At 45.9% G+C, this 60624-nt stretch overlaps 1 long non-coding RNA gene across 2 annotated transcripts; it reads left to right on the plus strand.

Annotated features, from left to right (window-relative positions):
• Positions 1-334: 334 nt before the first annotated feature.
• LOC132648087 (uncharacterized) lies at positions 335-31240 on the plus strand. 2 transcript variants are annotated; one of them, XR_009586464.1, is made up of 4 exons: positions 380-640; positions 25308-26883; positions 29482-29615; positions 30826-31240. It is a non-coding gene; the product is annotated as an uncharacterized LOC132648087 (long non-coding RNA). The 2 variants fall into 2 exon arrangements; XR_009586463.1 differs by having other exon boundaries at positions 335-640; positions 25308-29615.
• The last annotated feature ends 29384 nt before the right edge of the window (positions 31241-60624 follow it).

The raw sequence follows: 60624 nt of genomic DNA on the forward strand, positions 1-60624 counted from the left end.
CTTCTCATGGCCTATAGTAAACAGCACCTGCAATCCTATTGCTCAGAGTGTTGTGTGTGCCTAGCACATTGAGAGGAGCCTTCCCTTGGGACACATCATTCTTTCCCCACAGTCCTATAAGACAGGCAGTTCTGAGCCTGCTGATTTTCCTTCGAAGAAGTTTGGGTTTACATAGTTTCCATGACTTGCCTAAGATGAAAGATGCAGGACTGCAGAGGACACATCAGCAGGGCAGAAGGGGGACGGGTTGGGAGAGTGGGCAGATAGGTTCCTGACCCTGTCACTCGACATCCACATCACTTCGCCGCCCCCACCATACAGACTCCCGCCAGTGTCTTGTCTTGAACTGTGTAGCCTGTCAGCACGTGAAGATCATTTGCAGCAACTGGGGAGCAGTGGGGTTTAGAGGTAGCAAGGGAGCTCGGGGAGACCGGAAAGCTGTCACTCTATTCTCATTGTAGAGCTGCCTCTCCGCCAGATGAAAGGGGAGACTTCCTGCTGAGAAGCATTCAGGACATTGCCGCTCAGCTGAGTGAAGACTCATGTCTCTACTAATATCCCGGAGGATCAGACAGATTATGGGGACTGTGCTGCAATTTCCTCTTCATTCATATTCCGCTGGCTGGACATTGTGCAGATGGTAAGCCCTGCTTGCTGGAAGTGTGGAAATGATGAACGAGAAGCACGGGACATTGGGATATCACTTGAACTGCAACTTAGTACCACAGTTATGATTGCAAACCCAGCGGCTCTTCGTGCTGACTCATATCCCAGCCCCCTCTTCGCTATGGAAGGTTTCTGCTGGCTGCATCTTTCCCCCCTCTCCCCCCCACCCCGCAGCTTGCTCCAGTCCCGCCGCTGTTTCTGCAAGCCTGGACTTCTCACGGCAGCCACGCACATGCACAAGTGAGCACACACCACACGGCCACCCGTGGCAGATATCACATGCACACATGCTTGCATGCCTGCTGCATATGCCAGAAACATTTGCGCACACATGAACACATGAACACATATCATATGCATCATGCAGTGCGTGCTCAGGAACACACACCACAGCATATACATGCACACATACACATTTCACATGATGCCCATATACCCGGCTGGCTCTTTACTCCACTGTGAGGACCTCTCTCTTCTCCCATACCTTCCATGGGACAAACCTCTCCTTTGTCCTCTGACATTCAGAGCCTTCGCCCTTGAGCCCCAGGGCCCTCTCCTTATGAAAATACTTACTTCTTTTAGCTACTTTGCTGTCTAGTGGCCTGTTCCTTTTAAAGTCAGTTTTCACCATAGAAATTCAAGTTCCTGAAAGTTGCAGGATGCCCTTGGAACCCTGGGAACTTTGGAACCCGGTCAGTCCTGGAACCCCCATTACTCTGTGCTTCCGGTGGCTTTGCCTTGCTGCAGGCTTTGAGTTTTGACATCTTTAAACGTCAGTTTTAAATTCATTACATTCAAGCCCTGATCCTGTCCAAGAAGATACCACTGAACTATTGCTGTCCAGTTCCAAGCCATCTTGGGTCTTCCTTTTTTTGGAATCCAGTTGGGGATTGTTGGGGCCTCTGGTTCCTGAGAGTCAGACACAGCTAAGCACTCATCCTTTGCGGGGTACCCCATGCTCTCTGAAGACCGACTCCCCCTATCTCTAAGGTGCTGCTGGTTATTGCTTTCCGTGATAATCTGCAGGGAGTTGTAGTAGAGCACCCAGCTGGGGATTAAACACCAGAAATCCATTCTGGAGTGTTGAAGGCTGGAAGAGTGGCCTCAGGCTGACAGCAAAGTGGTGAGGGCCTGGAGCCCAGATGCTTGTCGATGCCACTCTCAGACCATTGTTCTCACACGGTATCTCTGTCCGTGTCTCTGTACCGTGAGTGCTAGTGGTTAGAACTTTAACACATGAATTCTGTGAGGAGAACAGTCTAGACCATGACCCTTTCCTGTTGTTAAACATACACGGCACAAATCTTGATCTTTCTGGGGGGAGGGATCATTTGCTCTGTAAAATGGGATTAAGAAGAATTCTGATCTCTTCAGGTTGTTGTGAGGACCAAGGTTTAGCATGGCCTGGTTCCTAAGTGCCATGTAAGTGCTAGAAGCATTTAAAGAAAAAAAAATCGGTGATAATGATGGCAAGCAGCCCTCAGTGTTGGGTAGCTTCAGTGTTGGCCATTTAGCATGAGCTGCTTTCACTCTGGCCATTTTCTCTCCAGGAGGCTTCCCTATGGCTGCCCAGCACCCTAGATTCAGGTCAATTTTATATTTTAGCCCTGTTGTGAGGACTATAGTGTGCTCTGACAGAATGAGGCACTGGACCTGCCTAGCTCCTCTCTCTCCTCTACGTAACTGGATAGCCTGAGGCTCCCTTACTCTCATCCAGCATCTGTCTTTGACCTTGGCACTTTCCCCAGTGTTGTGCTGGGTGCCAGGGGTGCTGCCAATTCTCCAAGCCTGCTAAGCACACTCTTCCTTCACTCCTGTGACATAGGAGGGACCCATGTCCCTTCCAGGGGGGCAGCTGCCTGGATTCCTGTAGGAAGGTGCTGCTGTTCTGGTCACTGCTCCACTCACCCTGCTTGCACGGAGGGGGGGGGCATCTTCTGAGGAGGCTTCCTGCTCAAAAACGTTGCTTCTAACTCCGAGGATCCATTCTGTCAGCATTTCTTGAAAACCTTAAACTGTAATCTGAACCTAATTCCATGTTCTGTTTGGTGTGTTATGTGCACATAAACATGCCCATGGAGAGGCCAAGGCCTTAGTGGTTTACAAAGCGGTCAACGCTGAACCCCACTTTCTTCCTTCCGAGCTACTGTGAGCTTCTCCTGTACCTTCACGTGTGCTATGGCCCTACTTCCTGTAAGCAGCACATCTTTTGTCTTGTCCCCAGGAGGGAACACCTGCTCTAGGCAAGGCCTGGGGTCAGACTCTGGGAGACACATTGCTGTGGTAGCTTCTTCGTGCCTTCAGTGCGTCTTGTCTATACTTAACCGCACTGTGCTGTGCTTGTCTGTGGCTTCCCTGGCTAGACTGCTCCTCAACTGCTGGGAGAGTGATCCATTCAACTTTTTCTCTGCAGTGCCCAGCACAGTGCCTGGCTACAGATGAATGGAGCCAGTGAGGAGAGTCCTGGGCTCCAGCCATGCTGGGCAGTGCCTTTCATGGCATTTTCCGTTTGGCCTCACCTCTTCCTTTGTCCCGTTTTTAGCCTAATTCCTTTCAAGGCTCTGGCATGGGACTCTGAGCTCATTTTCATGATTGCTTTAAATATTTGGGGCTGTTGGCATGCCAACACAAGGACCCACGCTAAGGAGGGAGAGGAATTCTTCAGCTCTCTGGGTCCTGCCCAAATACAAGGAATGTGCCAGAGGCAGGGGAGGTTCTGAGGAAGTGCCAGCTTGGTTCTAACCAAACTGCTTTCCTACCTGGCCGTTGGAGCCAGGAATTTGGGCAGGACAAAAGAAAGAAGGGGCCTGTGGAAATGATGCAATTCCTAGAAACTGGGGAGCAGCCCCAGAGGGAGACGGAGGAAGAGCAGCTGCATCGGTACGGGATGCAGATGCTACACCAACTGTACCCAAGGATGGTGAGGACCTTTGGGTATAAACGGCAGAAAGCAGACAGGCCTCGTGAGCCACATATGAAAGCCAGAGATAGCAGAAGGCTTTGTCATAGGAAAACAAGGAAGCTATGAAAGGAAGCCTGTGAACATTTACCACAGAGACAGACCTCAGAGCTCACTCCGCATAGCCCCTGCTCTTCTATAGACAAGGAAACATTACAGAATCAGCCCTATTCCAGCATTTGGGAGGCAGAGGCAAAAAGATTCTAACAAATTTGAGGTCAGCCTGGTCTATATAGCAAGTTCCAGGTCAGCCGGGACTATATGGCAAGGCCCTGTCTCAGAAAACAAAAAGAAACAAGGAAATAGAAACTCGTAGCTCATGGTTGCGCCAGCCCTGTGGCCTAGACTCTTCTCAAATCTCCTATCTTTTCAGCAGAATGGAAGCGCTAGACTTGGGTCCTTTAGATTTTCTTCAGCAACTGGTACACACAGAGTGGAAGCCCCGGCTTCTTTGACCAGTTCTTGCTCTCTGCCATTGCCCAGTATTAAGCAATTTGAATATTTACCTTGTCCCAGATCAGCCTTGTGAGGTACACATCTTTCTCCTCATTTTAAAGACAAGGAAACTGAAGTTCAAAGGCCAAATGATTAGCCTCAGATCGACTGCCTACTGAACAGTGAAGCTCGGATTCCAATACTGAGGCTAAATCTGGAGCTTAGGCTCTGGACAGCTGTTTTCTGAAGTCTTTCCTGCCTGGCCTTTACAGACCTCAAGAGTCTGGGTCAAAAAAGGGGGTGAGATCTTGAAATTCCAGATAAAGCCATAGCATTCCAGAGCTCCTGACGTGAGGCTTGAAATAGGTGGGCATGGGCCTCAGAGAGGCATGGACCTATTCTTTTTCAAGAGTCTTCAGTTTCAAAGATATCTGTGGCTGTGGAAGGTAGGGACCCATGGTGAGGCCATGGTTGGGGAGTAGGCTTTAAGAGAAGGCAGCCTGGCAGTCCACAGTAAGGAACCAGAGCTTTCCTGCTTGACTGCTCTAGAACTCCCTCTACGGTGGGAGAGTATTCCTTAAGCACTCTCAGCTCTTTTCATTTCCGCTGGTACTTCAAGCTGATGAGGTGCCTCCCAAATCTTCTCCTTGGTTCTTACAAGGGGGGTTGCCATTCGGACACTGAACAGGGAAGACAGGATGATTCACTCAAGGACATCCAGGTAGATTTTAACACTCACAGCCAGTGCTCAGGTCTCTTGGGTTCTCAATGGAGTCTTTGCCTGAGGATCAAGGCACCAGTAGGAATGCTGCAGGAAGAAGCAGCCCCACCTTCAGGAATCGTGGCCTGGCCTCCATTGTTATGCTTACCCTGATTGGACTACAGGAAGTCCTATTTTCTTCACCATAAGTTGGTTCAAGAAAAGCCATGTGAAATAATTGTGGCTCGTGAGATATAAATGGCAGCTTGTGGGGAAATTCCCCCCCTAAAGACAGCCACAGGAAAGAACTGTTGTCTGAAACTATTCCTGAGGGGTCACGAACAAACATTTACTCTTTGAAGACAGAGAACGAAGGATACTATTGAAGTCTAACTTGGTGAACCAATGAGTTTTATTGGAATTACTTACAGGAATTTGAGTAAGGGGTTATTTAGAGGAGCAGAAATGACTTACAGACAGCTATACCACCAAAGCCAAACCCAGCCTGAGTGAGGACTCACAAAAGCTGGACACCTAGAGTACATTCCACAACTTGCAGGTGGCAATACAGGTTGGAGAGCATCTCTTTCAGGGATCTCGGGTGGTCCCTGCTTCTTTCAGGCGGCTCAGTTGTCGGAAAGTGTCCCTCACCAGACATTACTGCTTCGGGAGGGAGAGGCTTGCTACCCAGCAAGGACAAACTCCATCGTTCTGCTCATTCCTCTGTCTGTCACGTGCTGACCAGCATTGTGCAGTTAACTTGTTACTTGGAGGAGTCCCCGTGACCTTCTCTTTGCTTCCAAGCTGCCTCAAGGGAAGCAGTACCTGCCACCATGCTCCATCTTAACACAGCCCCAGAAATAAGAGGCCCAGCAGCATATGGACCATAGCTCTTCCTCCCAGGCACACACGCTTGCTCAGGAGTGCTTGCTCAGGTGCTGCTCACAGTGAGCACTGGGCAAGATAACTAACCCCTCACAGACATAGCCACGGGCCACTCTGGATCTGGGCATTTCTGCTGTGAGGCAGCTGCAGCTAAGGAGGACTGGTCCATTCGGTTTTAGAAAAGGAGACTTGACAAGATGGGCTATCCACATGGAATTAGTACATACGTGATGAAGATGTTAGCCACAAGCTGGAACCAGTGGTGTCCATTAGAAAGCTAAGGGGAATCCTATGACACAAAGAGAAAGATGAGATTGCTGATTCTCTGGATTCAGCAGCCTCTGCATCGCCTGCTCTGAGGAAAGCAGCCGCTAAAGGCAAGGCAGGAGACAGCAGAGACATCAAACAAGAAGCCAGGAGGCAGGGAGATGAAAACCAGGGTTGAAGAGATTCCAGAGGATGGGGCCATCAGGGTTAAGCCAACTGTTTCACGGAATTCCAGATTGCCAAACACAAACACTTGGAGTTCAAAAAGGACTTCAGGAGAAAGCCAGTGTCATCACAAACTGCCTTCAGGATATAGATGGGCACAATCCTCTTAAAAGGCAATTTCAATATGGTTCAAAGGGCATAAGAACTGCAAACTTGCTGGTCCAGAAATTCAAGGAGAATATAATTCAGAAAATACAACCATCTAAGTTTAGGGAGTCCACTCACAAGCAATGGCCAATGTCAATGATGGCCTTGGTTTAAGCACTTTACGTTGATTATCTTATTTGGTTTCTAAGACAACCCTGTAAGATAAGTATCTTTTCTTCAAAAAGGCTAAGAGCTAAGTCGTCTGAGCCACATCTGAGAACTAATGAATCCCAACATCAAGATTAAAGTCGGATGGCAGTTGCAAGGCCTACCTCCATTCTTACCTCCCGGGCAATACTTGCCTTTTGAAATGATTGGAGAGGAGCACAACCCTCACCCTGAGGGTGTTTGTTTTAATATAATAACAACAAGAAACAACCTACTTGTTTAACAGCTGGTGACACATGACTCCCAAATGAGGCTGCAGGGTATAGATGTTAAAGTTCATGTTATAAAAGAGTACTCAGATACATTTGGATTTTGATGATACATTTTTAAGTGAGAACAGTATGAACCAAATTGTGGGAGAGGGGGTGTCTGTGATCTTTCACATGTGCAGATGTTGGCAGACGGGCAAGGCTAGACCACCTGCAGTGCTGACAGGTACCCTACCATCTTCATTCTGCCTGGTGTGAGAACCCATCCGTGTGCTCCCGTCAGCGCCCTGGACCAAAATGCTGCCTATTTTAACAGAGAAAAGACAAATAGAGTGTGTGGCATGGTCCCATGCCCAAAGCATCATAGTTTCCCCTCAAAAAAATTCCAGGGAACTTTCTAGATTAGGCAGAATTCTCACAGACTTGCCTAATGGGAAATGGTTGAGTAGAACCTGGAAGGATATTTCAGAGAAACGGTGCCACATCACACACAGTACGTGTGAGGGTGGAAGTTGGTCTCTCATGTAGGAGGTCCTGGAAAGTGCTTGCAAGAAGGATGTCCTGGCCTTCGGACTGTGAAGGGCAAAACACCATCACTGTCCCCTCTTCTGGGGTCATCAAATTTGCATTACCAGAAGCTAAGTTTTGGGATGATTTGAAAGTCACATTCAAATCATCTGCGTTTTCTGTCCCGTGCTTCACCCCAGCTCTATATCCATGTTCAGGCAAAGCCCAGAACTAACTGCTTAGAAAAATATTTAATTGAGATTCCTCCTACAGTGCCTATTTCTGTCTCAATAAGGCCTTGGCATGCCATGGGTGGCTAAATATATTGGCTTTTTCCTCTCCAATGCCAGCCTAAGTTTTTTTTTTTTTTTTTTAATGTTCTCAAGTACATCTTGCCCAGCTTCCCTTAAGAAAGTATTTACAGCATTAGCCCTTTGTTATCTGAAGGAAAAACTGTAGAAGGATGCTTTTGGCATGCTTTGACTGGAGAGGCTAGAGAATTCTTGCTTTCATGTGCTCTCTCTCTCTCTCTCTCTCCTCATCCATGAAAATGTCTGTCGAACTCTGAGTTTTATGGGTACCATGTTTAACATGGATCACACAGATTGATGACCTGTCCCCTGGGTGTCTGTGCACAGGGTATCAAGCACAACAGATGCACAAAACTGAGCTGAGAGGAGGGTCTGAGGGACTTCCTGAGAGGAAACACAGGCTACATTTTCCAAGTGCCAGCATCTCCACCTGTCTTAGCTGTATTAGGAATTAAGTGAATGGAGGAGACTGAAGAAAGGAACAGTGAGAACACAAGGGCAAATGAAATCCAGTGCATGTTTCATTCGCTTGGGGTCAATAGCATGGGCACCTTTCCCAGTAGAATTCTTTTGTTGGATTTGATATTTGACTCCAAAGGAGTCTTAAGTATGATTAATTTTTCCCTTCTAGGCTTTGTTTCCATTATAAAATTTATTAGTACAGAGAAATGTTTTATAAACATTTTAGTGACACAGAACCATTTCTGAAAACAAAAGTATGTAAGGTACTCATATTCAATTACAGTGAGATCCCAGCTATTATGGCTGAGGCAGGACTGGGAGACCCCAGTCATGGCTTCTTTCCTTCACTCACTCACTAACTTGCCTCAGTAGATCTCCAGAGATCCCCGGGGCTGCAGCTGAAACCTCTAGACTGAGTGGATGCTTCAGGCTTCCCTGGCTATAAGCTGGTGCCTCAGGAGTCATCTTTCCATGGGGCTGTTCCATGCCTCTTGTAGAAGTGTCTACCTGATACTTGGGGCCTCTGATGAGGCTGGAAGGATGTGGTCTTGGTGTTCAGGATAGCCAAATGCTGGAAGCATGGTTCTTCTGGTAGAAAGGGAGGAGATAGCTATATAAAAGTAGGAGAACGTCAATAGAAGGAGGAGGAGGAGAGAAAGAAGAAGAGGAACAAGAGGAAGAAGAAGAGGAAGAGAAGGAGGAGGAGGAGGAGAAGGAGGAGGAGGAGGAGGAGGAGGAGGAGGAGGAGGAGGAGGAGGAGGAGGAGGAGGAGGAAGAAGAAGAAGAAGAAGAAGAAGAAGAAGAAGAAGAAGAAGAAGAAGAAAATGAAGAAGAAACAAAGAAACCACACAAAACAAAACAAACCCCAAAACTACGCTCTGGGGGTGTCACAGAGGGCTCTGCTTTTTACAGAGCCCTCCTTCCATCCCATCCCTTTTGTAGGACAACCTCTTTTAGTTTGTCACAGAAGCTTTCAATGGGGGGGGGGTTGGGGGTTGACATCTCAAATAGTTTTTTTTTTTTAACAAAGGTGAATTAGAGAACAATCTTTCTGTTTTATAGATGAGGAGACTGATGCTCAATGTTATTGTCTCTTCCTTAAAGAACCTAAGATTCGATGAGATACTGAGACTATCTCACACCATTTCTGCCTCCTAAAAATAGTCCTTTTTGTTCCTTAATTTCCATCTTTTTCTCTTCTTTCTTTCTTTCTTTTTTTTTTTAAACTAATATAACCATTTCCTCTGTGCTTGTCTGTTTTCTTGAAATCATCTAGAAAAGCCTGGAGTCGGACTTCCGTTCCTTCTTAACATTGCATGGGAAGCAGGGTGAGTGTTGAGGACTCCAAGAAAGCCCCACAGGACTTGTGTCAGATTGCCATCTCTGTCCAAGGACAGGGCTTTGGTGATCTTGCTGGTTGCTGGATGGTAGACAAGATATTTTTATGGTGAAGGTGATTTCAACCCTGGAAGTAATTAATTCCCCAAATCTTATTAATGCAGGAGCTGAATACCAGACGCTCCTTCGGGTCTGCAAGCCGATAGGCTTTGCCTTCCTTCAGTAGCTGCCCCACTAGTGTGGAGCCTTTTAGGGGCATTCCAAACCCCTGCACCTCTCCCCATCACGGGGCTGGCCTACAGTCAAGCATCTTCACACTCTGCTGCTTCCATCTGGAACTTCCTTCCTCAATTCCTGATGCTGGCTCCCTCCGAGCCTGCTTGCTATTCTGGTGCCCAGAAACCCACACAGCTCTGCCAACCAAATTCCTGCTAAACTGCAACGCCGGATAAGGGTAGGCTTCCTTAGGGGCAGAATTCATGAGCAAGGAGACCAATATCTGACCTCTGACAGTACATCAAGGCATACCTTAAAGGAATAGAAGGACACAGACCTGGGGAGTCTGTTACAGCACATGCAACCCAGGCAAGAGGTTACCAAGAGCATACAAAGAAATCTACACACGACCTCTGGGCCTACTGATTCTGTGCTCTTTAATACTGATTCCCCTTAAGCCATGAGACTTTGCCTTCTATAGAGTTCAATCCCTCTGGAAATTTTCATTCTCCCTCTGGAAAAAAAAATGGAGGTAGCTGATAACTGTAATCCCAGCCAGCACTTGGGAAGTTGAGGCAAGAGGATCAGAAGCTCCAGGACAGCTTGGCTTCATAGTGAAAGTCTATGTCAAACAATGACAACAACAACAAAAAACAAAACAAAACAGAACACTTCATCCTCATGGAGGAGTCTCAGTACAGAATCTGGGGAACTGCTGATGGTGTCAGGGGCCCAAGTTAAACCTAGGGAAATACAGGTGATGAGTTCACTGCTGGCTTCCTCTGGAGAGCTTGCATGACTATCTGCCTCCGGGAAGACTTGGTTATGAATTCATCAAGGTCTTAGGACATGTGACACTGGGATAGAGTGAGAAGCAGGGGTAAGCTTAAATGCAGGGAGATCCAGACTCTCTTAGAGGTGCACACTCTCATCTGCATGGCATGGAGGGAGCTAGTTCCAGTCACCGAACATGACCTTATCCAAAACAGACGGATTGCCTTTATTCTTGAGGCTGGTCTTTTCTTACTTGCCATTCTCCAGTGCTACCAGTACTGGTCCCTTGCTGTCCTGACAAAAGCCAGGAAGCATTCTTGATTCCCGTTTCCTGTATCCCCTCTATCCAGCCTTTAGTGAACTATTCCCTCCACTGTGGACGATTTTCCCACTGGTGCCTCTGGCCTGCCCCATGACGTGTGGGAGGGGAGTCCTTTAGACATAGAAATTCAGTTTGATAATATTAGGGCCTCCCACTTGCCACATTCCAGTGAAATCATGATCAGCCCCCCTCTGCTCAGCTTTCTAGCATCCACACACTGCGCCCTCTCACGTCATTTTGTATTGTTTCTTTCCGGGGCTTTCCTTCTTAGGTCGGGATTGTTTGGTCTTCCTGCCCTCCTATAAGCATGTCAGCCTGCTTCTTCCCCCTGGGCTCGGGCCTGAACTGTCAGTTTCAGTTCTGCTCCAATTTCCCAGGCTACCGAAGCCCATCTTTCCTGGGAAGCCTTCAAATTGAGAACATTCCCCTGTATGCCCTTGCTGGCTTTCTGTTGCTTAGTTCTAAAACAGCATCTACTTGGTAACATATTATATTCTGTTAAATGTTGTCTTTTCAGTAAAGTGACAATTCTGGATGAATGCCTCTGTCTGTTTTGTAAACGAAGAATGGAAAGCCCAGAAAAGTATTCCTATATCCCTAGTTGTTATATGACTGAAGCAGGATTTGCAACAAGGGCAGCTTGATATGCATCGAGTTAGACACGTGAAGAGGAGGTGTGCTTAGAACCAGTGTCAGAATAAAATGCTTCTGTGTTTATTTAAGTTGTTTGCTTATTTATTCGTTACATATGTGTGGTGTGTGTGTGAGAGAGAGTGAGAAACAGCGAGAAAGAGATAAAAAGGGGTTTGTACGTGAGCATGTATATTCTATGGTATGCATGTGGGGGTCACAAGACAATTTTTTGGAGTAGGTTCTCTCCTTTTACCTTTAAGTGGGTTCTGGGGATCAAACGCAGGTCATCAGGCTTACAGGACAAGGGATTGTTATCCACTGATCCACGTCTGCAAGCCATCTTGTATGTTAATTTCCCTCATACCCTGAAAGCTTACATCTCACATGGATGTTCTTTAAGGCTCTTTATTTATTTATTTTCCCAGACAAGCAAAAGGCTTGTCTCTTTAAGAATGTCCTGCCGGGCATGGTGGTGCATGCCTTTAATCCTAGCACTTGGGAGGCAGAGGTAGGCAGATCTCTGTGAGCTTGAGGCCAGCCTGGCCTACAATATGAGTTCTAGGACAGCCAGGACTGTTACACAGAGAAATACTGTCTTGAAAAACCAAAATATAATTAAATTAAAGGTCTTGTGTATTTTTCTGGGATAGGAATTCTTCTAACATGTTAGCATGTTGCTTGGTAGGAGACGGCCTGGAGGAGGCCTGATGCGGCAAGGTGTAGCCAGTTCACTCACCCCAGACTGGTACCAACTGCTTTGGATAAACGTTTCCCCAAGGCTCATGTGTTAAAGGCTTAATCCTCAGCCTTGGAATTGTTGGGAGATGGTGGAACCTTTAAGAAGTCTAGTGGAAGACATTAGAGACATGTCCTTAAAGGCAATATTGGGATTTTGTTACCTCCTCTTTGCTTCCAGGTTTGCTCTGAGCACCTTCTTCAGCTTCATAGCCTCACCAGGATGTTCTGCCTCACCACTCCTCCCAAAGCGATAGGCCAACTGAATATGGGCTGAGAGCTCTAAAACAGTGAGCCCAGGTAGGCCTTTTCTCCTCACAAAGTTGATTTAGCTGAGGAATTTGTTTCCATAATAGAAAACTAAGTAATACAGTGGGTAATCTTGCATAAGATCATATTATAATCAAATGGACAAGGCCATGAAATAGATTCTAGAAACAGAACTTAGGTATTATAAATACATGTGCCTTAACTAGATTTTCAGATGTGAGAAATTTCCCATGAGCTCAAAAGAAAACCTCCCCACTGTACGAGACTGTTGATCTAACCCTGTTGTATCTGGTTGCATGTGGATGGGGGCGGGGGAGGCAGAGGAAGATGTGTAGAGAAAGAAAATACAGAAAAGAAATGGAAAATAGCGGGAAGCAAGTTGGTGGAAGTCCCTTTGAAGTAGATGGAATATTTGTCTCAGATTTGCAAAGTTAGAAGGGAAGGTGGTTTTGGTCTTAGGTACCAATTTTTTGCAATGGCTTTTCATATGCCAGCGAGGTGACAAGGTCTCATGTTCGTGACTGCAGCTAAGCTGCTTCTGTCTATCACACCGGAACTTGCAAATCGACAGGACAAAGGCTAAGCTTTACCTGGACAGTCCTGGTGAGGCTTGGGCCTACCTCTTGATCTTTCTATTGTAAAGGAAGAGGCATGATGTGGCAGAGGAATTCCACCCCCTGACACTCTCAGTACCCTTGGCCTAGATTCCCAAGGGCCTTTACTCTAGAAAACAAAGGTTGCTATGGCATTACCATAGAACTGATATAAGCTGTCAGCATTTCTAACGGTGGCACTGTGCTCTTTGTTCTGAGGTTCAAGTTCACGTGTCTTTTCAGTGGTTGGGTCTTTGATTTCATGGAAGAGAGGACTGAGGGGCCTGGAAGCCTAAAGATGTTAAGTAATAGACTTTCCTAGAAGGCTTTTTTTCTCTCTCTTCTGGGATGTAAGTATGCCGTGGCCATAAAATCCACAGGCTTCCTGGAGCCTCAGAAAGAGGAGAAAATGAGGAATCAGTACATGAGCAAGTGTGTGGCTTTGTGGTCTGTCCTTATCAAGGATGGTGGCTGGAAGGGTGGGCATTTTTCATGGTGAGACTATATGCCCCATTCAGTAGCTCTTTGACGAAAGTGACTCAGTTCCTTAAAATAAAGGGGCTGTCCCACAGGAGGTGACACACATAGTAGAAACACAGTAAGCTATAGAACCACACATTTCTGGGATCACTTCCCAACCCGGGTTCCAGGTGTTGCGTGTTATGACAGCTTTCTGAGCAGAAGTGTGCCCTCCAAGGAAGGTTGGAGGAACTGAACAACCTTCGGTTGTTCAGTAGCTACCTGAGTGGTCCCTGACATCTTCCAGTCTTCCGAGCAGTGTCTTGGTCCCAGCCAGAGGTAGTTCTAGGACGTGAAAGAAGGTTCTATTTGTTCACACAGGCCTGCGGATCTTCAAGGACTGGGGCTTTCTCACAGTTCAGGCTCAGGAGGGATATAAGGAGGAGCCAGAAAAGGCTGGATGAGGTCATCTTGCAGGGTCTGGGGAGGTGGGCCAAAGAGAAAAACTGGGCTTTTCTTTCCTAAGCCAAACCAGGCCACTACTTGGTAGATGTACTACGGAGTAGTACCGATATTTTGCTGCCACAGCTCTTCGATCCATCCTCCCTCCGTGGATGCTGGAGTGTGAACAGCGTGACCCAGAAAACATCTCCAGCACTGGCCTTACCTGCCTCCTTCTGGCACTTTCACACCAGAGCTCGTGGGATGGCAAATATTGTCAACTTGATTGAATTAAGAAACATAGAGGGCGATAGTGAGGCACACCTTTGAATGTGTCTGCAAGGGCGTTTCCAGGAGGGTTAATTGAAGAAGGAAGACTTGGTTTGAGTGTGGGTTATCCTGTCATAAACTGAGGTCTCTAGCTGAGTAAATAGGAGCAAAGAGAAGTCTATCTGAACAGCAGCATTCCTGTTCTCCACCTTTTCATCCAATAAGATATGAGCAAGCTGCCTGCTATCGCCAGACAGGAGCTGATAATGCTACCATGCTTTTCCTACTAGGGTGTACTGGATCGCCACTGAACTATGACTTGAATAAACTTATTCCCCCTTACATTGCTTCCTCTCAGGTCTTTTGTCATGGGAATGAGACCCCTGCCCCCAGTTCTTTGACTTTTCTTTTCCTGAGATGTGGGAGTCATCTCCCTCCCTGCCTCCACTTGAACCTGGCCTTGAGACTCCTCGACGAATGAATACGGTAGAAGGGGTACTGTGCCAACTTCTGGACCCAGGCCTCCAGAACTGGCAGCTCCCTCTTCCTGTCTCCTGAGACACTCTTGGAACCTCGCCACTGCGATGAGAGAAAGCCAAGGCAGCCCATGGGGAGGAAAGGCCAATGTAGAGAGGGGCTGACTCTCCAAGTCCACAGGTCTGGCCAGGCACTTGGCCATCCCTAGCACCAGGATGCCAACTCTGAGAGCAGCCATCCTGTACCCCGCCCCCAGTCAAGTGCCCCAGCTGGCAGGGGATGGAGCAAAGACAGGCCATTCATTCCACTGCCCAGCCCAGGTTTCAGATCCTTGTGCACAGTAGAAGGCTGTTGCTCCCTTAATCTCTAAGTCTCTGGATGATTTGTAACTGCAACAGAAACTTAAAATTCCTGGCTGGGGAGAACCTAGAGTTCTTCTAGGTCTGCAAATGGTACTGACATTTTCCTTAAAATAGCTCTAACTCAGCGATCCCGTAAAGCTATCTTTCTTTAACAAACCAATGTCCAAACCTCTCCACTCCTCTGAAAGAAGGTGGCAATGGCTAAGCAGCCCCATTGGCCTCCCTTCTCATCCTACTTCTCCCTCACAACTCTCTTCTCCTAGTTTTTCCTCCTTCATATATGTACATGAATACATATATTTTAGCAAAATTATATATATATATATTTATATATTAGCAGAAACCTCAGAAATCATGGCCTCAGTCTCCTTTAAGCTTCCCCTCATTTTAGGGAGTATATGTATGTGCCCATGTGTGTCTGAGTGCGGAGGATAGTCTCCTGGCATTGCTAGTGATCAAAAAGTCATAGGGAACTGACCGTTATAATTACTAAGTGGGGTGTGTGTGTGCGTGTGTGTGTGTGTGTGTGTGTGTGTCTCACTGAGACACTAGCCATCCATCTCTTTAACTCTCTCTTTACGTCACTCTGTGTTTTCTAATTCTTCTACAACGGACGTAGATTGAGTAGCTTCCAAAGCCGATGTTCATGGTTCATCAGATTTCACATTCTGATGAATTTCCTTCCAGCCTTTCACCTGTATGCAAACATCTGCTGTGTGTTTATGATCCTGCCATAAATACAGTTTTAAGTCTTGACTTTTCACTGTCCTTTATATTTTAGGAGTCTCTTTCTCTCAATAAATCTTCTCCCAAGCCTGCTTTCTAATGAGTTTATACTGCCCTAGCTTATATAGAATTCTTTGTACTGTCCTAGCATGGTAACTTACTCAATTATTAATTTGTTTAGAATTTGTTTGACATTTAGACTGTGCTATGCATATATGTTTTATACATACATAGACATATACACATACGTGTTTGTGTCACATCCTTATACATAAACTTCTTCAAACCTTTACATTTTGAGTGTTTTCACTCTTTTTTGGGTTTTAAAAATTCTTTTCACTGTTTTTAATTTTCCAATTTATTAGTTACTTAATGATAATAAACACATTACTATCATCATCATCATCATCATCATTAGTAGTAGTAGTATGTGTGTTGGTCTGGGCATGAACATGTCATGACACGCATGTGGAGGTCAGAGAGCAACTTTTGGGTATCAGTCAGTTCTCTCCTTCTACCCAAGTGAGATCTGGGGCTCCAACATGAGTCACTAGCTGGTAGATCAAACGCTCTTACCTGTTGAGCCATCCTCCTCAGCCCTGCTTTGTTCTTTTGAAGCTCCTGCTATGCAGTGCAGGCTGGCCTTGGGCACAAGACCTGCCTTCCTTAGTGTCTTTAGTGCTGATGTCGTAGGCATGCAGCCCCTGGGCTTAACTGCCTCACGTTGTTTCTTGATAGCACAGCACAACATTTTGGAACCTAGCCTTCAGAATGTTGGCTTTCAGGAACCATTGCCTTGTTACCTGGGCCTCTCTTAACCCTCATTCCCAGAGCAGAAACAGGGGTGGGGAGTCTAAAGAAAGAAGAGATCGGGAAAAACAAGGGAATGTGTATGAAGATGGCAGGAAAGACTCTTGAACTTGCCTTATAAATATTTTAAGGTCATGGGAGACGGTTTTTGCTCCATCATCAAAGCCTAATGCAATGAGGGAAGAAGAGAGACTTGACAATGGTCGCACGGAGAGATGTCATCCTCACAAGGACTGTGAGTTAAGGCTATCTTATGCTATAAATGGCAAACATAGGACCTAAGCAGTTAGATAACATGCCCAAGGGCAGACAGCTGGCAAGAACTGGGCTCAAAGTGATATCTGGCTAGAGTCAGCGACATCAGCCCCCACGCAGGCTCCAGGCTTTCCCTATCAATATAGGTAAATGACAGTAGGCTTTGTCCCCCTCTCCCTCCCTCATTCCTTGCCTTAAATGGCTCTTTCTCTGTTTGAATAGGAGTTAATGAGATAACTACAGGGAACCAGGGTCACAAGAAATGGGACACCATCCCCTGGAAGTTCCTGACCTTCTTTGTCGTAAAATGTCTGCTTATGACAAAGGCCTCCTCTTTCAGGTCTCAAGTTGACCCTGTCTGGAGGACCTTTGGGAGGACTCCTTGGTGAGGGGTTCTGGGTTGGATCTGGAGTCCATCTGTAGCTCTTTTGACCTTCGTTCTCCTAGTACCTGGAGCAAAAGCACAAGCAAGAGGAAGGGATAAACACCACTGGGTACATGGACTCAGACAGATCAAGTGGCTGCTGGACCTGTCTCCAGTGTCCATGTCAGAGAAGGGCCATGGAAGGCAGTGGATGGCAGGGGGACATGCTTATCAATCTGAAACCTGTGTTTAAAGTCCAGTTTGATGCAGGAGGATTTCTCCTTTGTCAGAGTTTTTGCCCACACCTTCATTCTCCTGGCTACTAAATTGTACCTACCCTTCAGGTCCTCTTGGCCTGATTTGCCCCCCAGGGAGCCGCCCCAGATGGACCCACATAGCTCTGTTTACATGCCTCATTCCATGTGGGTAGCTTCATCCGGGGATGACATTTAAGCTATTTTAAAACGGGAAGGATGGGTCCAGTCCCCAACTAATCTGAACCGATAGCTGGTTCTGCAGGAGTGTCTCTCCGAGGCCCTCTGTGGGAGCAAGCACCAACTCTTTAGTTGCTGAATGGGATGGAATCTGCCTATGCCGGGAGAGTAGATGATCAAGAGCCCTAGTGAGATGCAGGGTAGGTGTGATTTCCCAAGGCAGAAGTCTGCCCCTATTAAGAATGCGTATGGCTGGCACATAGAGGTGTGGCTGGGGCTCAGCCCGGAGTGAGACAACAGAATCCTGGTTTCTCCAGCTCACCGAGAGTATCTTTTTTCTGACTCCTTTAGAGTCATTGGGCACTTCCTTCCCCACCCTCCCTCCTCTCCATATCTCCACACAGATCCCAGCACTGGCTTCTAACGTCTTGTAGCAGCTGTCACATTCCAACTTGTCAGGGATGAGCAGAATGTGACCCAGGACCCGTTCTCGGTTATATAAATGGGGGAGCCACTGTCTTGTGCATGTCTTGACGTTTTCTTCATGGGTTGCCTTTCTCCACTACGAAGTGAGGGGTTTGGAAAAGCCAGTCTCTACAGCCCACTCAGTTCCTAAAATGAAGGGCTCCATTGTGCCCCCCATTGTGGAATGCTTTGGGAGTCTCAAATGTTTCTAGTACTGGTAAAGTCAGTATCTAGCTTTGTCCCTAACAGTAGGAGAGTAGTAAACGTTAGATAATTTCACCCCGGTACCATATATAGAACATTCGATCCTCAGTAAACCCCAGGAAACATCATCTATTTTTGCCGCCCTTGCTTAACTATAGGTATCACAGATGCTGGGATTTCCCCTCCCCTTGACTAATTGATGCCCCAAGCAGCCACATCTTAATCCCTGGATGAGCAACCATGAGTGGGTGATCACCAGGCTTTGTCCTACTTAAGAAGGCAAAGAGCTGACATCCGCTGACGTTTCATTTGGGACAGACCCTACGCTAGACACTGACTGTACATTGCTTCATCACAACTTGACTCCAAAGGACATGGAAACCGGAAAAGATGAAAGCCATGCTTGCGACAAATAGTGTTTTGTTGATTCATGCCCAGGTCTGTGGGCCTGAATGGTAGAACCTAAACCTACCCACGGTGAATGGCATGAATTCTGTTGGGAAGATAATTCCCTTTCTGTGTAGGTTTTCTGCAGAGAGTAGAAAGTCTTATACTTAGAAGTAAGACTCCCTGGGGGCCACATTCTCCCTAAAGCCATCTCTCACTTCTTTCAAGCCAGGCTTAATGACCCAAACTGCCAGTAAGGATGAAAGAATCTTGTTAATGAAGTCCTCCGCCACGGGAAGAAGATGAAAGAAAAGAGAAAGAAAAGAAGAAAGGGGTGTTGGGGGGGGGGGAGAACAATCCTTCACAAATATTTTCTGTTAATAAATTCCATTTTGCCTCTAAAATGTTTGCCAACTATCTAAGTGGACAAATTTTTCACATACCAGGGCAAACCATAGCCGAAAGGCCTCTCTCGTCTGCCAGCCCACAGCCTCTGTGTCTACAACCTCCCTGGGGGGAGCCTTTTGCGGATCTTGTGGTCTTCTCTGGAGACGTTCCTTCGCTATGAGGAGGCCCGGGGGATTTAGGCATGCCTTTCCCTAGTCCCGTAGGATGGTGTTCTGGAGCCCTGCACATCTTCGCGCGTACATACCTTCCTTTCCTGTCTCCTTCTCTCCCATCCCCTCCCTTCCTTCTCCCCCTCTCCTCCTGAATCAGGATGTAGGGAGCTTGCCTCGTGGCTCTCCTGCTGTTATTCGAGCTGCATCTACCCCTGTGGGGTTCAGGGAAAGCCTTTCCATCCTCTTCCTTTTTCTCCTCTCTTTTGCACCCCCCCCTTCCCAAACTTGCTGCTATGGGAAGAAAGAAGTTCCCAGACTCTAGGTACACTTTTGTGCATTAACAGATTTCGCACATTTTACTAAGGGCACATCTATGGCTTCCTTTTCCGAAAAGGACACAAGGTCCCAACATTGGGTTTGGAGGTGATTCGATTTAGCACCAAGGACTTGTTCATCTTTTGGTACGGATTTGCTAACATTTATGCTAATGATGACCTGGAGACTTCTGAAGCCGTGGGAAGGAGGAGGGAATAGCTAAAGGAGAAAGATAGATATTTGTCAACCCGTTCTGTGAGACTGAAGAGAAGATATGGATCTAGTGAAAACTGAAACGGGGCCACAGGGCTGGTTGTCTTCTCCCTGATGGAACATCCCTTTCCCTGCCAGCTCAGCCTTTTCCTTTCTTGGACTGGAGAAGAGCTGAATTCCATCACGTGGTCCTTACCCAGCCTGACTGGATCAATGCATGTAACATGGCTGCTTCTTTCTGAATGAGGCTCTCCTTGGCCCAAAACTAGTGTGGATTTGCTTTTTCTCTCTTTCCTTCTGGTGAACATTGGATACTTTCTAAGAGCCTGATGATTCTTCATTTTTTATTTGAAATAGTTTTTGTTACATGTTATTTGTTTGTTCGTTTGTTATGTGGGAGGAAGGGGGATCTGGATACTGCCACCATGCTTTCATGCGAGCACGTGCGTTGTGTGTTAATGTGTGAGTTTTCTCCATTTACCATGCAGGTTTTGGAGAATGACATGCTTCCTGTGTGTCTCTGCACTACATGCCTGTCTCGTGCCTGTAGAGGCCAGGAGAAGGCATCAGGCTCCTTGGAACTGGAATTATAAATGGTTATGATCTGCCATGTGGTACTAGGAAGCCAACCCTGGTTCTTTGCGAGATCAACAACTGCTCTTAACCTCTGAGCTATCTTTCTAGCCCCCGCGATGATTTCTCATTCTATAAGATCATTGAATCAGAGACTTTGGATGGTCAAGAGCCATCTAGGGTCACAACACCAAAACCCTAGTCTACATTCAAGGTAATTCTTTTTTTCTCCCCTTTAGCAGCTATTATTACCACATGATGCTAGATGCTAAGGATGTACCTGTAAGTAAAAAATACTCCTGATGGCACTTATTATGTGGTGAAAGAGCTGCAAAATACCAACAGGATTTAGCTGGTGGATGGAGCTGTAACCAGAGCCGTCTTTAATCTTTTCCCATGAGGAATAATTTATAATTGAAAACTTCATTTTAGCATAAACCATTTAACCCTACAATCCAACTTCTAGCATTTATTCTTACTTGTGTGTGCACATGTATACAATCATAGTAATATAATGAGGTAATGTTTGTTTATAACAAATTATTTGCCAATATGATGCTTACAGCAGCAAATAACTAGAGGTATCCTTAGTCTTACAATAGGGTGTTGGATTAAGTACACCATGGTGCAATTACATGATGGAATTCTTTCCAGTTATAATCACAAGAAAGCTCTTTTTGTATAGACACTCATAAAATCATCTCCAAAAGATATTGTTAAGAGAAAACAGCGAGGTACGAAGTGGGGTGTTCAATGGGCTATTGTGTTTGTAAAGTCCAGTCAGGCATTGTGGTGCTTGCCTGCAAGCACAGAATTTGGGTAGCGGAAGCAGGAAGGCCAGGAATTCAAGGTCATCCTTGACTACATGATAAGTTTCAGGCTAACCTGGGCTGCCCAAGTCTCTGTCTCAAAAACAAAGAATGAAGAGAGACAGGAAAGTGAGGTGGTAAAAACAACCTGCTCTGTGTGTATTTATGTATGTGTGTGTACACGGACTTGTTGGCCCACACGTGCCGTAATGTGCATGCAGAGGTCAGAGGAGCTTTGAAACCCTGGTCTTTCCTTCTGCCAGTTACAGGGGTTGAACTCAAGCCCTCAGATTTGCAAAGCAAGGGCACTTCCCCACTGGGCAATCTCACTGGCTCTTTTTTGAGTTAACTTTTAAAGAGGTGAGGACAGCAGTAAACCGAAGTGCATGCCTTTGATGTGGTGGAAGCGGCCACATGGTTTTATGTGCTGTACATGTGGAGTGATGCTGTCAGCTGTAGTGTTGCCAGGTCCTCCGGTTCCTCAAGAGACTGGAAACACCATGTTTTAAGAAGCGTCTGACGTATACATGATGGATTGAAGTTAAAACAACAACAACAAACCCAGAAGCCATACTGTCAAATGAAAGAGGCCTTCGGCTGTGCCTTATCTGGACCTGACAACGTATGATCCCTGTCGCTGAGGCTCCAACACCCTCCAGGGAGCTATCGTCATCACTCAGGAGAGAGGGGACAAGAATCACTTAGGTCAGAGGTGGCAGGATGGCAGGACAAGAGCAGAGGTAGAGGATAAAGACTAACGTGCATAGTGGGGGAATGGTGACATGAAAACAGAGATGTGGTGACAACTGGATGCAGGGATAAGGGACAAAGAAATGGAAGGCAACTGGATATATGAGCTTACAAGGTTTGTAGAATGGAATGACTTGAGGACAAAATGAAGTAAAAACGTCTCTGACAGGGAGATTTCAAGTTTTACCTCACTGCCACCGTCTTCAGTGATTTTCTTTTAATAATCATGAAGTATTGATGATAGTACCTGTCGTAAAAGGGACACACTAGTCAAGGAAATGCATATGCAAGTGCTCACGATGCTAAAAAAAAGATAATTGTTGCTCTCAATGCTGGGTTCTGAGTCTAAGCCTTGAGTATGCAAGATGTAATTCACCACTGAGCTACAATCCCAGCCCTTAAATGGTAGCGTTACAAACATTTGCTGTGCTCCTTTCCCTAGCATCCTTTTCCTGTTTAACAACCAGGTGGAGGTCATTCCATCTCCTTGGCAACAAGTCCAGGTTCAGGTACATTTTGTGATCGGTGATAGCCTAGAAGATCAATTCTGGCACTACCATTGGACCTGAACCAGGGGTAGGAGCCTGAACTATTGCAGCTATCCATCTACACTGAGAACAAGTCTGAGACAGAGCCAACAGAGTTCACACAGTGATAAGGAGAGAGAAATTAGGACCTGGTCAAAGAATTAATATCTGAGCCCAGCATTTTCAGATTACACTTGAGCCAGTGTATTCCCTTTTCCTTCAACATATGCCTTTTAGCAAACCAACCCAAGCTTCTACAGGTAGGAAACCACTAAGGGGGTAGTTACATTTGTGTCACTATAATAAAGTACCTACCAGAAACAACTTAGAGGAGAACATTTTTGGCTCTTGGTTTCGAAGGTCTCAGTTCACTGTAATATAGAAACTGTGGGATAGGGATTCAGTCTGAGCTGGCAGCAGCCCATTGGGAAGGCAGTTCACGTGGTGGTAGACCAGGAAGCAGGGCGCACAACAGGAACTAGGGCATCCACAGTCTTCAAAGACCTGCTCCCACTGACCGACATTCCCTAACTAGACTCTACCTCCCAAAGGTTCCATAGTAACTGCTCTAGCTGAGGAGCAAGTGTGTCATGTGATACAAGGTAGGTAGGGACCGTTCAGATTCAAAGCATAACATATAATATCTTGGGTAGCTTTAACTGTCTCCTTGACAGCCTGGAGTCATTTGAGAGGCAAGCCTCACCTGAGGAACTGTGTGGATCAGACTGGCCTGTGGGCATGTCTGGTGATGGTGGTGGTGGTGGTGGTGGTGGTGGTGGTGGTGGTTGTCTTGATTGTCATTTGATGAAGGAGATCCCAATCCACCATGTAAGAAAGGAAGCTGAGTGTAAGTGGGCCCGTGAGCCAGCTAGCGAGCATCCTTCGTGGTTCCTGTGGTACTTCTCAGGCTGTGAATTGAGTTCCTTGGTCAGAGGTAATGCTGTGTAGATTGGAAAGCAGGCCTGCTTTCAGATTCCCAGCTTCAAGTTCTTGCCTTGAGTTCCATCGATGATAGAATGGGAGCTGGGATTATAAAATGAATAAACCCTCCTCTTGCTTAGGTTGCTTTTGGTTAGAACGTTTTATCACAGCAACAGAAAATGTAACAGGAACACTCAGTGTCTGCCATCCTGGTACTCTGAGACTCTCCGGCTTCCTGAGGTTAAGACATAGCGTAGCTCCTAACAGCTGAGAAGGTGTCAGTTCCTGCCTGTCACAGCCCCACAGCAGTCCTGGGAGACACTTCCATGTCAGTGAAAACTTAGATACAGAGTCAGGTGAAAGAGGAGACAAAGAGCCTGGAGAGAGAGTGAGACAGGCAGGAGCCAGACTTGAGGGGGAAGAAGTGGGGCAGAGTGACGCTGTTTTTAGATTCCAAAGCTCAGTGGGGAGTCTTGAGATTCCATAGCAGTGAAGGAAGCACATGAGGGTCAGCGCTGAGGCTTCAGTGCCCCCGCAGCAGCACGTAGGCCCAAGAGCATTGAAACACTTACCCCCAGGATGCACACCTGCAGAAAAACATCAAAGGGCTGAAGCTGTTCGGGCAGGAGAGGCTAGGCCTCACCGGAGCCTGAAGCGGCTGGATGTGTGTGTGTGTGTGTGTGTGTGTGGTGTCTAATTCCTACTTACCTCGTTATCTTCTTGAGAAACTTGACTGACACATGGAAACAGCTAGAAAAAAATATTTTGAGACAGCTCATTATGAAGCCATGGCTTACCTGGAACTTACTATGTGGTAGTACAGGCTAGCCTCAAATGCAGAGAGACACCATCTCCTGAATGCTGAGACTAAAGCTGTGTGTCTCCATGCACTGCTGGCTTGATTTATTTATTTATTTTTAATGTTTATGCATTTGTCTATTTATTTTATTCATTGTTGTTGTTGAGACAGAGTCTTATGCAGCCCCAGCTAGCCTGAAAGTTGTTAACTAGCTGTGGATGACTTTGAACCTGATCCTCCTGCCTCTAGGGCTGGGATTACATGCCATTATGCCCAGCATATGTGCTGTGCCTGTAGTCACTGTTTAGGTTCCTGTACCTTGGGATGACTTCCATGTTGCAGCTTCCTCCTGCCTGGCCTGTCCCACCTTCACTTTTCTCACTTAGACTGAGAGGAAAGGAAAGATACATGCCGTTCCTATGCCTCAGAAAGAAAGGGAGGGAAAAAAACAAAAAACCGACTGCCTTCATGGATTGGAAGGTTCAAAGGCTTCTTGGGTCAGTTAAGACTGAGGCTGTAGCTTGCACAGCACCCCTGATTAGCGAGCAAACTCTGAAGCAGCTCAAATCAATCTATCCATTTATTTATTCTAGTTGGAAATAGAGGGTTTTTTTTTTCATACAATATATTCTGATTATGGTGTCCCCTCACCCAGTTTCTCCAAGATGCCACCACTATCCTCCCCCACCACCACCCTCTCCAACTAACTCTACACCCTTTTTTCTCTTGCTCATTAGAAAACAAAAAGGCATCTAAAAACTAATCATAATAAGATAAGATAAAAACAACAACAACAAAAAAACCTGAATAGGACAAAAATAGGAAAAAAAGAGCCAAAGAAAAAGCATAAGGAACATACACAGATGTAGAGACATACACACATTTGTGCACACAAACCCATAAAAGCAAAATTGGAAACCATAACACATATCCCCAAAACCTGTAAAGTTAAAAAAAACAAAAAAACAAAAACAAAACAGACCACATATTATGAGATGAAGAACCCCAGAGAACCTCCAAAAGCATCACTGGGTTCATTTTGTGTTAACTATCTACTGCTGTACACAGAGCTCAGCCTTCAGTGTGGTTTGTGTTGCCAGCGAGACTCTGTTGGAGAAAACAAAATTTTCCTTTGCAAAGCAGTTATCAGCAGGAAGTAACGCCTGGGTTAGGGATGAGGCTGTGTCCTCCTCCTCTCTCAGCGCTGCGATGCCATCTGGCTCAGACCCATGCAGACTGTTCATGCTATCACAGTCTCTGTAAGTTCACGTGTGCATCAGACCTGTTGTTTCTAGAAGTCCCTGAGTCTTCGGCGGCTCCCATCCCAACTGGCTCTGACAATCTTTCTCCCTCTTCTCTTACAGAGTTCCCTGCTCCCTGAGTGGACCTTTGCTCATCTAAAGAACATATAGTTATTACTGTATGTCAGGAACTGTGCTGTGTGTCAGAGTCAAACCTGATGAAGAAACACAAGAGCTAACACGACTCATCAGGCTGCGGGGTAGTAGGCTGTGCCTCACAAGAGGAGTTCAGGTGCTGTGGGCTCCAGTAGAAGGCCATCTTCTCTGAACTTCCTGCATCTGTGCATTAGGTATGTGGAGATCCCCTCACAGAAGGAAGCTAAGGAGTCTCCCATGTGCCTGTCTAGATTTCGACTTGAGAAGGAACACAGACTCAGATTTGGCTCCATAGCAAATGCCTGGCTGAGCAGCGAGCGTCAGTCACCGAATGCCTTGAGGTCCCATCCCGGCCACTACAAAGTGAAAGCAAACAAAGCTGAGGCACAGAACAACGGAAGCAGGTTTCACACTGCCCTCCTTGAACAAAAGGGAGCGATGGAGATTTTTATCTGGGAAGCTATTAGCGTTCACATCGGGACGGCACGTTCCTTGGCACACTCGCTTCAGAAATCTAGTATCTTCCTGAGCGTGCGAAGTTTAAGGTCACAGTTCGGGAGGGAAAGGTGGCGTGCACACCCGGAGCATGCTAATCACAAAGTCTTGGAGCTCACAACTCGATACATGAAATGATGGGCAGGACCTTTTGAGTATGTTCATCTTACATCATCGAGATGGCGGCAGACAGGAACACCTCTGGGAAGGCTCGGCGTCCCATCATGAAGTTTTGAGTGAGAAGAAGAAGGGCACTTGGAAGGTGTTTGGCTACAGGAGTTTACTCCTCCGAGTGCCTGTCTAGGTGGCCAGTGAACAGTTTTCTAGCCCAGTGCACATTAAAACCAGGAGTTTATTAGCAAAGAGTTTTTCAAATAAAAAGCTAGAACCCTGGACTTGGTGGGTAGAACTCCTAGTCAGAAGCACTCACATGGGGCCCAAAGAGTGGCTTCTCACGTGGAGTGGCTTCTCTCACAAAGCACAGAGTGTGACTTTTTCTTGATGGCATCAGTTAGCAGTAACGGTAACTAGAGAATACCTGACTGACATTAAAAAAAAAAAAAAACGTACATACTGAGGAGTCATTCTTACTTCAGACTTATTGAAAGAGGTTGTGTGAAACTGCAAACTAAATAGTTTGCAAGTCAAAAAGCACTTAGATGAGGCTGGCCCTCCCTGGCATGGATCTCACTTGCCTGGCCTGCATGAAGCCTGGGTTTGAGCTCCGGTCCCACAAGACAGACAATGACAAATTCCTTAACACCCTAATCAAGATGGCGATGAAAATTATTGATGAGAGCCTAGGCTCTGAAGCTGTTTGCCCAATGTTCAATTCTGAGTTTGTTTGCTTACTGGCCTTGAGACCTTGGGCTATTTTCCTTCTTCATTCCTTTCCTCAGCTTTCTCACTTGAATATGGGGCTGGTTTTAGCAAGTCACAGGAGCTAAGTTCATTGATGTGTGCCATAAACACTTGTCATGGTGCCTGGTGTGTAAAGAGAAACAGTGCCTGTTGTGTAGATCCTAAGAGAGGAACAACAAATACAGAGGTGAGCCCGCATTGACCCTCGCAGTTCCCAGGGGCGAGTGAGAAGTTTTGCCCTTAGAAGGTTGTACGGTACTAACCTCTAGGGATGAGAAATTAAATCTGGAGCTTGTGGGAGCTGATATGGGGGAACCGAGACGTCAACATAAAGCCAGGATCCCAGAAGGACAATAATATCCTGCAAAAATTATAGAGTGTAAAAGGCTCACCTGTAGCATAGAAAGATGGAAAGGACTCTTGCTTGTTTGGAGCCGAATGCTAGGTCAGGAGAGGGAAGGACCTCCTTTAAGAATTCAAAACCACCATTGTGACCCTCTGGTATGCCCATCTTTACGTAAACGGTTCCTGTACAGCCTAGAAGTCCCCAGGCTGAGACCAGTTATACTGCATTGTAAGCACACCCTGTTACGCCAGTTCTCTCCAGATAGCAGCTTTGCTGAGGATGAGCTTGCAATCATAAATCATGTAAGGCACAAGGGGGAAAGGGTGAGCAAGAGTCTACAGGCACAGCAAATAACAGGATTGGATCTTTCAGAGCCTTCGGTTATAGAGCCACCTCAGATCACAAACTACAATTGTTAAGATGCCTAAAACATAAAGTTTTTAAAAATGAAAAAAAGCTAGAAAAATAAGTGAAAAAATCAGTCATATTTTATATATAAAATAAATAGTGTGTTTTCTTGGAGCAAAAAAAAAAAGTTCATTAAGATTTAGAACTCAATAAATATGCCAAATAGTACATTAGACATAACTGAGTAAGGATTTAAAAAGTTGGAACTGGAACTGGGAGACTCTCAGGCTAGAGATGAGGTGAAATCTGACAGAGATAATAGAAGACAGGAGAATAAGATGGAAACATCTAATGATCACGCAAGGGAAGTTTCAGAAGAGAAGTTAGTGCTAACCGGGTAAGGAGTGTTTGAAGAGAAGGGTATTAAAATTGAGTAAACATGCAATAAGGATGTCTTAGCTCAGAAATCACAGCAAATGCCAAACTAGATAAACAAGAGCAATCTTTTAGAGGTACTACAGTGAAACTGCAGAGAACCAAGGGTGGGGGGGTGGAGAGAAAATTTCTAATACAGAAGGGGAGGAGTGGGGTCCATGTCAGCTGAGGATTCTGTGCCGCTGCGTGGCAGAAACCATAAGGAGAGAGTGTGGTCCTACGACCTGTAGCCCAGGAAAAAACAAAAAACAAAACAAAACAAAAACCTCCATAAAGGAATGTCTGACTGTGAGGTACATGGAGAGAGAGGCTTCAAAGCAGACAGAGGAGCCAGGCATGGTAGCACATGCCTGTAATCCCAGCGCTGTGAGACAGAAGCAAAACAGTGACAGTTTTAGACCACAGATATGTAGTGAGACACTACTTCAAAACAAGGGGTTTGGGGCTGCAGCATTGAAAGAACACACTGAGGGTTCAGAGCTGGTGCAGAAGGCTGCTAAGAACTCTTGAATTGTTGCAAGGATACAGTGAGACATTAAAAACAGGCTTGTTAACTAATAAGAATTTTCCAGAGGATGGCTTTGTAGTGACTGTGGTGTGGAAGTGAATCTATTCTGAGCTCTTCGTTCTCAATTCCAAACTGCTGGTTTGTTTTGCTCCCCCCACCCCCCGCCCTCCACCCCTTCTTAGTCTTATTTCTAATAGCGCAGAGAAGCTTTACAGCACTCTGATGTGTGCTGAGAAAAGGGCTGAATAAATGTTGAGCAAATGCTTTTGTTTCGCTTTGGATGAACCATCCCGAGTACAGCTGTGACATTTTCAAATGGAAATGGAATATATTAACCCACTTCTTTTTTGCTGTCGGATTAGACTGGTCGTGTTTAGTCAGGTTGGTCCCACCAAGAGCATTGTCTGGTCACGGAAAGCCCCTTGGAATCCTATCTCCCTTGTGTGGGTTAATATTTTTATATAGCCTCTTGTCCCTTGAGCTGCTGGTGGTGATGGAAAGTTGGGAAGCATTTACCCAAGAGTCATGCCCAAGAAACTTCAAGAGTCATGCACAGCCTGCTAACAAATGTGAGTGAATTAGGAAGAGCTAGCCCCAGGAAACTGCTGAGATGGGCTGGGTACTACATGACTCATTTAGCCACTTTAATCTGAAGCTTTTTCTCTTACTCGCCTGGGAATCGAGGACATACTTGGGAGAGCCTTGTCTTCCAGAGCATTCTCGTTGAGTGTGACCATGAGACAGCATGCCGGGAACTTGAAGTACTTCAGGGAAAGTGCCTGCCCTCAGGCATGTCGACTGTAATGTGGGGTATGGGGAGGTCACTGTGACAGAGCTGTAGAAGCATGGTACAATGGAAGCAGCATGGCTGCAGCTGTGGGGATGATGTAATAATGAGATTAGTGAGCAAGGAGTAGCGAGAGTCGCCGGAGGGGAACGAAACAACAGCGAATTAGCAAAGGTCAAAATGTAGACTGAGCAAGAGGTGAACAGCCAGGCATGTTGCCGGCATGTCAGGAAGAGGCCAACATGGAGATAGTGTTATAAGCAAACGTCAGAATACACCTGGGTTTGGGGGGCCTCCGGATGGGTAGCAAAGCAAGTCATGACAAGCGTGTTGTGAAGGAACCTGACTGATTTTTCTGCAGACGGGTGCTTTCATTCCTGGAAAGAACCAGCAGATAGGGAAGTCCAGGAGGCAGACACTGGGTGCTTCTGGATCCACCCAAGCAGCTGTAGTGCACACAGGAAGTGGGAAGGCTCGGGGAGACACTTCTTCAGGGTAAGTAGCAGGGGCCTGGTGACTTAATGTAGACTTTGAAGTCAGGAGAGGACTCACTAGGATGTTGGGGGTCCTAACGGCTTGAGCGTTAGGCAGACTGTAGAAAGTTCTGTTTTCCCTATGTGAGGACAGAGCGATGACCTGCAGTGGAACAGGACAGGCAAGGAAGGCTTGAGGAATCTAGAGCTAGCATGGCGGATGTTCAGCACACACCAGTAATGACCCTGTACTTAGCCGAATATTCTGCTTTTCTCATCACTTTGACCAAAGACCTGACAAAAGCAATTAAGGAAGGAAGGGTTTATTCTGAGTCACGATCAGAGGGTCGGGTCTGTCATTGCAGGGGAGGCTTGGTGGTAGAAGAGTGAGGCACCCGGTCACCCTGCAGCCTCTTCAGGAAACAGGAGGCAATGAAGGGAGGTGCTCCGCTCACCTTCTCCCTCTTCTTCAGATCAAGATCCCAGTCCGTGGAATGGGGCTACTCCCAGTCACTGAGTCTCCCACCCCAGTCGACCCCCCCTAGAAACACCCTCACAGACACACCCAAGAGTTTGTCTCCTGGGCGTCACTAGATTCTGTCAAGTTGACAGTATCGACTGTCGCGGCTAGCCACTTTGAACCCAGCCATGGTTTCATCTTTGAACTTGTGGTTTTGTTTGTGAAGACCGATGGAACATAATGATGTGTCTTCTCCTCTTCCCCCCCCCATTCAGAGAGTGTCCAGCAAACACACTGTGTATGTGGTCAGGTGATACACAGGCGGGCACATTGTGAGCAGGTTTCAGAATCTGGTAACCGAGTCTCACATAGCACTGGGACTCCTCATTCATACCCACTGTCAACATGACTGGCCGAGTCCATTCTGAAAGGTCATTGCCATGCAGGTCAGAAGTGGTTTCAAATACAGAAGAAGTAGGGTTTGAAGACACAGTGTTATTTTATTTATTTGTTTGTTTGTATGTTTATTTATTTACTTATTTTAGAGGCAGGGTTTCTTTGTGTAGCCTTGGCTGTTGGTTTGGGGGCAGTGTTTCAACTCCTTGGTAAGAACAGAATACCGCAAAATGCAAATTTTGCAGCTCAGTGATCCTTCTGCATATGAGTCCGTGTTCTTAGGCTTTCATTTAAAAGCTGCATTGTATAATATAAACAGTAAGAGTAATGCTAATCTGAAGTTTTGTTTCTTTTCTTTCTTATTTCCTATTACTAGGAATTGAATCCAGGGCCTCCAACATGCTTGGCAAGATCTCTACAACTGAACAATTATCCCCAACCCTTAACAGTTTTAATTTTTCTCGACTTCAAATGATAGCAAGTAGAAACACAAGCACCAAGAAAAGGACCGGTGGTAGCTCATGTTACAGTCACACCCTGTAAGTGTTTTTCCTTGTGCTGGAGTAGGAGTGTAGCACGCAGCAGCCCTTTGGAAAAAGTTAGAGCTTCTTCTACATGTAAGCATCGCCTTTAGCGTGCGACCTGGCAGTCTCTCTCCTAGTTATATTAGCTAGCTGGTAGAAAACTCACATCCTCACAAAAAACAATAACAACAAAAATAAAACAAACAAAAAAACCTGCCTAAAACGTTTCCAGTGGCATTTTTCATAGTTACTGGAATTTAGAAGTGATCCGGATGCCCTTTATCATCCATTTGCAATGGATAAAGAAACTGCTACATCTATGCAATAGAGTGTAATTGAACAAGGATAATAAAAATGTCATGAAACCATTAGAAAGTGGTGGAGGAACTTCAAATACACGTTGCTTAGTAAAAAAAAAATAATAATGACAGGCTTCAGGTTATGATTAAAGGTGTGTGTGGAGGGGGGGAGGTAGGCAGATCTCTGTGAGTTCAGAGACTCAACCCAGAGACTCTGTAAAGCCTGTAGAAATTCCATGATGCCTCGGTCTGTTAGTTTTTTGCACTTGGACCCTCAGGAAGGCTCTGCCACTCCCATGGTACTGAGGCACTGAGGTCCTTGACATGGCAGTAACCATGTCAACAATACATACTCACTCAGGGCTTCCTCCGCTCCCCCAATTGCCCTTGGTTAGCCAGCATGGTAAGATCCTGTTGCCGAAGACATCATGCATTTTGGCTATAGGACTCAGAGAAAATCAACCTTAAGCTGACTAGGGAACGTTCTCCCTGCTGGCTAGCTTTCATGGTGCGAGAGGGTGCGGTACAGGCTGCTGTGGCAGAAAGGCATCAGTGGTTACCCAGTGTGGGATACTTCACGCTATAATACCGACTTGCCGGATACTGCATGCTGCAATATTGATATGCCTACCAGTACAGTAGTGGCATGGCTGCTGTAGAATAACTAGCTGCTTTCTAATTGGATTGAGGCCTGCTCCACAGGCCGGAATTTCATGTGTGGTCTGTAGTCTTGGTCAAAAGCCCATGGTGGGGAAGGGCATAGGCCTAGGGTAGAACTTACTACTTATTTTGCTAAATAATGCTGTCAAATTACTTCTTAAATATTTATGTTTATACCCAGAGACCAGGGCTGCACTCAACCTCGATCAGAAAAGCTTCTTTTTGTAGGGAGCATCAGTAAGTGGAGAGGTGAATACTTGGTTACTTTGCTGAAAATAGAGACTCAGTCCTTAACCCTAAACTGGAGAATATATATATATATATAATTATCCTTCCCTGCAGGGCTCAGGGAATACCATGGAAGAGAAGGTAAAATGAAGGTAAGAGCTGGGCACAGAAATACAGATATGTAGCTCCATTGCTGGGGTAGTAGAGACAGGAGAATCTTTGGTACTCGCTTGTCAGCCATTCTAGCCAAAACAGTGAGCTCTAGGTTCCATGAGAGACCTTGGCTCAAAAAATAAGGTGGAGGGCCAGTGAGATGGAGCAGCAAGGAAAGGAGCTTGCTGCAAATGCTGGTGACCTGAGTTTGATACCCAGAATCTCTATGAAGGTGGATGACGAAAACCAACTCCACAAAGTTGTCCCCTGGTCTCCACACATGCGCTGTGGCAACCCCAACTCCTCGACACTTTTCACACAATATACACCTACAATAACAATTAAACTTTAAAAATTAAATTTGTTAGATTTCTTTATAGTACCTTATGCATATGGGTGTTTTGCCTGCATGTATGTGTGTGCACCACACACACACGAGCAGCCTGGGGCCTGCAGAGGTCAGACAGCTTGCTGGATCCCCCAAAACTGGAGTTCCAGACAGTTGTGAGCCACCGTATGGATGTTAGGAACTGAACCCAGGTCCTCTGCAAGAGCAAGAAGAATTCTTAGCTTTTAAGCCATCTCCTTAGCCCTATAATAAAATAAAGATTAAAAATGATACCCAAAACAAGGACCATGCATGGAGATAACTTAGAACCCCTGCACAGAAGTAGCCCAAGGCAGCTCAGTATCCAAGAGGGTTCCTCAATAATAGGACCAAGGACCATCTCTGACATGAACTCATGGGCTTGCTCTTGGATCACTTCCACCTGAGGGGGGAGCAGCCTTACCAATCTGCAGAGGAAGACAATGAAGCCAGTCCTGATGAGACCTAAAAGGCTATGATCAGATGGAAGGGGAGGAGGACCTCCCCTATCATTAGACTGGGGGAGGGGCATAGGAGAAGAAGAGGGAGGGAGGGTGGGATTGGGAGGGGATAGGGGAGAGGACTACAGCTGGGATACAGAATGAATAAACCGTAATTAATAAAATTAAATTTAAAAAAAATAAAAAAAACTAAGGTGGAAAGCGGTAGACGAAGACACGAAACTCCTGACCCCCAAGGCTGACCCCTGGTCTCTATACGCACAGACCAAACCTGCAACACACACACACACACACACACACGCACACACAGGTGAGCTCACCTGTACATAGATGTACACTCGTGAACCACACACATGGAGAAAATTTTAATAGTGAGACCTGGGTAAGGAAATGGCACAAATAGCCCAGGGTCTCAACCCATCTCTCATCTGTCTTGATTCACTGATGGCCCTGAGTTCCAGAACTTCCAGAAGCCCAGAGTCATGGAGCACAGTTTGAAAACCGTGGCTGGACCCACCACCCTTATTTTATACATCAGAGGGCAAAGATCTTGTTGAAGGTCAGGCTGGGAGCTGGGTAGTCGTCACCATAGAACCAGACCCAGGATCCTGACCTCTGGGTTGGTGCCCTCTCTGTGCACGGCTTTGCCTGGGTCATGTTGTGGCCGCTTTTTTGTTTATCGAGTGGGAAACACCCTACAAGCCCAAACATGAGCTCTGCCCTCTGTGAGTGGAAACAAGCAGCCCACACACAAATCATTGTCACCACTTGGGCAGCAGGACCCAACCCAAGTGCCAGCAAGATCCCTCGGATTCTAGTAGGTCATTTGTGTTTGCAACCGCCTAAAGGTTTCTTTAGGACTCCAGGGCCTCTGAGTAGGTTCTGTCTGGAGATTGGAGGAGGCTTAATGGCTTAGAGTCAAAGGCAACCTCTGCCACTGTTCTCTGTGTCGGCCCCGTGCTAAGCTATGCAGTCTTGTGCTACCGCAGCCAAATCCCTTGGTGGGTATTGGTCTTACATATCCTGCCGGGTTCTCTGTTAGAAAGGACACAGTTCTCTCATGCCCAGGTTGGTGTTCTGTGCTTAGTTCGTAGCTAATCGTACTTGGTTAATCACATCACGCTTATGTTCAGGGCCATTTGACCTATTTCTGATCAAGAAAGGGGAAGGGGAACAATGCTAAAACAGAGGCAGGCAAATGTTTGAACCTGTAAGAAAGGGCAAGACAGACAGGACAAAGAACCAGGACTGCAGCTGGTAAATGAATACTACACATAGCTCTGTCCATTGGAACGGTCCATGAGTTGACCACTACGGACACATGTGATGGGTACTTTTATGTCAACCTGACACAAGCTAACGTCATCTGAGAGGAGAGAACCTCCATTAAGAAGATGACTCTAAAGATGGGGCTGTGGGCAAGCCAGTAAGGCATTTTCTTAATTAGTGATTAATGGGAAGGGCTCAGCCCATAGTGGGTGGTGCCACCCATGGGCAGGTGGTCCTGGGCTCTATAAGAGAGCAGACTGAGCAAGCCCTGGGGAATAAGCCAATAAACAGCATTCCTCCATGGTCTCTGCATCAGCTTCTGCCTCCAGGTTCCTGCCCTGTTTGAGTTCCTGCCCTGACTTCTTTCCATGATCAAAAGTGATTTGGAAGCATAAGTCACAAATTGCTTTGCTTTGGTCATGGCATTTCATCACAGCAGTGATAACCCTAACCAGGACAACACATGATCTCTTAGAAGAACAAACAAACAGAATCCTCTCCTGGACTTATTCCTGGCCTTGTACAAATACTGGATCAGAGGCTCAAAGAAGTAATGAATAGAACTTGGGCCAGGCTAGAACCGTGATGAGAACACAGGTTTAGCTGACTTCCAAACCTAGGTCAAGGGTTCTTTATTAGGATGACCAAGGGTAACCCTTTGAGTTTTGAGAGATGCTAGGGGCACCAAAAACATCATGGGCATCATACTTTCTTGGTAGCTCGGTGCTGGTCTTTAACCTTCAGTCAACGGTGCTGTTTCTATCTCTTATAGTCTCCCAAAGAAACTGGGACACTAAATGAAACATCTAGAGAATGTAGATCCTGTGAGTTTACAAACTAGATATATTAACAAGACTTCCTGGGATGGGAGAGATGGGTTTGTTAGCGGCTGTGGTTTGAATCTGAAGTATCTTCCACAGGTCGCTGTACTGAATGTTTGTTTCCCCAGCGTGATGGCGTTATTTTGGGAGGTTTTAGACCCTTTAGGAGGGGAGGCCCCAGCTGGCAGAAGCAGGGGACTAGAAGCAGACCTGTGAAGGTGATAGTTGGGCCCCTGGTTCTAGCACACTCTCTGCTTCCTGGTTGCTGCTATGTGAACAGCCTTCATTGCACACTCTTGCTGTCATGGAGTAAGCTACTCTCCTATGTCTTCACCTCTATGATGGACTACAACCATGAACCTAGGTAAGTGGTTCCTCCCTTAAGTGCTTCTGCCAGGTATTTTGATGCAAAAGTAGGTAATAAACTAGCGCCGATCTTAGCACAAGCTAAAGTAGGATAATGAACAGAGACAACCAGCAGTTTATTCCAAAAGCAATTAAACCAGGAATACAGTGACTACTGAATAGTCCTCCTGAGCAGCCATGATGAGCAAAAGCTTTTTTTCAAAGCCTACCAGGGGTCCTGAGAATGTACCAGGTAGGCCTGCAGGAAATTTAGAGTCTGACAACTGTGGGTCCTATTCCCAGATCCAGCTCTCTCGCTCTCTCACTTAACACCTCAAGTACTTAGGGGAAATCACCTAGATTAAATGAGGTTCTTGTTGCGTGCTTAGCCTCGTATCTGGCATATTGCAAGCACTCAGAAAATGGTTGCTATGATTATGGCTGCTATTAATAATTTCTATGTTCAGCTTCTCAGCAAGTTAGATATAATTTTTTTTTTTTTGACAGACAAAGTAACTAAACTTCTAGTCAGTCAAGCCTTTTGGGGACTCAGTTCAGTCCTTGCACTCTGGCTCACTGTACCAGCTCTTACTTTGGACTGATACTCACTTCCCAGCCTTAGCATGTTGAAGGCTGACCCAAAGCCATCTGGTGTGTAACAGTAGTTGTGTTGCCCTCTCCGAGGATGGAGTGATTGGTATCTTTGAGGAGTTCCCCAGATCCCAGAGTTGTAACTTTTTTGAAAAGTACTGAAACCTAGAATATCCTAAACCATAAAACCAGTCCTAAGGCATGTGATAGTACATGCCTCTCAACATTCAGGAGGCTTCGGTGGGAATATTACAGATTTTAGGTTAGCTTGGACTGTATAGACTACATCTGAAAAGAAAATCCACCTAACCAAACAAACCATCTCCCCAAGAACACAATTGTTGACATCCTTCAAGCAACTAGAGATGCAAAACACTTGAGCTAGAGCCAGCGAGATGGTCAGTGGGTAAAAGCACTTGCCAAACAAGCCCATAATGCGAGTTTGATCCCTGGGTCCCACAGAACAAGGAAAATCCTGTGCAAGAAAGTTTCCCTCTGATTTCTGTATGTGTACTGCAGCCCAAACACGCCCACTCTCACTCATGTTCATCCTACATACTCAACAAAGATAACAAATAAAACGTTAAAAAAAAATACTTGGGACAGACATTCTATAGGAGTCCAGAAATCTTATGTTCTAATCTGTTTATTTAAGAGATCAAAACACTAAATGCTGGAGAGAGGGTAAATCTTTGACTGGAGGCACACATGATTAGAATAGCAAGGTAGCACCATTACCAATACGATGGAAGAGTCAAGGGGACACACAGTCATACATTATGTGGGTCTTGTGGTCTCCCACCCAAAGCTTCTACTCTGTTTCTGAACTCTTCCAGTGTATGCCCCTGGTTGCCACGTCTGGGAACATCCTTCGAGCCTGCTGTCTGTGCAATTCATTTGTCAGTCCGCCCATGCCCACAGCATAGACTGGCCCATTGTGAGTGGAAAACACCCGAACAATTAGAGTCCTAAACTCACATGCATGTTTTAGCTACCGTGATCTCTCTTTTTTTTAAATTTTATTATTATTATTATTATTTTATCAGTTACATTTTATTAACTCTATCCCAGCCGTGTCCCGATCCCTCATTCCCTCCCAGTCCCTCCCTCCCTCCCTCATCTCCACCGTGCCCCTTTCCAAGTCCACTGATAGGGGGGACCTCCTCCCCATTCATCTGATCCTGTTTTATCAGGTATCTTCAGGACTGGCTGCAAAGCCCTCCTCTGTGGCCTAACAGGACTGCTCCTCCCTTTGGGGGTGGGGAGACCAGCTACCGTGATCTCAATCCACCACTTTATCCTACAAACGGGGAGGCGGAGGCTGGGGTGGGGAAGGATCATGTTCACTGTCACCAGTTCCGCGTGCAGAACCGGCTTTAGAGCCCAGCGTCACTATCCACTTCACGAGACAATTGCTAAGGCTGGTCAGTGAAGTGCTCAATGGGGCGATGGCTAATCTCTTCCTGTTTGCCCCCAGCCGAGCCTTCTCCAGCAAGTCCTGCTCTACTCTCTCTTCCCTCTCAGCATCCCTACTGTTGGAGGTAGAGTCCCGCTGTTTGGAACGGGACCGTGTTGCCCAATCTGTCTTTTAACTTGTGATCCTTCTGGCTCAGGCTCTGCAGCACTGAAATTCCAGGCCTCTGCCACCACATCTGGCTAATATCTCTATTTGGATGGGTGACAATCATCTTCGTGTATCCCAAGGAAGACTCGTGTGTGTTTGTGTGTGTGTCTGTGTGTGTGTGTGAGAGAGAGAGAGACAGAGAGAGAGAGAGAGAAAGAGAGAGAGAGAGAGAGAAAGAGAGAGAGAGAGAGAGAGAGAGAGAGAGAGAGAGAAAGAGATATGTGTCAGGAATGGGAAGTAAGCATTTATGGAAATTCCCCTTTCTCCTGGCCAGAAACGGTGTTCTGGTTGACACTGGTGGTGCCAGTGTGTTACAGCTTGACGACATTTCAGAACCAGAACCAGTCTTTTCTCTTACTCAGACATATATCCAGTATGCTCTGGCCTAAGAAAGAACATCAGGGTGTCAGTGAGAAACAAGTGAGGGGAGGGGTGGAAGGCAGAATTATTTAATTAATTTCATATATCCAATGTCTGGAATTGTTCTACATCTTCTATCATTGATATGTTGATACCATCCATGTTCAATACCACCTAATATAAACAAATGAATGTGAAAAGTTTCCAGACAGTGTAACTTATAAAAAAAAAACAAACACAGAAACCTACAGCCAGACAATATGCAAAGAGTGAGAGACATCCGAATACACTGCCCTAAATGGGATGTCTCCATCTGATCCCTCCCCTCAGAGCTTAGGGAATCCTTAGGAAGAGGAGGTGGCAAGAATGTAAGCACCAAAGGAGACGGGTGACGCCAAGAAAACAAAGCTCTCTAAATCAACAGGACTGGTACACATATGAACTCACAGAGAATGAGACAGCACGCACAGGGAATGCACGGGGCAGCGCCAGAGAGGGTCCTAGAGCTAGAAGGAGAAGAGGACACAGGCTTCCATCACCAAACCAGAAGCTCTCGCCAGTTGAGAGCTGGCAAGCTAACTACTTATAAATGAACAGTCAGTTTTCTCCAAAGGAGTCTCACTGGGGAGACCAACCACTCTTAAGGGTAGGTCCCATGTCCAGTATAGATGGCCCAACAGGTAGGCCTCCCTTAGATGCCTGTTTGTTTTCTAACTGGAGATGGAATCAGGATAGATCCGTAATGGGAGAGTAGAGAGAGGGGAAGCTTCCCTCTCTTTGAGAGAAAAGGAATCTCCCTCACCCCTGGGGAATGGAGAGCCTTGCTGTGATTGGATGGAAACAAGAGAAGTTGTGTCCAGGGGGTTTCTTCAAAATAGTCTCTTATGGACCCAGCGAGATGGCTCAGTGAGTAAGAATCCTTACTGATGTAGGCATAAGGTCCTGAGTTTGGTTCTCAGTACTCACATAAAAAGTTAGTGTTGCTGCCTATAAGAGCAATTCAGGAGTGGCATTAACAGAGTACCCAAGCACCATTCTTCCTTCTAGAAGTTTTTCAACTGTGTATAATTTTATGCTCAAGGGAATTTTTGCCAATATCTGCAGATTTTTGTATTGTTATGATTTGGGAGGCAGGCATGATTAGCAACTACTGCATCCAAGCCAGAGATGTTGATGAGCAAAGGATCCGGCCCCTCCCCAACCCCTCAGAATGATTTGTCCCTGGTGTAAGTAGTGCCAGGGGTGGAAAACCTAGAATTTGGGATCATGCTTCTTTAAGGGTCAATTACTATGCATCTGCAAATCCCTGTTCAAAATTCCATACCAGTCCATTTCAGATGTACTTTATAAAGTGTTTAAAAGAAAAGGCACGTGGAGAGCATTTCTGGTAGGGGTTAAGTTATGAAATGCATAGTTTAGGAAAGAGATTAGTTTCCACAGTGATCTGGCTTCCATCACAAGGGAGACAATGTACAAGAATAACTGCCAGGTAAATAGTTTCCTGATTCCTAAGGCTATGGGTCTCACTCAGGGATGAGGGAGGCTAAATTCATGGCTAGTTGTCCTTTATTTTCAAATTCAGATCTGGAGGGAAGCTGACCATCCCTGATGTACAATCAAAGCTTTTGAGTCTCTTCTCCATTACTAATGAGGATCCAAATTCTTTCCAGAAGAGGCCATGGGTTGACAGGTCTAATGAGATGGGACAAGTTCTGCGCATGTCAGGGTCTGCAGTGTGTAGGTCTAGAATTAGGTCTTTTCTCCTAGGAATCTTAGGATCCAGGTCTGTGAGGTTGGGTAGAGCTTGAGCAGTGGACAGTCTCATTGTACAGACCAGGCAAGACTTTCTATACCATGTATAGAACCTAACATCCCAGAAAAGCCGAGATTCGAAAGAGCTTTTGAAGCCCCAACTTCTCCCTTCTGGGTTAGGGTACTTTCTCACTAACTTGGGAAGTTAAAAAGAACATGAAAGTGAAAGTAAACAATAACACTGTGTGTGTGTGTGTGTGTGTGTGTGTGTGTGTGTGTGTGTGTGTGAATCAGAGGGAGAGAGGGGGAGAGAGAGATGGAGTCAAGTATTCTTAAACATCCTTAGGCCTTTTTTTTTTTTTTTTCTGTACACTGGAATAGCATGCCGATCCCTCAAGACTCCCAGTTTTACTGGATCTACCTTTTCTCAGCAGTCTCTTTCTCTACATGCTTATGAATGGAGGAGTCAAGATAACTGTTGAATGGATGAGGATAGCAGAGGCAGTTGCACCAAAGCAGTCATTCTCTGCGCTAACATCAAAGAGGCAAAGAACATACAGTTGCGTTGGGTGATAGGTACGCTGGGACTGTGAAAGAAGCAATTGTGACAGAGGTAAGCAAAGAGAGCTTGATCAAAACAGTCCTGAAGAAGATCTTCCTAGCTTTCCTTTGAGGTGCAAGAAGTCCTATCATCCATCCATCCATCCATCCATCCATCCATCTATCTGCTGTAGATTCCTCTGTCCTTCCATCTGCCTATAAGATTCATGAATTTATATATCCATTCATTTGCCCATCCATCCATGTAGTGAGTCAGGACTGCTCAAACTCATAGTGAAAATTTAAAGTCAACCATGGTAAAAATGAATCTTTGAACTTCCTCTTGAAGTTGAATGGCAGAAAAGGTTCAGACTTGGGCATTCATATCCTAGGTTTATCTTCCAGCTCTGCCACTTCCTTGGAAAGAATCTTTTACCCCTCTCTATCCCAATTTCCCTGCCTATCTATCTGTCTATCTATCTATCTATCTATCTATCTATCTATCTATCTATCTATCTATGGTTTATTTATCTAATGTGTATAAATGTGAGCCCGAGTGTATAAATGAAGTGTATATAAATGAAGTGCCCGTGTAGAACATGGAAAACGGCAGAGCTCTCGGAAACGTAGTTACAGAAAGTTGTGAGCTGCTGGAAGTAGGTGCTAGAACTGAACCTTGGCCCTCTGGGAAAGCATCAGTTCTCTTAACCACTGAGCCATTGGTCCAGCCCTATCAGCTTCCCTGTCTTTAAGGATGGAATAACAACACTATCTATATGAAAGGTGCTCTCAGCAGATTAAATGAAACATTTAGGTATAGCACTTAGCAGAAAGCCTCGTATACAGTGAGTACTCTATGTTGCTGGCTATAGCCACTGCTAAGCATTGGGACAGATAATATTTGAATAAGAAGTATTAAAACAGACAGTATTTGGCTCTCAATGGATCCCTGATCAATGGGGTGCATTAAAGGAAGCTGGAATACCAAAGCAGGAAACAGCAACAAAATATAACGTAGACTCCCCCGCCCCCCCAAAAAGCAATTGGCTAGTATATTTTTTTCTCCTTATGGCTGATATGTTTCTTCTTCTTGTTCTTCTTCTTGTTCTTGTTCTTCTTCTTCTTGTTCTTGTTCTTGTTCTTCTTCTTCTTCTTCTTCTTCTTCTTCTTCTTCTTCTTCTTCTTCTCCTTCTCCTTCTCCTTCTCCTTCTCCTTCTCCTTCTCCTTCTCCTTCTCCTTCTTCTTCTTGGACAGAGAATGAAATATGCAGTGGTCTCTATAAAAAGGGAATTTAGATGACAGAGTATCTGAATAAAATGTACAGAGTACTCACCCAATATCAGCCTGGTCCGCTGTGACCCATTTGATCATGGAAACAGTCTGTCGGCTAGATGTCATCTCTTACATTAGTTTTATAAGCCTGCCATAACAGAGCACCATAATTTGGGTGTCATGAAATAACAGAAACTCAGTTCTCGTAATCTGGAGACCAGATGCCTGAAATCAACATTCTTGGGTCAAAACCATGATGTTGGCAGGTGTGTTCATTTGTTAACTCTGTCAGAACAAAGAGCCACAGGCAGGATAATTTAAACGTCAGAAATTACTGAGAGTGGAAATCTAAGATCAAGGTGTTGGCAGGACTAGCTTCCGCCACAACCTTTCTTCCTGGTGTGCAGACAGCTGCCTTCTCATCGCCTTGACATCACATGGCCTTCCCCTGGGAGTCCTTCCTCTGTATAAAGACATCAGTCTCATCCCTTCCTCATTTTGACTTTGTCACCTCTTAAAAGTCTTGTATCCAAGTATGGTAGCATTCTGAGGTACTGGGCCCAGGCCTTGAACCTATGAATTTGGGGAGGAGGGCAATTCAGGCTCCAACAGTAAGTCTCTACACTTTAGCTGCTGGTAGCTACTGAGGTCTTTCACTCCTAGCCACTTGCCTCTGATATCATATTACTGATTTTTCTGTGTATGTCCTCTCCTGCAGTGTCTCTGCTGTAAAGACATTTGTGATAGCATTGAGAACCCACCCTGAAAATCTTTTCATCTTAAGATCCTTAATCCATCTGTAAGGACCCCCTGTTTCCAAATGAGGTTACGTTGGCAGTTTCCAGAGACTAGGTGATGGCTATCTCAGAGTTGGGGTATTTTTCAACTTATTGTAGCACCCCCATGACAAAGATGGAAAGTAACCCGCCGAGCATTATAGAAAACAGAAGCAGAGGGTTGTACCCATACAAGGATCTGAGCTCCTTCCCATCCACAGAGTTGTGCCCCAGAAAAAAGCAGACCAAGAAGTAAACCCTCAGAGAAGACATCAGTAACAGCAGCCTAGCAAGAACCCTGCAGCAGGGAACTCTGTTATAAGTTCGCTTGGGCCAGAAACTCACACTGTGGCCAAGCAAATTCCTAGAAACAGGAATTCAGCCTGAGCCTTGGCAGCTGAACAATTCAATTTACTCTGGAAAATGTCTCAGGTGCAAAAGGCCAGGGCTGCAACAGCTAGTGATAGAAATTCCAGTGGGCAGGCTGAGTGGGGAGCCTGTGTTTATTCCCTTCAGGAATGAAGGGCTTGCCCAGTCTTGTTCACAGAGACATTGCGAGGAGGAGCCAGCCAAGATAAGGTTGGCCATCTTCTTGGGGGAGGGGTGGACCTAGGCTTGAAAGGGAGACAGGACTAGGACTCTGACTGGTGTGTATTTTAGGAATTCGACAGTTGAACAAACACAGGGGTGGGTAGAAGGATCAGCTCCATCCCTTTTGAAAAAGCACTGTTTTGGGAAAACCCTTCTACCTGAACTTAGAGCAGAGTCACGTTCCTTCCACATTCACTTCGGTGTAATGATGTCTCCTAAATCAGTGTCAAAGGGCAGGGCCAAGGAAAAGGAAAGGCCTAATGTATGCAAATTTCACCCAAATGGACAATATAGAAAGAGATTCCATTTACTGGGCTGTGAACCCAGCTGGCTGAAAAGTTACTAGAACAACAGACATTAAGCTGGAATAGAAGGTCCTTGTTTCAAGTCAGCCTGGGCTTATACTCTACAGGGCTCAGGTGGTTCTTCCATGGAGTTGGGGAACATACGTACCTTAGGTTTCATTCTTATATCATCTCTTCAGTATAGCTCTTGTTCCTGGAGGCCATCATGTTTGAGCTTCTCACACTCCCCTTTGAGTTTAAGTATTTCCTTTATCATGTGCTTTTCTACTTGAAGTGACCATTAGAGTTTCTACCTTTCCTGCTTGGATGAGGTTGTCTTAAATATGTGACTTATTTAAATGGACTTAATATGAGAAGATCTAAAGAACAAAAACAGGCAAAGAAAGGCTCCCGATGTCTATTGTAGACATATCCAAGAGAAGATAGAGGCATTTAATGGCCGAATCTGGGATAAGTGATGTCTTCACATGTTGCTCAATTTGAACTACGAGTAGCCGGAGCTGAGTACAGAGGACAGGTGAGCCTCAGTGGGCTGCTTAAAGGAAGCAGGAGGACGGTAAGGATGCAGTCAGGAAGTGGCAGGGTTGTTGGAAAGAGGAGGATGGGGCATCGGAAGCAGCGAGAGGGAGTGAGAGACCCCCAAGGCCCCTGTCATGAGCTGAATCGTGATTGTGTCCCGAATTCAAACGTAGCTATACTGTGAGATAGGATCTTCAAGAAGTAACTAAGTCAAATGAGATCACCGTGGCACACCCTAACCCCGCAGTGCTGGGGGGACCGAAGGGGTGCCCAAAGGGGTGTCTGAGGACACCGGAAGCAGACAGCCACCTGGAAGCAAAGAAGGGGAACTGTAGAGAGTTCCAATCCCACTGATCTGGCATTGGAGGCCTCCAGAATGATAGGGAAGTTAATTTCTGTCATGAAGTTCTCTGTGTCACGGGTTGCAGCAGCTCAAGGAAGCTCACCCTTGAGTAAGGCATCCTTAATTTGGTGAAGTCCCGTTTGGCCACGGTCTGTTCTTTGCCCCTTAGAAGCCATCGCTCTGGGACAACCGGTATGCATTCTTTCAGTTCACGTGTCTGCAAATAATATTTCCAATTGGTTTGTTTGGGCTTTAAATACTTTGCAGTCTTGGTACATGAAAACAGATCTTGGCTCTCCCACTTCTTAGACTCCTCTTTGGTATTTCTCAAAGTATGACAAGCAGACCAGGGTACAGGAGATGACATTAGCTGATACAGGGACCAGCAGGGCATTAAACAACACGGAATGGAATGTGACAGAGCTATTCCTTGGAGATTAAATCAAAGAAAAGTAGGAGGAGGGCTCATTGTTAAGTGCTTGCTAATCCCCTTCTTTAACAAAGAGAGGGTTCAGGCTGTGTGCTTCCAGAAAGCTAAGTATCGGGTTAGATTTCCATGCGGCTGTCATTTCCCATGTACTTTTATGATTGTCTTCTATAAGGCGAATGATCTTGGTCTCTAGTTTATACTATCAGAATAAGATTGCTCTTATTTTGTATTTATTTATTTATTCATTCATTCTTTTACTCACTTTACATCCTGATCAGTTGTAGCCACCTCCTTCCTCTCCTCCCCATCCCACCCTCCCCTGATCCTCGGAGAAGGGGAGCCCCCTCCCCAACCTACCCTAGCTCATCAAGTCACATAAGAGTGCTTTTATTTAAATTTACTTAGGTGGAAACAAACAAGGATGCTTTAAATTAAAATAGGCTAATAATCATACAGATGAGAGAATGTTTACGAAAGACCCATATGTGCCTGCTCATAGCTCATTTACAGAGCACTATGCCTCTACATCAGAATGTGTGTTATGTGGTACCTGCTTTACCCTGAAAAAGAGGCCACCATAAGCAAACTAAGAAAACAGGCCTTCATATGGAGCACCTGGTAAGTGTGTATGTGGGGGGGGGGGAGGGGGTCTGTTTCTAACATGGATTTTATTGGCTGCTTTTGAATCACTTCCCCCTGACAGGGCTGTTTTGCCTGGGCTCAGGGGATGAAGATATGCTAAGTCCTGATTTGACTTGATGTACTGGAAAAGGTTGATATGAGGAGAGGGGAGCACTACCCTTTTCTGGGGGGAAGAGAAAAGGGAAGGGGAAGGGGGTGGGAAGGAGGAGGGAGGGCACTTTGGGGATGTAAATTAAATAAACTGAAATAAAAAATAAATAAATGGATAGATAGATAAAACAAACAAATAAAAATTTAAAAATTAAACTATTAAAAAACAAAACAAAACAAAACAACAACAACAAAAAAAAACACAAGGCACAGCAGTCTACACTCACAATACCAGCCTCAGGACTCTGCTGTGGAAGGCAGGCAGAATGTTTTGCCATCTCATCTATAGTCTGAGGCTTCAAGAACAGCTCATCTGATGGAGTCAAAGGCTGTGAGGAGTAGGAATAAGAGAGATAAGCTTCAGGTGACACCTGAACTGTGGGGCTCAAACTCAAAGGAGTTTGCAGTTAACCCTACTTTTCATTTTTCTCTGAATCTTCCAAATCCCAGAGCCAGGCCAGAGGACCATACATGCAGGGGCTGCATAGACACAGGGCTGGTGAGCTCTGAGCTTGTCCCTGGTGCTCTGTTCTGCTTCCTGATAGTCCTCCTTTCCTCTACCTCTCCCTCCCTCCCATTACCTCTTTCTTTCTTTCTTTCTTTCTTTCTTTCTTTCTTTCTTTCTTTCTTTCTTTCTTTCTTTCTTTCTTTCTTTCTTGTCCTGGATGGCCTGTAATATGCTATGCAGGCCAGGCTAGCTTCAGACTCCCAGATAACCACCTGCTTATGCCCCCCAAGTCCTCGGATCAAAGGCATATGCCACCTTGCCCAGATTATCTTAAGGTTGCTAATATATGATTGCATTTGTAAGTCAAGTCAGATGGGTACCCCCAGGAGGTGTGATACGGCCTAATTCCCACCATCTTCCTGGCATGGCTCCTGTGTAATTGTCCCTGATCCTGGCCCCTGAGCTCTATCTGGTCTCCCCATCCCATCCCCAGCTGCTCTCCGTCTAACACTTTGGTGCACCATGTTCTGCTGCTAATCTACCCTGACATGGATGCAAGCACGGACAGGGCCAGAGCTGGGTGTGTTCCCCAAGATGCCTCATATGAGGCAAGGCGTGGCCGTCACTCCTCAAACTTGCGGTGCCATGGCTTGTTCAGTGGGCAGCTGAGCAAGGGCCTCTGACCTGCACTTCACCCAGTGACCCAGGGTTCCTACACCAAGGTTGGAATTTCCTGGGAAATCACCTGTCCACTATGGGCCCGGACAGCAGCATGTTCAAGGGAACAACCCCAGAAGGACCCTGTTAGGAAATGTGTGAATGTGAGGGTTACACTCGGGTCCACAAATCACACCATGAGATGGGTTCCACGTGGGAGGTTTAATAGGGGAAGGGGGTTACAGAGAGGGAGATAGAGGGAGAGAGAGAGAGACAGAGAGAGAGGGAGGGAGACACAGAGAGAGAGAGAGTGGAAGAGGAAGAAGAGAGAGAGAAAGGGGAGGGCCCCAGTTCTCTTATAGGGTGACCCAGGGACATACTCAGGTAGCTTTAGGTGTCTTCACAACTGCCTGATAACCGGTCTATCAGGTCCCTTGAAGCTGGCCATAGAAGTGCCTGCTTACTGATCCCAACAGACCCCACTTTTCACTCTGCTCTGCACCCTATAAATTCCAGAGTTAGGCCCGAATGTGGCAGTTCGTGCCTGTCTGTGTGCATTCAGTGTATAACCATATGTGTAACCAAAAAGCAAGAATACCCAGGAGACAGGAAGTGTTTGGGGTGCCTGGGGTAGGGGTCAGGAGAACCCACATAGATATGGCCAGAACAGTGACCAAACCTCAGACACTGGCTCTCCTTTCAGTGCATCATCTTGCTGTGGGGTCTGTTTACCCATCTATAAAATAAAGAGGCTAAACCAGTACTTGGTCTGGGATTAAAATGGGATGGAAATCTACGGGCAAGTGCCCATATCCTTGGCACCACTTCCGGCCATGGCAGTTTCCCCACAAACTCAATACTGGACCACAGGACCTGTGAGTCAGGAACCCCAGAACCAGAAGTGTCCTGAAACTCCCTTCTGCACCTATCCTGCAGCAAAGGCAAATGGGCTCAGAAGGCTAAGCCAGTGGGAAATGTGGCTACAATAAAGCACCAACAAGCCTGCAAAGGAAACCTTAGAGAGGCTTGCCACAACAGCAGAGTAAAAATTATGGAAGACCATATGAAGCTTGAAAAGCTGCCTGGAAAATCAGGCACCCTCCCCACCCCCAAAATAAGAAAAAAAAAAAAAACCCAAGAAAGTCACACCCAGAAAGAAGAAATGGATGGGTTAGCCATAAAGATCAGAGTCTTTGGTGAGGCAGAGCTGACTCATAAAATGTGTGTGCCTATGGCCTCCTGAGGAGATTGTTTAAATCCCACAGTAGGAACAACAGCTGCCAGCCTGCTCTCTGACTGAGACGTGGGGCCAGCTGGCCAAAGCCCTGGAAAGAAAGAGTGGGTATGCAGCAGCTCCAAAGAAAGCAACTCTGGGGTCCTGGGGGGAAAGCAAAGAGAAAGAAAGAGAGCAGAGACACAAAGCTGAGGAAACCACAGCCTGGCAGACACACCAAAAATGGTGGGGAAGAGGCAGTGACCAGAAGGGCAAAAAATGAAGGCATAGATTTCTGTAAGAGGGGGGATAAATGGATGTTTTTGTTTGTGAGAGAAGACGTACTTGTATTATATGTTTCATAACGCAATTGCATGACCTGCACAAAATTAAAACCCAACACAAAACAAGACCAAATGTTAATTGTAGGCAAATGGCTCTTAGGAGTGGACCAGGTTGGAAATGTGGGTAGAAGCCACCCTTCCCCCACAGTGAGCCTCACAGGTTTAATCTGTGCTCCTCAGCTCTGAGCAATGTGACTAGTGATTTCAGTTATTTAAATTGCGGTTTCATTATTCATCAAAAAGAGAAAGTGGGATTTGCCCTGCCTGTGTGGCAAAGTGTTTATAGGCCGCCCTGAGTAATAGCTCTGTAGCTATAAATCCTGAATGCCGAGCAGTTTCTTCACTCATTTATTTGTTTATGAGCAAGTCACCTACTCCCTTTATCCCAGCTAAACAACTGTCATCACAAAGTTAAACAAAGCCAACGGTATATAATCCAGGCCGCTTTATCTTATGTTTTGTTACTGTTATCAGCAAAGCCCAGGCTGAGATGGGGCTTTATCTGGTCATTCTTTTATTTCTTTATTCTTTTATTGGATCACCAGTCAACTGATGGAGATCACTGTGGAGGGCCAGAATCCCACAACTGACCACTGACCAACAGGAAGGAAAGTGACACTTTCTGTTGTGGGAAGGACATTGGCTAGAAAGGGGGTTTATGTGTCACCAACAGAAGGGGAGTTCCCCCACCTACCATCACACTGGAGCTCTTCAAGATCCTATTTTAGCATTTGTCAAGTCATTATGTCAAGGCCATTGCCATCCTGTTTCTCTTCATTTGGCATTAGCCTTGGCCATGGCTGGCCTTTCCTCATTTTAACTTCTTTGCCTTTGCCATGCAAGTTAACCCTATCCTTAAAATGGGTAGCCAGGTGGTGGTAGCACATGCCTTTAATCCAACTACTCATGAGGCAGAGGCAGGCGTATATATCTCTGAGTTCGAAGCCAGTGTGGTCTACAGAGCAAGTTCCTAGCCAGTCAGGACTACACAGAGAAACCCTCTTTCAAAAAAACAAAACAAAACAAAACAAACAAACAAAACAGGCTACCTTAAAAAAATTGTCAGAGATATAGAATGTGACACACTTTCCTTGCAAGACTAATCACCCCAGATTTTAAATCCCACAGTTCAGGTCTGTTGAACTGAAAACCCATCAAAGCTCTGGGGAAGTCTGGGGCTGGGGTCCTGCTCCTTCTTAAGGTGACCTCTAAGCCAGAGCAGGGAACGTAACAATCTCTGTCCTACCCACAGTGTTGGCCTTCAGAGGTTGAGCACAGCCCTCTGGGTCAGCTCACTGTGGGCAACAGAAAGTGCAGCACTGAGCGAGGAGTGACACATCTGTGTGACATGGTGGTCATGGGTACTGTCCCAGGAGAGGCTGCCGTGGGCCACTTGTGTGTCAGCTACTTTCTTGCTGCTAGTGACCAAACACCTGACAGGAAGCAGCGAAGGGAGGGAAGATGTGGATTGGAGTAGTGATAGCCCCTCATGGCGGGGAAGCCATGGCAGCAGGAGCAGCTCCAACGTAAGATTGCTGTGTGGCTGGAGGACGGAGCAGTTGCTCATCATGCGGCACAAACCAGGAAGCAGAAAAACACGAGGGCAGAAGTGGGCCTGGTCTATCACCCTCAAGACCCACGCTGCAGCAATCCATTTTCTCCAGCTAGGCTCCACTTTATAAGGGCTCCACAGTATCGCCACACAAAGCCTCTGGTTGGGAACCGTCACAAGCCAGTGAGAACATCTTCCACTCAGTCCGTAACACGGTGAAGTATGGTGGAGACTACTTAAACCAGAGTTAAGTCTTCTTCTTTTTTTAATCTTAGAATAACAGACTAACATTTATTTATTTGTTCATGTAAGGGGCAGTGGCACACATGTGGAGATCAGGGAACAACTCTGGGGAGTTGGTTCTTTCCTTCCACCATAGGAGTCCTGGGGTTTGAACCCAGGTAGTCAGGTTTAGTGGCAAAACCTACTAAACCATCCCACTGGCCCACAAACAAAGCCTTGATGCCTCCTCCAAATAATTTGCTCAACAACAAAAGACTCAAATAGTGTCCCTATCGATCTTTCCTCAGTGCCTAACTCCACCAACCCAACCCTGGCCCTTCTGTTTCTAGTTTGGCTCTCCCCTTCTCTGATCACTTCCAGTGAACATCATGAATTTTGTTTCTCCTGTGTCAGGTACCATATATGCTCAGATTTATCCAAATTTCAACTTTTAACACAAAGGCTATTGTGTAGGTTCTGTTCCTCCTCTGAGGACCACCTCTTCCTCTCCCCATCCCTCTCTCCCACACCGTATTCTCCCTCCCAGCCCTCCCCACTTCCCTGTACCTCTCTCCCCCCTACTCATTCGAGAGGAGGATGGTCATTGTTGTTCCCCTGGGTCCTAGTTCTGTATGGACCCTACCACCATTACCACCACCACCTACCAGGTCATCAAGCCTAATGCTTGGAAGATGTTTCCTTCTAATATTTTTATAGGTTTAGCTTATATGCTTAGCTCTTTGGTGCATTTTAAGTCTTATATAAGGTATAAGGTGAAAGTCTAATTTCATTCTTTGATTCATGGCTGTCCAGTTTTCACTGGATTTGAGTATCTTTTCCCCACTGAACAGCCTTGGAAACATGACTGACCTCAGTCGTGTGTAATAAGGAACCTTCTTCCATTTGAAGCTTTCTCATCCATTTTCCCAGCTCTCCCTGCACCCTTACCACCAGCATTAGCTCCTGCTTTTGTCAGAAGTTGTCCTGCAAGGTGGGGCTCTAGTCTACTGCTATCTTCTTCACACTCATCACTAATGCTTGTCAATCTTGATTACCCTCAACTGTGTCTTCTAAGGATTATGACCAAAATGTAGACCCAAAAAGGTAAAAAACAAAACAAAACAAAAAAACCTGCAATCATCTTGAACTTGGGTTAGTGGTGTATTCACTCCACGTATCTAACTGGGGCATAGACAGGAGTCCAATAGCTTAGGACCAGACTGAGGTCCTCCACCTTCAGTGTAGAGGTTGAGTCAGCGGCCCTTGCAGGGACTCCGTTTGTCCTGACCACAGCCATCTTGGTTGAGACTGTTGTCTTACCTGCCAGGTGACCCTAGCACACATTCTCTTAAAGCCTATGGAATAAACAAAGTCGTTAAGACAGCCCAGTGTTTGGTGCGGCACCTGCATGGCTTTGTAATCACAGTTTGACATGTTAATAGTTTTTTGAGCAAGTGCAGATACATCCTGGGTGACCTTTGTATTCCCCTTCCTCCAGCTTTGGGGTGTAGAGTCCTATGTTCTACTGTTGCCAAAGACACACTTCTGTCCCTAGGCCCCTAGCATACTGCATTCTTATCAATCCTGGATTTGTCTGCCTCTTTCTTCAGGCTCTGGATACCTTTCATCTTCAGATCTTCGGTGATTTTCTTTCTCCAAAGCATTCCATTTCTGATCATGACTGGCGTGTAGTTCCCTCTTCCCTCTGCCCTATCCCTAAACTCCCTCCCTGCCTTAAGCAAGGGACAGTCTATCAGAGTAAGAGTCCACATCGCTTGTGATGTCCTAGTAGCATGGCTGAAACTAAGCAGGTCAGCTTTCAAGATGCTGGGACTTACTCAGAGTTGTTATCAAAAGTGTGAGGGCTGGGGAGATGATCCAAAGGGTAAAGGCACTTGCCACCAAGCCTGCAGACCTGAGTTCCGCCCCCAGAACCCTCACGGTGGGAACAAAGAACTGTGAACTGTCCTCTACACTTCTACATGTGTTCCAAGCAACCCCGTAAAATGAATAAATAAAAAATGAAAAGTGTAACCTTTATTTCACTATGTTTAATCAAGTTCCTTAGGGTTAAATTATTGTAACCAAAGACTTCCTCTAAATGCTATCTTTTGCACGCCCGTTATGGTGATCCGTTTATCGCTTTGATCTCCAGGTTGCACTGTTGATGGCCTGCAGCAGGCATTGGCTCAGCCCCTGAACTCTTCTTCATCCATCGATGCATTGTCTAAACCAGCTTTTAACTTCTAGGGGTATAATCTCTCCAGCCTCTCTACTTTATTTTTTTCTTTTAGATTAATTTTTTTTTTTGTTTAAGGGTCTCTGTGTGTATAGTCCATGTTCTCTGTGTATCTCTGTGTATAGACCATGTATGTTGTGTGTCTGTGTATGTATATTCCATGTATACTGTGTGTCTCTGCCATGTGTGTTGTATGTCTATGTGTATATATTCCAGGTGTGTTGTGTTTTTATGTATGTCATGTGTGCTGTGGGTACCTTTGGATGGCAGGAGAGATCATTGAATCCCCTTCAGTCTGGAGTTACAGGCAGATGTGAGCTGCCTGACATGAGGACAGAACTTGGGTCCTCTGGAAAAGCAGCAAGTGCTTTGAACCCCTGAGCCACCTCTCCAGCCCCTTCCATTGCACCCCATCCCATCCTCCACCTTAATTTTCTGAGATAGGCTTCCTCAATGCAACTAGAGTTAATTCATTTGGCTAGACTGGCTGGCCAGTAAATCTCAAAGATCCTCCTGCCTCTGCTTCTCTGGCACTGGGAATTCAGGCACGCACCTCTTTACATGGGTGCTGGGGGTCATGTTTGTACATACGACAAGTACTTTACATGGTCATTTTTGCATGCACGACCATCACTTCACCAACTGAACCATTTTCTCTGTTCATCTTACTGTTTCCTGTCTTTAGCCTAAGGGGGAAAAGACCTCACAAACTTCCTTGAACTCATCTCATCACTGCCTTTTCCCTCACGCTGAAGCTTTGGCTCAGAACTCTAAGAGTTTCTCAGTTTCTCCTGGCAGCACATGTCCTTTCTCCTTCCTTGCCCTGGTTTGTGCTCCCCCTTTCTCTTTCCTCTGTTCTGGTTTTCACCCCAGCCACTCTCGGAATGTCAAGGCAAGGCATCCGGGTGCCTTGTTTTATAAACCCATTGTTTCCCTTCTTCAGCAGTTTGTCACACTTGACCCCAGGTAATTCTGCAACAACGTGTTATGACTGTCTATTCTTCTGTTGCAATTATTTTTGCAAGCTCTCATTGTAAAAGGAGAAAGACCCCTTTTCTAATTCATTGATTTCACATGCTGCCTGTCCGGCCTTCCAGCTCTCCAGTTCATCTTGTAAACCCTCCACTCCAGGATGACCTGTCTATTAATTAGTCTTAGAAAACCCCAAACATGGAGACACCTCTAATCCTCGGTGGGGGAGTTTTTTCCTGTGCTCTCTCAGTCCTCCTCTTTTGTTCTCCCTTCCCTGTGCACACACTGTCTGGCTCTGCCCTTTGTCCCCTTTCTGATTCTTTCTTCATGTTTGTCCTTTCCCCGTGGGGAGACAGAGACTGTATGTGACTCTTTAGCCAATACATGGCACTCCAGGTAGTTTACATTGGCAAGGATCTGCTTCTCCCAGCAGAAATTGCGGACACCCTTGAGGGGTTTCTTGTCTAACTAAGCAGGCTCCACCCTCCTCACCATTAGGAAATCACTCCAGGCTCCTACTCTATGTTTAGTGTCAATTCCATCCTTCTAGGGTCTGTGGGACGCATGAGCCCCAAATTATCTTTGACAGATGAGTTCTCCTAGGTCCAAGGAGGGTGAGGACTTTGTTTAAGGCCACTGTACCAATGAATGGCAGTCAGGTCTAGAATTCATGTCTCCTACATTATAAGCGGGTTGACTTCCTACGGGCCTGTGTGAAGGAACACTCACTATCACCTCTGCGGGAGGGAATGGGAAGCTGCTGGGCAGGGATCACTGCCTCAGAGGCAGCTTCAGCCAGAAGAAGCCTGATGTTTCCTAGCTCTTTGACTTCAAGCAAATCATTTAAGTTTTGAGCACCAGTTTCTTCGTGTGCAAACATGGGCATAATTCAGTCACCGTGAGCACTGAATTGTATGCTTATAGAATAGTATATGGGAGACAAGACGGAGCTATGGAGAGAATAAGACCCTGGCTTAGTGACTTAGTTCTGGAAGTTTTTTGGTCACGTAACCTAGGAAGAGTGATCTGACTTTGCCTCCAAGGACCGGCTTTCTTGTGTGTAAACAGAGAGTAGCAGCTATATGATCTTCGTAGGAGCAAAGTTGTAACGGTCCCGGCTTGTATGTAGTGTCTGCCATTGTAGGTGATCCCCCTGTGTCTGGCATCCCCAGACTCCCAGAAATATTTGCTTCCTGTTTTCCTTTGTGGAAAAAAAATACTATAAACATAATAATGGGAACCACATTTAGAAAGAGAGAGAGGGGAGTGAGAGTGTTTTCTGGAACTTTAGAGCATTTTAGGCCATCGCTGTTACTAATTACATTGTGTTATTGTGTTTGTGTTTCTCTCAAGCACTAACCTGCAAACAGCCCCAGGGAGGGTCATATCAGTTCATCTTTGCTTTCCCAAGTAGGACAGTGTTGGATTCGCTGGTAGGAGATCAAAAATGTTTGTTGGACAGCCAGGCCCAGTGACACATACCTGCAATCCCACAATTCATGACTTGGAGGTGAGAGGATCACTGAAGTTCAAGGCCAGCCTAGACTACATGACACCCTGTCTCAAAACCAAACCAACCAACCAAACAAACAAACATTTGCTAAGCTGGGCACGGTGGCACACGCCTATAATCCCAGCACTCAGGGATGCAGAGGAAGGCATATATCTATGAGTTCAAGGCCAGCCCGGTCTACAATGTGAGTCCAGGAGAGCCAAGGCTCCACAGAGAAATGCTGTTTTGAAAAAATATATATATATTTGCTGCATCATTATCATGCATTGGCTCTTTAGGATGAGACATGACATATTGCAAAGAAAGAGTAATACAAAGAAGCCTGAAATATTTTCTTAGTGGCAGAGGAATATAAAACAATTTCTATATTGCCTTTGCATTTGCCCAATACTGCCCAGAGTGTCTTAGCCACAGATACAGCTGGCTTTCTGTTGCCCTGATCCCCTTCACATGGATGAAGAAATCAAGGCTCAAAGGTCAAGACATTTGCTGCAGGTTGCATAATTAGGGATTCAACAGAGACAGATAAGAGAGCAGGTGGCTTGGCTGAGGAGCCTGGCTGTCTAGCCACTCTCTTGTGCCCTCCCTTCCCCTCCCAATTAAGCCTCAAATCAGCCTGGAGGCTGATTTGGAGGAAGGGAAAACTCAGTGCTCAGCACACAGAGGCTCATGGTAGATGCTTGACGACCGTTAGCTCCTTACAGAAAAGCCCACTCGTGGCCCAGCTCAGACCATTGGAGAGCTGTGCTTAGCGAGCTGGTGAGGCCAAGGAGACTACTGCCAGAAAGGTTTGAAGTGACTGAAACTTTTTTAAAAGCATCACTGTTGATTGACTGAGTGTCCCTGTGCCTCACCAAGCTTCTAGCTCTGCCTCCATGCTCCATGCCGTTCAACGTCATCCTTTCCGTCCACATCTGTCTCCCCAGCTGACACCAAGCCACTTGAGGAAAGAGGTCAGTCATGCCTGCCTCACCACCTTCCCGTTTCCTGTCAAGCCCAGAGAAGTGTTTAACATAACAGTGTCCCGTGAAGAGCTGGGGATCTTTTTTCTTTTTTCAGTTTCACGTGTGTATTATATATTTGTGTGCATGTTTGAATGCGAGCGTGTATATGTTGTGTGTGTGTGTGTGTGTGTGTGTGTGTGTCTTCCTGTGCATGTGTGCACATGCCTGTGGAGGCCTGAGGTTGTTGCTAGCAATCATCCTCTGTAGCATTCTACCTTAATTATTGAGGCAAGGTCTCTCAATCAAACCCAGAGCTCTGTGATCTGACTAGTCTTGTTAGTCAGCTTGTCTGGGATTTCCCCGTTTCTGTTGGCTACCGCACCCACACAGCACTTATGTGGGTTCTCGGAATCAAAACTGTCCATCTCCGCAGCCCCAAGTTTTTTAACTAAATTAAATCTGCATAGTGAATAATAAATAAAACAGTACACACACATACACACACATGCTGTTTATCATTGTGGAGCTAATGATTCATGAGATTCCACATCTCCTGCTCGTGAGATGATGACACGTGTTCACAGTAGAAGCACGAGCAATCAGAGAGAAGCCAAAACATTATGAAATAGCCAATGAGTCCATTGTTTCCAGTTTAGTTTGTTTCCTTTTCTTTTTGATGTGGGATTACAATTTATCATAGCTGTCACAGTTAGCTTCATCTCCCAAGTTGACATGAACCTAGAGTCACCTGGGAAGAGAGAACCTCATCTGAAGACTTGCCCTGGTCAGACTGGCCTGTGGGACATTTTCTTGATCACTAATTGATACAGGAGGGCCAAGCCCACTGTCGGCAGTGCCATCCCTGGGCCGGTGGGCCTGCGCTGTATGGGAAAGGTGTCTGAGCAAGCTAGAAGGAGCAAGCCAGAAGAAGCAAGCTAGTAAGCAGCATTCCTCCATGGTTTCTGCTTCAAGATCTTGTCTTGAGTTCCTGCCTTGGTTTTCCTTGATGAAGGACTGTAATCTGCAATGCAAAATAAACTCTTTCCTCACCAAGATGCATCTGGCCATCGTGTCTATCAGAACCACAGAAGAGCGAGCAAGAATATTGTTTTCCCCTATAAATTTATTTTGTATAGGATTTACTTTAAACCCACATATTTTATAGTGGAATCTTCACTAACATTCACTATAGAAAAAAATAAGTATTAAAATGATAGGTATAAGAGAAAAAAAAATCCCACCAGTTAGTGTTATTACTGGGCTCACTTTGTTCTCCCTGTTTTTTTTTTTTCTCTTCTTTATTTCTTTTAGTTATAAGGAACCCATCCCCCACTCTCTCAAATGCATTTAATGCCAAGCATGGTGACACATGCTTTAGTGTCAGCACTGGGGAGTTAGAGGCAGTGGATCTCTATGGCTTCAAGGCCAGCCTGGTCTACATATTGAGACCCTGTCTCAAACAAAGAAGCCTTCCCCCATGTTTTATTTCACAAAACAAACAACAAACAAGCTAAATAACAACTAAAAAAAAACCCCATCAGCCAAATACATATAGTAAAACTGATACATACGTAGTTTTCTAACCTACAGAAAGTCATGTATTCTGTTCATATTTCCCTGTTCTCCAGCATTCTTCAGAAGCATCATTTCCCTGTGTGTGGAACCCTGGCATGCCTGTCATCCACAAAGATTTCTACAACAAAAACAGGGCTCCTGTGGTTACTCGCTGTTCTATCAGCTGGTTGCCACTAAATGTATTTTAAAGTGCTGGAAGCTTGTACACTTAAACGCTTGAGTTTTGAAAAGACGATTCCTCTGAAGTCGGTTTGCTTTAGCTGACACAGTCCCAACCACAGCTTGTCACTCTTCCATTTAGAGCCTTCCTTGGATTCTTAAAGTAATGGGCATGGTCTTTAAAGACATCTGCCTGGCTCTCCTACCTCATCCCCTATAAGCCCTTGTCTGTTCACTCTTCTCAGACAATGAGACTGAGAAGATGTGAGAACATATCCCACTGTTTCCATTTCCATTTGCTGTCCCCATCTCCTCATTCCTTGGGTCCTTATTTCATTTGGTTTCGGTAAAAAACGTCATCTCAAAGAGACTTTTCCTGACTACTCAGGATGCGTTGTATGTTAGGCCTAAACATGGCATTTGGGGCTTCTCTAACTCTCTGGGCTGTCCATGCGAGAGCTGGCCACAAAAGAATCCCCTGACATACCTCCCCTTGTACAGCAGGTCATCGGAACTTCAAGTGGCAGCTGTATTGCTTTATGTGTTCAGGGAAGGAATGAAGATACAGAGATACACCGTGAAGAATCTGAACAAATAAACTGTGTTCAGTACCTGCGGTTCATCCCCCTAATCAATATTTTAGAGCAGGTCTTAGCCCAGGCTAGCCTCAAACTCTTTATGTAGCTGAAGATTGAGGATAACTTTAAAATCACGATGCTCTTGCCTCAGCCTCTTGGGTCCTGGGATTACAGGTATGTTCCACCATGCCTGGCAGCCATTCCTTTTAAACCCCAATCATAGTTCTGTATTTAACTTAAATATAAAATATATAAAAATCTATAAAGGTCTCTGGGTCTTCTTTTCTGAAGGCTGCCATGTCACATAAAACATTGCTTTGGAACAAGTTTCCAAAACACTCACTCACCTGACCTGGCCTCTTGTTAGCCACCAGCCCCGCAGTGGGTGAGAAGAGGATGTTTTTTTTTCATTGCCCTGCTCTATCTGTTCTGTTCTCTATCTACCCCTCTGTCTGTTCCTCCCCACCCCTCTCCCTGATTCTCTCTGCTCCTCTTTGCAGCACAGTCTGCCTTTGCTGTTTGAGCACAACCCTCACCCAGTGAAGACTGGCTAACTCACGGTGAGCGCTGGCTCAGGGAGAATACCCAGGGAAAGCGTGATACAGAGGGTCTGCATGTGTGAGAATGAGTGAAAGATAGTGTCCCTTCCAAACTTCAGTCAGCACCCTGAGAAGAATGTTTGACATGGACAGTTTCAAAGACGGAATTATTTACTTTGGTTCACGGCTTCAGAGACTTCACTTCGTGGTCACTTGTTTCTGGGCCTGTGAGGACGCAGAGCATCATGAGGATGGGGGACATTTGTTGGAGGACATTCAGCTCGTAGTGGAAAGGAAGCAGAGAAAGGGAAGGAGACTGGGGAGCTGGCATACTCTGCAAGAGCATGCTTCCCAGAGACCTGCTTCCTCTGGCTAGGCCTCACCTGCCAAGTTTCCACACCTTCCAAAGTAGCATGACCAACTGAGTCCAAGCATTGCAACTACAAGCCTATGTGGGCGTTTAGCATTGAATCCATAAAATTCCCCCAAGCAACAGTAGTAAGAGGTGAGGCAAAAAATAAAAGGGATCTGGGCATGTCTGCAATCCTAGCATTTGGGAGACAGGAAGTTGCTTGTTTGGGGCCAGCCTAGGTTACAGAGTAAAACCGTTTTGTCAAGGATGACGAAGGAGGCAGAGACAGCAGGGGAGAGGGAGGAAGGGGAGAAGGCATGGGCCTTTAGGAGGTGACTGGGTGATATGGGATCCACTGCTTGGGCTCCACAGCAGCCCTGAGAGATGAGTTCATTCTTTCTGGTCCTCCCATGCCATGTTTTTACCCTCCAGGGTTGTGGTCACAAGCCATCTCAGTAGAAGACCAGGTTCTCTCTAGACACTGGGTCTGCCAGTAACTTGATCTTGAACCGCATGATCCCCGGAGACAGGAGAGATAACTAATTGTCAATCTTTATGTGTTACAGCCTGAATGGTTTTACCGAAGCAGTTCTATGGACTAAGACAGATGGGAGAATTGAGAAGGGGACTGTGAACCATCAACAGCAGTGATATCTGTGTTGTCTGCCTGGTTTTGGGTCCATCACCTAATAACTATTTCCATCTGGAATCAGGGGCTATTTACACTGCCTACCTCTTTGTAAAGCTTCAAGGCCCCAACCATCACTATCATTAGCATTCTAATTGTCAAATTAGGGGACTGGGATTTTGATAATGCCTTATGAGAAGCTGCTTTGACATGCAGGAGACACGTAGTGGTTGGGGTGGTTCCCTGGAGTGCAGAGCAGCTGCTCCCAAAGTCAGTTTCTCTTCCTAGGCCAGCTGTAACTAACTGCAGCAGCTGGGAGTTATGGGAGAGTAACTTCTCAGGCTCTAAAGCAGTGGCTCTCAACCTTCCTACTGCCGAGACCCTTTAAAATAGTTACTCATGCTGTGGTGACCCCCAACCATAAAGTTATTTTGTTGCTACTTCATAACTGTAACTTTGCGACTGTTATAAATCGTAATAGAAATATCTGATACTCAGAATATCTGATATGGGTCCCCAAAGGGGTAGAGATCCACAGGTTGAGAAACCACTTCCCTGTACCTAAGTGTTAGAAACAGGTGGGGCCAACACTCTGTGCTTTTTTTTTTTACTCGTGGGTGTTTGTTGTTACTGTTTTCTTTAAATTGAAACAGAATCAATCTCTCTCTCTCTCTCTCTCTTTTTCTCTCTCTGTCTCTCAGGCTGACCTGGATTCACAGAGACCCTTCTGCCTCACCTTCCCAAGTTTTGGGGTTACAGACACATACCACGACACCCAACTTTTACGTTTGTGGTGGTTTGAGTGAAAATGACCCTCACAGACGCACAGGGAGTGGCATTAGGAGGTGTGGCCTTGTTGGAGTAGGCATGTCAGTGAGGGTGGGCTTTGAGATTTCAAATGCTCAAGCTAGGTCCAGTGGCTCACGCTCTCTTCCTGTTGCCTGCCAATCCATATGTAAGACTCTCAGCTGCTCTCCAGCATCATGTCTGGCTCCATGCCACCATATTTTCTGCCACAACTATAATGGACTAAACCTCGGAACTATAAGCCAGCCCCAGTTACATGTTTTCCTTTATAAAGAGTTGCTGGGTCACAGTGTCTCTTTACAGCAATAGAAATGCCAAGTAAGACAATGTTTTATTTTGCTTTTGTTTTCAGTGCTGGAGATTGGAGCTAGGATCCCATACATGGATGCTAGGCAAGTACTCTAGCCCTGA

This window comes from Meriones unguiculatus, chromosome 15, assembly GCF_030254825.1.
Source record: "Meriones unguiculatus strain TT.TT164.6M chromosome 15, Bangor_MerUng_6.1, whole genome shotgun sequence".
NCBI lineage: Eukaryota > Metazoa > Chordata > Mammalia > Rodentia > Muridae > Meriones > Meriones unguiculatus.